The 72,089-nt window shown below is 36.3% G+C and overlaps 4 protein-coding genes across 5 annotated transcripts; 2 read left to right on the top strand and 2 right to left on the bottom strand.

Moving 5' to 3' along the window:
• Positions 1-32,105: 32,105 nt before the first annotated feature.
• LOC113291608 lies at positions 32,106-33,117 on the bottom strand. The gene is made up of 2 exons (XM_026541125.1): positions 32,427-33,117; positions 32,106-32,305 (listed from the first exon to the last, which is right to left on the bottom strand). Exons 1-2 carry the CDS (start codon positions 33,115-33,117, stop codon positions 32,106-32,108), a joined length of 891 nt encoding a protein of 296 aa, XP_026396910.1.
• Positions 33,118-39,121: 6,004 nt separating this feature from the next.
• Positions 39,122-41,754, top strand: LOC113286269 (monosaccharide-sensing protein 2-like). 2 transcript variants are annotated; one of them, XM_026534931.1, is made up of 6 exons: positions 39,122-39,491; positions 39,591-39,656; positions 39,781-40,347; positions 40,451-40,740; positions 40,830-41,017; positions 41,096-41,754. In XM_026534931.1, the coding sequence occupies exons 3-6, from the start codon at positions 39,852-39,854 to the stop codon at positions 41,520-41,522; spliced, it is 1,401 nt and encodes a 466-aa protein (XP_026390716.1). In that variant the 5' UTR covers positions 39,122-39,491; positions 39,591-39,656; positions 39,781-39,851; the 3' UTR covers positions 41,523-41,754. The 2 variants fall into 2 exon arrangements, with proteins under 2 accessions (XP_026390716.1, XP_026390715.1); XM_026534930.1 differs by having other exon boundaries at positions 39,122-39,656.
• A 717-nt stretch (positions 41,755-42,471) lies between these two features.
• On the top strand, positions 42,472-46,123 carry LOC113289645 (monosaccharide-sensing protein 2-like). Its single transcript, XM_026538968.1, has 6 exons — positions 42,472-42,660; positions 42,989-43,114; positions 43,213-43,779; positions 43,888-44,666; positions 44,857-45,044; positions 45,174-46,123. The coding sequence occupies exons 2-6, from the start codon at positions 43,036-43,038 to the stop codon at positions 45,613-45,615; spliced, it is 2,055 nt and encodes a 684-aa protein (XP_026394753.1). The 5' UTR covers positions 42,472-42,660; positions 42,989-43,035; the 3' UTR covers positions 45,616-46,123.
• LOC113289646 (protein MULTIPLE CHLOROPLAST DIVISION SITE 1-like) lies at positions 45,978-47,789 on the bottom strand. Its single transcript, XM_026538969.1, has 5 exons — positions 47,604-47,789; positions 47,273-47,515; positions 47,002-47,168; positions 46,444-46,831; positions 45,978-46,348 (listed from the first exon to the last, which is right to left on the bottom strand). Exons 1-5 carry the CDS (start codon positions 47,658-47,660, stop codon positions 46,172-46,174), a joined length of 1,032 nt encoding a protein of 343 aa, XP_026394754.1. The 5' UTR covers positions 47,661-47,789; the 3' UTR covers positions 45,978-46,171.
• Between the last annotated feature and the right edge of the window lie 24,300 nt (positions 47,790-72,089).

Below are 72,089 nucleotides of genomic sequence, written 5' to 3'. Positions count from 1 at the left end.
GTCATATATTTAGAGACAAAGGGAGTAACATTTAATCGGATGTCCAAAAGTATTTAAGTTATTGGAAAAGACTATGTTATTCTTGATCCTTTTTTCGTTCTTCCTCTTTCTCCCTCCTCCTATCGCTCTCCTCTTATTTATTCTTACGTCCAAATTAATCACCAAGCACAAACAAACAAACAATCAAATCACCATTCAATGAGCTGAATCATATAAAATCACAACCCTAAATTTTTTAGTGAAGAAAAGTTGTATAAAATAATCAAAACACACAATAAATGACCTAAATGTTGCAATTTGAGAAACTGGAAGGGAAATCTAAATCTACATCTGCCAAAATATGAAAATCGTGTTATACATCTAATGAAGAAGAAGAAGATCTCTATTAATAGCTAAGAATAATACATATTGATATGTACTGAAGGAGAAAATATATGATCACACACTATATATTGATAAGTATGATCGATCCTACACCACATACCAATAAGTACTTGGTAAAAACCTAGTTTACGCTTGAATACTAGTTTATGTATGATCCAACATATTGATATGTACTAAAGAGAAAATGTAAGATCTTACATTATATATTTACAAAAAAAAAAAGTGATGATTTCCTATTTTATTTCTCTTTAGATCGAATAGATCAAGGCTTGAAAATTTGTTTGCAATAGACAAGCTATTAAACCTCACAAATCTGGAACACTTACACTCAGGTAGTTGAGAAGCCTGGATTATTAACTATCTCTCAAAAACAATCTTAAACCGGTGAATAAAGATGCGTTTCAGATATTCATCTTGAGGAATCACAAAGTTTGAGACGAGGTAAACTTTGTGATTTCTATCTATCTTGTTCCTGAAAGAGATTACTAAAACCTCGAAAACAGAAAGAACAAGATCTGGATACACAAACTATCAAGGTAAATATAGTCAGACCTAGATTCATGAATCCCTAACTGAAGTCTTTAAGTCGTTAACATAATTATGTTTACTCAGATGAAACCTAGGTTAATAGAGGATGACTCTAGCGTACAACCAGGACACATAAGTGTCAGGGATTGAAATTCCTAATTGTTCGAGTCTTTCTATTTATAGACTTGCAATACTAGGGTTGCTTAGAATTCAATCTAATATAACTTGAGATTCAAGCAAACACTTTCTCTTTTTAGATGAAACTCTTATTAAGAGTTCACATAAGCATGTGAGAAGAATGTCTTCAAATTACATAAAAGAATATACACTATGTTCCAAAATAACAGAACCATGTATAATGATAGTTCATGACAAGTATGCATTAATAACTAACAAGCAATATCATGCTCATTTAAACACTTAAGACTTGAATCATCATGCACATACACAAGGTATTTTAGTGATCCAATATGTCTTAGAGGTGTTAAAGCAATATTAAACATATTTGTGAAAATGGTTCATGAGCATCTGCTTAATTCGTACTAGGTAGGGATGCGAAAGGGTACGCGCACCTATGAACTAGTTCGTGGATTCAGATGGCCAAGGTACGCGTACTGGGTATGCATTTCCTAAGTTTATTCACGAACTCAGACCCTTGAGGTACGCGTATTGGGCATGTATACCTCTTCATTCACGAATTCTGAACACCATGGTACGCGTACTAGGTATGTGTCCCTATCTATGTTCCGGAACCTCAAATATCCATGGTACGTGTACCTACCTTGAGTCCAAATTTCAGTAGTTCTGAAAACTCTCTTTTGATATTTTGAACCATTTCCAATCGCCGTAGACATAAATATCATCCCTTGGGAAATTTCCAAATAATCTATAAACAGAGTTCTTGAACAATAAATCTAAGGACCTATGAACATCCATTGCTTGAATCATATTCCGAGATGTATAACACAACAAGCTTGACTCGAAACTTGTTCTTTAAATATTAAATCTAATTGAAGTCATACGACATAGTATCATATAAATAGAATGGTTCTCTTCATATACCTCATTGTTGATGAAGTTCTTGAATATCTTCGTTTGATCTTCAGTCTTCAATCTTCGGGGGTTATTCAGTGATTTCTAATACTCAACTATCAAACTCTAGTCCTAGTCCGAGACTTAAGTAGACTAGAAATCAAGGTATAGTTTTGTGCATCTAACATTGATAACAAGCTTGAGATAGTAAAACTTGCGAGTACGACCGGGCGGTTCTCTAGCATTCTCATCATTTGTAAATTTTAGTGACAAAATTATCAATACACATGGATTTAAAATAAATGGTTTTTCGGCTCAAAGTCTATCATGCTTGATTTCCTTGGTTGTTCAACATCGTCTTGAATCCTTTATTATTCAAGTTCTTTTAAGGTTCTGCATATGATAGTTTCAGCTCCGTTAATGTTGAAGATCTGTAGCGTTAACAACTAATGAGAATGCTCGATTAAATATTTTCTATAATGATAAAATCATTCAACTCAATGGTTGTTATACCAAAAACACAGTATTGTTACCTTCTTCAAAGTTTAATTTCACCACAACTTTAAAGCAATACTACAATGATATTTTCTCCCCCTTAGTCATTACTTACTTCTTTTGCATAATAGGTAATACCTATAGATTATAATCCATTCACTCTTACATAATGCTCCGAAAAGCCGTATGTTGTAGTAGGCTACTACTAAATAATTCTCCCCAATTTTTTCAACAAAATTGGCAAAGGAGAAACACAAGGATAGTAATGAATTATAAAAAAAGAGTTTTCAAGACTAGAAAACACATACCAGTTTTTATTAAGACGATTTCACCAAGTAAACTCAACGTCTTCATCAAGGAGATATATAGGTACAATAATCTCATACAATTCCACAACCGCACTCCCCACAAACATATGAAAATTAAGCAAAAGTTCAAATTGAACTCCCCCTCATTTGATGTCATTCGCAAATGAACAACATGAGCGATCTTTCTCTAATCACGTGAGAAGGATTTTTTTGGACATTAAAAAATTTACTCGCCAATGACGAACAAGGTAGATTTTGATTCCAATATTTTTCACTCTTACCGCCAGTCAGGAACAAAGAAGTTAAAAAATATCGTTCTTAATATTAGAGGCACCAAGATACACTACTTTGTGAGAAAAATAATCATCGACAAAAACTATTATCTAATCTAGTTATGAACAAAGAGGACAATTATGCGATATGACTCAACATAAGGATTATATCCGAAAATGCGGGGGTACAACAACCTCACCCAATATTTCGATTAGCAGTCTGTATGGACTAACTCCAATATACTTTCTAGAGAATCAACTAGACAGTCAGACTCAATCTGGAGAAAAGTATATCGAGGAGTTCATATCTCAATCTCTTGATTTGATCTTTACTCAAGCAAATAGAAATCTGCGAGTCTTTATCAAATACAAGGATAAAAACTCGGATGGTACCAGAGACCAATATCTAAAGATTAATCAATTTCCAATCAACAACCAAAGGTTGGATTTCACAATTGATCGATACAACGCACAACCTGTGATATTTCAATTATATAACAAAATATAATGCGGAATAGAAATAACACAGACACCAGAAGTTTTGTTAACGAGGAAACCGTAAATGCAGAAAAACCCCGGGACCTAGTTCATATTGAACACCACACTGTATTAAGACGCTACAGACACCATCCTACTACAAACTAACTTCGGTCTGGACTGTAGTTGAACCCTAATTAATCTCACACTGATTCAAGGTATAGTTGCGCTCCTTAAATCTCTGATCCCAGTAGAATACTACGCAATTGATTCCCTTAGCTGATGTCACCCACAACTAAGAGTTGCTACGACCCAAAGTCGAAGACTTGATAAACAAATTCTTCTCACACAGAAAAGTCTATAGAATTGAATAAATCTGTTTCCCACAGAAATACCCAAGAGTTTTTGTTCCGTATTTTGATAAATCAAGGTGAACAGGAACTAATTGATAAACCGGAATATATTCCCGAAGAATAGCCTAGTATTATCAATCACCTCACAATAATCTAAATCGTATGGTAGAGAAACTAGATATTGTGGAATCACAAACGATGAGACGAAGATGTTTGTGATTTCTTTTTATCTTGCCCTATCGGAGATATAATCTCAAGCCAATTATTTAATTGAACTCGTACGATAAAAAATGGCAAGATCAGATCGCTCAACTACAAGAAAAGTAGTTTTGTCTGCCTTCACAATCCTAATGAAGTCTTTCAGTCGTTAACCTACAGGGTCTCGAGAAAAAACTAAGGTTAAAGGAGAATCGACTCTATCAAACCAACTAGTATCACACAAGAGGCGTGGTGATTATTTTTTCCAGATGCTAGATGTATCCTTTATATAATTTTCAAATCAGGGTTTGCAATCCAAGTTACCTTGGTAACAAAGTATTCAATATTCACCGTTAGATGAAAAACCTGATTCAACCAAGCTAATATCTTTCAAACGTTAGATTGAAACTTAGCTTGTCATACACACAAATGAAATGCATTCATTTAGGTTTGAGTAACCGTACCTAAACGTGTACACTTAGTTGGTTCACAAATAGTTAACCAATGGTTAGCCATATGGGCACTTTCATATCAACCGTATTCATCTATCTCATAACTAGTTCAAATGACCCATAAGAACTAGTTGAAGAGTTGTTCAATTACTTAGGTCTTTATTCATAGAAACAATTGAAACAAAATCGAGTTGATACACTTGAATCAATTCATGAACAATATAGCCACAGTTTGCAAAGATTGCATTCCTTATAATTTATTGTTTTAAGTTCATGGACTACCGATTTGAGATATCACTAGCTTGAGTACGCGTACGGGTATGCGTACCTTAACTACCGGATTTGAGTTTACAAACACAGCAGAAATTTTCGGTTCGAAAACTTCCGTGAGTACGCGTACCTAAGGTGAATGGTTTACTGGTTTGCAAACTTACAAACTCCAGCAGAAATTTTCGGTATGAAAACTTCCGTGGGTATGCGTACTCAACCTGTCTCCTTCACCAACACCGCATGCACACATATGCACGCACTTGGCTTCCGGCACATGGATTTATACAATAATGTGCGAACACACTATATATGCTTATATCCATATATGGTAATCTCAACTCTACATTTCAATCATTGAAACATTCTTCTATAATGTTATAACAATCGTTATTCACGACTATCGTCATCAAAGCTATTTTCAAGATTGAAACGTCATCATGACTTTCGTCATGGGTAAAGATGAAAATGGTTAAAGCGAAATCTTACCAACACATATTTCGATAAAAAGATAGGCGAGTAAACTCGGCTCGAAATAGCAAATGTGTATGTATGAAAACTACCATACTTATACGACTTTGTCTTAAGAGTAGGAGATAGAATAGACTTTTGAGCCATAGATAAGTTCAAGTCTCCACGTACCTTTTATTCGGATGAAGATCCACTGGTTCCTCGAGTAGTTCTTCGTCTTCGTAAGATAATCGCCATGGAGTCTGGAGCTTCAACTAAACTTGAATATCCTAGACCGAGACTTAGTCATAAGTAAACAAGAAATCAAGACATATAGTTTTGATCACTAATATTGACAAACATGCTTGAGATGTCAACGCATGCGAGTTCGACCGAGCAATGCTTTAACGATCTCCCTCTTTGTCAATTTTAATGGCAAAACTATCAATACATATGGATTACAAAAAAGATAAAACTTTGTAGCTTCTCGTCCACATGCTTGATCTCCTTGGTGCTTCAACATTACTCGAAATCTTCGTCACTTCAAAGTACTCCAATGATTCCAAAGGTTGTAAGTTTATCATCATCGTTGTTGAATTTACGTAGCCATAATAATGAGAAAACAAAAGCTCTCGATCATTGTTATACATTGTTATAGTATTATTACACAACATCAAAGTTCTCATATCACAACTTCGACAACAATATTATGGTGATATGTATCACTTACCCTTACTCAATACTTCGTCTCAACACGAAAACCACTCCCCCTTACATAATGATCCGAAAACCATATGTATTTGTAGTTTTAACTACATATTAATTCTCTCCCTTTTTGTCAATATAATTAGCAAAGGTACGAAAACATGATCTTAATGAAATTCTCATGGAGACACTTCAAGACCAAAGACAAGTACATATCAACTTTTTTTTGATGCAGTCATAAAGCCGAAGCTAAATGCATTCATCATGGAGTTTATAAAGATACAAGATAACTCCTCAAATATTCCACAGTCGCACTCCCCACAAAGATATGGAAATTAAGCGCAAGTTCAAAAGAACTCTCCCCCATTTGATTTAATTCCCGAAAGAACAACAAGAGCGACCTTACTTTTACAAGAAAAGAAGGATTTCTTTGGACACCAACAACCAAAAAATGATTTTGTTATCCAAAAATCTCAATCAAATTAACCACAAGAGAACCCATGATTAATATAATCGGGATACACAACCAAAATAATCACAAACGAATCTATGATTAGTTTAGTTGGAAATGCTCACACAAGAAGACTTATGGAGCCATACAGTATATACATAAAATATGGATCAGGGAAGATCAATACTGCGGAATATACAAGGATTCATTCTATTTTCCATCACTATTTGCATAACAACATGCAATAGACATAATCCTTGTAAACAAAAGATTTTAACCTATCTTACGTCAAAGAATTGACATAATAGGCTTAACTTTTGTTTGTCAAAAGTTCATTCATTCCTATATCAATACATTCATATCGACATATAAACGAGATAACTTTTGACATCGTATGTGACAATAATAGTTCAGGACGCAAACACACATATCCCATAGAATATTTCAATATATAAAACCATAAAGATTAATACTGCAATCATCATCTTCCAAAACAATTTTTTAGAATTTAAACAAATAAACCTAAAAACATGAAGATGAAAACGTTGGACATAGCTATGTGTACTCACAATAATAGATATTCCAAACTCTAGTTATTCTTCTAAACAAAACAAGAATAAAATTCTCATAAGAAGATTTACTAGACATCATAGAGCTTTCTCAAGGCCTCTACTGAGAATTCCTTCTCATTATTGAAAAACCCATTGATTATGGGATCGTTCAATTCCTCCAAGTCTTTAGAAATATCTTTCAACTCACTAAGTTCTCTTTTTAGTTCGCGCACGGTGTTCGTTGTTAGAGACAACATTCGTTCATATTAAATTAACTCTTCTAAAGACGAAATAATTTGAGATTTTAAATCATTTTTTTGTTGATAAATTCTTTCACCAAGCCCATGAAGTTATCATCAAGCTGATAAAAAGACACGAACCAATTAGAGGAAGAACCATCACCATTATTTGTAGCCTTCACTTTCTTCACTTTTGAGGAAGAAATTCCTTTACATAGATACACGTTAGATGCTTCGACTGCATCCCTGCTTGTGGTGCCTCTAGTTACAGGAGCCGTGAAACTGTATCTTTTAGAGAATGAGGAAGTCTACAAACAATAGACTTAAGAACGTCTAAACCCTAGAAGAACAGGTCTTCTGTAGTTTAATGATCCATTATCTATAATGTTAGGAGAAAATTTTCTTAACAAAAATAAATATAATACTTGAGCCAAAAAGATGCAAAACCCCATTTCTCAAGTTAAAGATGAGGATGCGGATGTCTCTGGTATTAGACAGAGACGTTGTGAGACAAACGCTCCCCTTGTTTATCACATAGTGATTTACCAAGGTTTGTTGTATAAACAGAATTCCTACCTCTTCTGATTCTGGAAGCACCAAGTTGATTATCCAGATTCATCTTTCGCATGTTATTTTGCAGTTTGGCACTTCTTTTGTTGTTCCTCTTGAAACTTCCACAAAACGAACAAATCAAGGATCCTTTGTCTTGTTGAACTGCCTTCTGTTTATCACAACTTTCAATCTTTATTTTTCTATTATCAATAGAAACAAGGAGGTTCACAATGCCTGCAGTTTTGCCTTTAAATCCTAAAAAATTTGTGTTTCCAAAGGGCTTCTGACCAAATAGTATTGCTGAAATTTTGTCAGAACTTTCGGTTAGTCTTTCTGTTAGAGCATTGCTCGGTCGAAATCGCATGTGTTGCTATCTCAAGCATGTTTCTCAATGTTAGTGATCAACACTATAAGTCTTGATTTCTAGTCTACTATATCTAAGTCTCGGACTAGGATAGAAAGTGTAGCTGATCTTAAGGACTTCACGGCGATTCATCATACAAGAAGAAGAACTACTCAAGGAACCGGTTGAACTTCTCGACAAAAAGGTATGTGAAGACTTGAAATTATCTATCACTCAAAAGTCTATCTACTCTATCTCCTACTTCTTGAGAAAAAAAGTCGTATGCTATATATAGACTTAGATTATACACATTTGGTATTTCGAGCCGAGTATACCTCGCTTATGTATATCTCGAAATATGTGTTGGTAAGCGTTTTGCTTCGACCATTTTTATCTTTACCTAGTTACGAAAGTCATGATATGTTTCAATCACTTTGAAAATTGCTTTGACGAGAAATGGTGTAAAAACTATATAACGTCCTCTAAGAATGTTTCAATGATTGGAATGAGAGTTTAGATTACGTAACCAATGATGGACATAAGTATTGTCGTGGAAACACATATGTGCATAAGTCCTATCCCTTGAACCAAAGTTTGCGAACTTTGTTGATCAAGAGAAACCGGAAGAATGGCTTGTTTCCAAGTCCGCGAACTCAGTCCGCGAAATGCCGAACTTCTCATCCCGAGAAATTCTGCTGGTGTTGACAAACTTGTTGCGTGAGTACCAGTCCGCGAACCCCCACCGCGAACCAGTGGAAAGTCTTTATCGAGATTTTCTGCTGGAGTTTGTAAACTATGCCTGGTTGCTTAAGTCCGCGAACCTAATGTGCGAACTTAAGAAGGTTATATATCTGAAGATTATTTCTGAACTCAAACTTATAAAGACTAAGGAATGCAATTTGCAAACCGTTGCTATAAAGTTCATGAACCGATTCGAGTGAATCAAACCATCTTTGCTTCAATTGTGTCTTGTATAGTACATAAGATTTCCTTGCAATTGAAAAACTCTCTAACTAGTTCATTTGAGTCATTTGAACTAGTTATAGTGAAGAAGAATATCGTTGGTATGAAATGCTCACATGGGTAACCTTTTGGTTAACTATTGTTGAACCAACAATGTACACGTTTGGGTACGGTTAACAAACCTAGAAGCGTGCATTTAATTTGTGTATAACAAGCTAAGTTATCGATCTAACAGTTGAGAAATATTAGCTTGAATCTAAATCAGGTTTTCATCTGACGGTGGATATTGTTTGCTTTGTGACCAAGGCGAAACCCTGATTTGAAAGACTATATAAGGGGACATCTAGCAACTCTGCAAAACTAATCCCCACACCTCATGTGTGATACTAGTTTGCGTGCTAGAGTCGTTTCTCCTTTAACATTTGGTTTTCTTCTTCTAAAACCAGGTTAATGATTTAAAAAATTCATTGGGATTGAGAAGCCAGACCGATACTACTTTTATCGTAGTCGTGTGATCTGATCTTGCATCTTCTATTGTATGAGTACAATCATATTGATTGGCTTGAGATTAATATCTCCGATAGGCAAGATATAAAAAGTAGTCACAAACATCTTCATCTCAATGTTTGTGATTCCGAAACATCTTGTTTCGCTACCATACGATTAAGATTGTTGTGAGGTGATTGATTTATTAGGCTGTTCTTAGGGAGTATAAGAACGGATTATCAATTGGTTCCTGTTCACCTTGATTATTATCAAAAGACGGAACAAAAACTTTAGAGTTTTTCTTTGGGAGACAGATTGATCCTTTGATAGACTTGTCTGTGTGAGACATATTTGTTTATTGTCAAAGCCTGCGATTTTGGGTCGTAGCAACTCTTAGTTATGGGTGAGATCAACTAAGGGAATCAAGTGAGCAGTATCATGCTGGGATCATAGGCGTAGGGAGTACAACTGTACCTTGGATCAGTGGGTGACTGATTGTGGTTCAACTACAATCCATTCCGAAGTTAGCTTGGAGTAGGCTAGTGTCTGTAGCGGTTTAATACAGTGTGTGTTCAATCTGGACAAGGTCCCGAGGTTTTTCTTCATTTGTGGTTTCCTCGTTAACAAAATTTCTGGTGTCTGTGTTATTTCAGTTTCCGCATTATATTGTTTTATCTTTATAATTGAAATAATACAGGTTGTGCGTTAGATCATCAATTAGAGTTATCCAACCTTTGGTTGTTGATTGTCATTGATTGTCATTGATTGATCCTTGGATATTGGCTTTTGGTACCATCCAAGTTATTCCTTGTATTTGATTAGTACTCGCAGTTTCTGTTTGAGGAAATCAAATCAAGAGAGAGAGATATAAACTCGTTGATGTACTTTTAATTGATTGAGTCTTGTTGATTCTCTTAAAAGTATATTTGAGTTTGTCCATACAGATTGCTAAGCGAAATATTAGGTGGTGTTGTTAGACCCACGCTTTTTCAATTGGTATCATAGCAGGCAAACACGTTCAAGACCTCAAAAGTCTGTGTTTGTAACGATCTGACTCTATGGACAAGAGTACTATCTCTGGTAAACACTTTACCAGAAATAAAAGTTTTATCTCGTCTAACTCTACTAAAGAGAAGGGTTCTACAATCTCGAATATAGATGAACCTTCTGTACTGACGAGACAGACTAACACTGACATGTGTACTTCCGATTACCCTTCGAATGTGAGCCTCTCCATTAATGAACGGGATTCGGCTGAAGAGAGTGAATTGATTCTAAATCTTGTTAGAATCCAAGCTGATAGATTCAATCGTTTGAAGCACCATGTCAATGTTCTACTTGGTGTAATAAGATATTGCAAATCCAAAGGTAATGCTGAAGTTCATTCTTCGTGTACGTCTCTTGAAGCTAGCCGTAGAAGATATTCCTTGGAAATTGAACAACGCCTGAGTAAGCTCTCTATTCAAGTTTTCTCAAAGAAATATAATATTCCAAGTACTTCAGACACAACTAAAGATGGTTCATGCTCAGAAGTAAAAACGAAAGTCCCTTCTAGTAAAACGGATGTGCCTGAAGTCACCATCACTCAAGGATGTTGCACATCAAATGGAGGGAAGAAATCTTCTAACGATGATATTAAGACTGTACTATCTAATCATTCTGATGATCAGAAAGTATGTCTTATCAGTGAGACAAAGAGTTCTGTTAAACGAAAGGGAACCTCTAGGTTGAAGAAAAATCCTCGGTTCAATTTCAACACACCTTAGATTTAATTTTTAAAGGTGTAACTGACATTCGTATGACTAAATCAATTGGTTTTAGTACCTACCCTGTGTATGTTACCAGGAAAATTAGTTCAATGAGTTCCTCAAACACTCAAGAACAAAACAGACGTCTTAATAAACATCGTCTAAAAGAAGATCGTGTCGTGGTCTCTGGAAACAACGCGGCTCCTGCTGAGAAAGGAAGTTCAGAAAAAAGAAGAAAAATTAATGAAATGAGAGATAATATGAAAAAAGATAATTGAAGGGTATAAAGAATTTGTCAACAGGTTGTCTTCCTCCTCAAACCAAAAATCTTCTGGTAAGAACTCAAACTATGTCTCGTATTTTGATGACAGTAAGTTTTACGATAATTTCTCACATAAAAGGAGTCCCTCTCTAGATTCAGGAGGAAAAAGAGACTTGACCATAAACACAAATCTCTTGATGAGCTTGTGGCTCATACTTGTGCTAATTAATCACAAGGGTTGAAGATCTTACTCATAAAAACCCTGTTGAGTAAGATGTGTTAATTTTCAGGTATACTTTTGGCATTTAAATCTGTTAAGTTGAGCTATCTTCTTATCGTCCATAGCTAAGCTTTTTAATTGCAAAATTACTATGCTTAAAGTATTGTTTATGTCTAAAGTGTCTTCTCATTTTCGTTAGGAAGTCGTCTTTTGATTTGATTTTATTTTTTTGGCTACAACTTTGCTTAAAATTGCTTTCCTAAGTTATGGAATTTTTCGAGTCTTTTGTTGCAAAAATCCCTGTTGGGCTTTATTTTTGGGGGTCAGGTTGTACTCGAACGGATATCCGTGTTCTGATACGAGTCAACTATTTAAGAAAACCCTAGAATCCCTTCCCTAAGAGACCCTTAAATATCAACCTATTGAGTTGCAAAAGTCACGTACACGTACTCTAGGTTGGTTTCTGGGTTGTCAAGAATGTCTTCTTCTTCATCTTGCTATGGTGGTTTTGCAAGAGCATTCCTTGATAAAGGTGTTGTTGATTCCAAGAAGAAAAGAACCCTTGTAGATGAAGATCATCCTAATGCTTCATGTTATTTTGCCTATGTTCATGAGGATGCTGAAAAGGATGATATGATTTCTGCTGAAGTTGTTCATGACTTTCTTAAGTACTTTGGGGAAGCAAAACAACAGCTCATTGCTACTCTGAAAAGTGTTGATGCGCTGAAAACTGAGTTGGAAAAGATTACCCTTGACCTTGGTCTCATAAAATCTCACATCAATGATTTTCGTAAAGAGAATCACCTCTCAGATGATGCAGTGAATGCTGTCAATCACAATCTCAAAGACCAGTTGTCTCATGAGGATTCTGAACCGTCCATATGATCTTAGTTCGTGTTCAGAATAGCACTGGAGTCTGTTTTCCTTTAGCTTGTTTTATTTGTTTCCTAGTATATTTTCTTTTTGGTTTAGTTGGAAGAATAACTAGTGCTTTGAATAACAATGATTGTGACTACACATAGCTATTATTTTTCATCTTCTTGTTATTTTTTAGTTTTATTTGATTTAAATTATAAAAATATTTGGAGGATGATGGTTTGAAGTATTTAATCTTTATGATTTGGTATATTGCAATTTTTTATGGGATATTGGTGTTTACGTCCATGAACTATGTTGTCCCATATTTTGTCAAAAGTAAAGTCGTTCATGATCGATATTCATGTATTGATTTAAGGATGAATAGACTTTTGACATATACAAAAGTTAAGCATGTATTGCCAATTCTTTGATGTAAGATAGGTTAAAATCTTTTTTTTTCAAGGATTATGTCTATTAAAAATTGTTATGCAAATAGTGATGGAAGATAGAATGAATCCTTGTGTATTCCACAGTATTGATCTTCATTGATCCATATTTTATGCAATACTTTGAGGTTCCATAATGTGTCTTATGTTGAGCACGATACAACCAAGTTGATTAATTTTTGATTAGCTTTGTTGGTTGTTCCGTAAGGTACTTTATGTTGAGCATTCTTGAACTAAATTAATCATCTTGTTTGGTTATTTAGTTATTGCTCCATAAGTCTTTTTACGTCGAGCAAAACAAATGACAATTAAATTGATTACTTTTGTAATTAGTTTGGTTGTGTATTCCAATTAGATTAATTATGGGTTCTCTTGTAATTAATCTAGTTGAATATTTTCATACTCCGTAAGATTCCTCTTATGTTGAGTATATGAACGACTATCCTATTCATTTTCTAATGGTTATGTTAGTTGTATGCTCCGTAAGTTCTCTTATGTCGAGCATAATCAATTAAGTTGATCACTTTTGTGTTTAATTTGATTGCGTATTCCGATTAAATTAATCATGGGTTTACTTGTGATTAATTTGATTGAGTTTTTGGATATAGAAAATCATTCTCATGGTTTTTGGTGTCCAATAAAAATCTTTCCTTTCTTTTTAAATTAAGGTCGCTTTTGTTGTTCCCTTTGAAATTAAGGTCGCTCTCATGGCTTAATGGTCATATCTTGAGAGGTGTGCGGCTGTGGAATTTTAAAGGGGTTATCTTGTATCTTTAAACTCCTTGATGAATGCTATTAGCTTTGGCTATATGATTGCATCTAAATTAAATGGTATGTATTTTCTTTTAGTCATGAAATGTCTCTTACGGAAATTTCATTATGATCCCGTTCTTGTACCTTTGCCAATTTTATTGACAAAAAGGGAGAGAATTAATATGTAGTTCACACTACAAATACATATGGTTTTCGGATCATTGTGTAAGGGGGAGTGGTTTCCATGTGAGATGGAGTATTGACTAAGGAGGAGTGATACATATCACCATAATATTATTGTTGAAGTTGTGATACAATTGGAATTTGACACTATGTAATAATACTATGACACTGTATAACAATGATCGAGACCGATGCTTTCTCATTGTTATAGCTACGGATGATGCTAAACTCACAACCTTTGGGATCCTTGGAGTACTTGGAAGTGACGAAGATTTCGAGGAATGTTGAAGATTAGACATGTGGAATAGGAGCTACTAAAGTTTCTTTATCTTTTTTGTATTCCATATGTATTGATAGTTTTGTCACTAAAATTGACAAAGGGGGGATTGTTAGAGCATTGCTCGGTCGAACTCGCATGCGTTGCTATCTCAAGCATGTTTGTCAATGTTAGTGATCAAAACTATAAGTCTTGATTTCTATTCTACTATAGCTAAGTCTCGGAGTAGGATAAAAAGTATAGTTGAGCTCAAGGACTTCATGGCGATTCATCATACAAGAAGAAGAACTACTCAAGGAACCGGTGGAACTTCTCGACAAAAGGTATGTGAAGACTTGAACTTATCTGTCACTCAAAAGTCTATCTACTCTATCTCTTACTTCTTGAGACAAAAAGTCGTATGCTATATATAGACTTAGATTATACACATTTGGTATTTCGAGCCGAGTATACCTCGGCTATCTATATCTCGAAATATGTGTTGGTAAGCGTTTCGCTTCGACCATGTTTATCTTTACCTAGTTACGAAAATCATGATATGTTTCAATCACTTTGAAAATTGCTTTGACGAGAAATGGTGTAACAACTATATAACATCCTCTAAGAATGTTTCAATGGTTGGAATGAGAGTTTAGATAACATAACCAATGATGGACATAAGTATTGTTGTGGAAAAACATATGTGCATAAGTCCTATCCCTTGAACCAAAGTTTGCGAACTTTGTTGATCAAGAGAAACCGGAAGAATGGCTTGTTGCCAAGTCCGCGAACTGCCGAAATTCTCATCCCGAGAAATTCTGATGAAGTTGACAAACTTGTTGCGTGAGTACCATTCAGCGAACCCAGTCCGCGAACCGACGGAAAGCATTTGCCGAGATTTTCTGCTGGAGTTTGTAAACTCTGCCCGGTTGCTTAAGTCCGCGAACCTAGTGTGCGAACTTAAGAAGGTTATATATCTGAAGATGATTTCTGAACTTAAACTTATAAAGACTAAGGAATGCGATTTGCAAACTGTTGCTATAAAGTTCATGAACCGATTCGAGTGAATCAAACCATCTTTGCTTCAATTGTGTCTTGTGTAGTACATAAGATTTCCTTGCAATTGAAAAACTCTCTAACTAGTTCATTTGAGTCATTTGAACTAGTTATAGTGAAGAAGAATATCGTTGGTATGAAATGCTCACATGGCTAACCTTTTGGTTAACTATTGTTGAACCAACAATGTACACGTTTGGGTACGGTTAACAAACCTAGAAGCCTGCATTTCATTTGTGTATAACAAGCTAAGTTCTCGATCTAACGGTTGAGAAATATTAGCTTGAATCTAAATCAGGTTTTCATCTAACAGTGGATATTGTTTGCTTTGTGACCAAGGCGAAACCCTGATTTGAAAGACTATATAAGGGGACATCTAGCAACTCTGCAAAACTAATTCCCACACCTCACGTGTGATACTAGTTTGCGTGCTAGAGTCGTTTCTCCTTTAACCTTTGGTTTTCTTCTTCTAAAACCAGGTTAACGACTTAAATACTTCATTGGGATTGAGAAGCCAGATCGATACTACTTTTATCGTAGTTGTGATCTGATCTTGCATTTTCTATCGTACGAGTACAATCAGATTGATTGGATTGAGATTAATATCTACGATAGGCAAGATATAAAAAGTAGTCACAAACATCTTCGTCTCATTGTTTGTGATTCCGCAACATATTGTTTCGCTACCATACGATTAAGATTGTTGTGAGGTGATTGATTTATCTAGGCTGTTCTTCGGGAATATAAGACCGGATTATCAATTGGTTCCTGTTAACCTTGATTATTATCAAAAGACGGAACAAAAACTTTAGGGTTTTTCTGTGGGAGACAGATTGATCCTTTGATAGACTTGTCTGTGTGAGACAGATTTGTTTATTGTCAAAGCCTGCGATTTTGGGTCGTAGAAACTCTTAGTTGTGGGTGAGATCATCTAAGGGAATCAAGTGCACAGTATCCTGCTGAGATCATAGGCCTAGGGAGTACAACTGTACCTTGGATCAGTGGGAGACTGATTGTGGTTCAACTACAGTCCAGTCCGAAGTTAGCTTGGAGTAGTCTAGTATCTGTAGTGGCTTAATACAGTGTGTGTTCAATATGGACTAGGTCCCGGGGTTTTTCTGCATTTGTGGTTTCCTCGTTAACAAAATTTCAGGTGTCTGTGTTATTTCATTTTCCGCATTATATTGTTTTATCTTTATAATTGAAATAATACAGGTTGTGCGTTAGATCATCAATTAGAATAATCCAACCTTTGGTTGTTGATTGTCATTGATTGATCATTGGATATTGGCCTTTGGTACCATCCAAGTTATTCCTTGTATTTGATTAGTACATGCAGTTTCTGTTTGAGGAAATCAAATCAAGAGAGAGAGATATAAACTCGTTTATGTACTTTTAATTGATTGAGTCTTCTTGATTCTCTTAAAAGTATATTTGAGTTTGTCCATACAGATTGCTAAGCGAAATATTGGGTGGTTTTATTAGACCCCCACTTTTTCACTTTCTAGATCATCCTTAAGAGTGTTAATCTATTTTTCCTTTAGAGCAATGGTTCTGGTGAGTTTATTATTGAGACAATCTATCTCAAGATTTTTCACCTGGATTAATGATTCTGGTTTCTTCAATGAAGCTTTTAATTGAAGATTTTCTTGAAGAACCTTTCTATTCAAGATTCGAAAAACTCTGTGTCGGACTCAAATTATGAATCAGGACTTGAGTATGTGGATGTTGAGGGTTCATCACATCTATCAGACGTATTCAAACGGTTGACACTTAAAGATTTTTCTTCCACAGAATCATCAACAACAAATGCTGACAAAAGACGTTTATCACATCTAATGCTTCTTTTTACAGATTCTTTGAGCTTTTCTGTTATCAATGGTTTATCAAACCAATCATTATTTGAACGACATTCAATAGTCCGAGACCAACTAGAGGCTTCACTTATGTTGAACACAGCATTGAATGCAAATGTTTGAACAAAATTTTGATCAAGAATTTTTATCTTTCCAAAAAGAGTATTTTTTGGAGAGAGTGTTGATGTTATTTCCTTCATCGATGGTATGCTTCTTAGAAATGCATCTATTATCTTCAAATATAGTTTCTAAGATATCCCAGGCATCTTTAGACTTAGTGCATGTAGACACAAAATGCTGAAGATCTGGGGTAATGGCATGTCCGATAGCATTCAAGTCGTCAGAATTTTGTTTTGCAGCAAGAATTTATTCTGGACTATATCTACCAACATCCTTAGGTACATATACATCGACTTCTGTATTAATCGGAGGATCATAGACATTAATAACGCGTACCCATATTTGAAAATCACGAGCTTGAAGAAAAGCACGCATAGCAACCTCCCACCATGGATAGTTTGAACTATCAAAGACTGGTGGTACGTTAATAGAGATAGCACCTCTGTCCATAGAGTCAGATTACTACAAACACAGACTTTTGAGGTCTTGAACGTGTTTTCCTGCTCTGATATCAATTGAAAATGCGGGGATACAACAACCTCACCCAATATTTCAATTAGAAATCTGTATGGACTAACTCCAATATACTTTATAGAGAATCAACTAGACAGTCAGACTCAATCTAGAGAAAAGTATATGAAGGAGTTAATATCTCAATCTCTTGATTTGATCTTTACTCAAGCAATTAGAAAACTGCGAGTCTTTATCAAATACAAGGATAAAAACTTGGATGGTACCAAATACAAATATCCAAAGATTAATCAATTTCGAATCAACAACCAAAGGTTGGATTTCACAATTTATCGATACAACGCACAACCTATGATATTTCAATTATATAACAAATTATAATGCGGAATAGAAATAACACAGACACCAGAAGTTTTGTTAACGAGGAAACCAAAAATGCAGAAAAACCCCGAGACCTAGTCTAGATTGAACACCACACTGTATTAAGCCGCTACAGACACTAACCTACTACAAACTAACTTCGGTCTGGACTGTAGTTGAAACCTAATCAATTTTGAAAAGGCGAGGGTACCCAAATATACCTCAAGATAAAACTTTTCCTACCTATAAGTACTTTCTCCGAAAGTGATTGTCTATGGACTGAGTCGAGACAATATAGATAATCGGTTCACACTTCGTGTGATCGTCTATGAATACTAGATCGAGACAATGCAACAACGAAGTATGTTTACTTGATATAAAGGTTCAGACTTAACCAAACAAAATAGGATTGCTTATCAAGTAAATAAGAATTAACGTTTGTGTAATTTAATTTAATTATAATAAAACAATTATAATGCGGAAAATAAAAGTAAATGACACAGCAAGATTTTGTTGACGAGGAAAACTGCAAATGCAGAATAACCCCGGGACCTAGTCCAGAATTGAATACTCTCAGGATTAAGCCTCCACACAAAATTACACTAACTTCGTATAGTTGAGACCAAGTAACTAACCCTATAGTTCACCTAGTTCCGTCTGTATTCCCACGCCTCCAACTTATAAATAAGTCACGTACTTGGATCAATCCCTTTGGTTCGTATTCCAAACAGTAAAGAAACAAGAAATCTGTTTGGTATCAACTCTATTCAACCAAGTGATATGAGTCGGACAAAGGCTCTTCCGTTTATCTCAACATAAACTCCTTCATCAGGTCTAGATCTATCTTATGTTCAATCACCCAAAGTTAATCGATTAAGATTAAGCCAACAACACATTTAATCCGAAGAACCGTGTTGATGCCGATATACTCAATTAATCAATCCAATCTACCACAAGGATAAACCGATTATTAATTGGATCCTCTTTTACCGAAACAAGTATTGTGCACACCAAAGATTGTAAAACCCAAGTCAGATCTTCAATATCTTCTTTGTCTTCAAATCTTCTTAAATCTTCAATAAAAACCTGCACACAATCACTTAAATCTCTTGTGACACAGAACGGAGTCTGTTAACAATGGATTATCATAAGATCGTCTTTAGAACTAATAACAGTCTAAAGATCCATGTCGAAACTCTGAACGATTTTGAGTGAATATTATATCAGAAGAGAAGATTCTCAATAATAAACAAACTATGTGCAATCATATTTCAACCACCGTTAGTCAATCAAATCAATCGAAAATAAAGATAAACCGCAATTATCTAGTTTTCCACCAACGGGTCGCGCTAGAGCTTCTCAATCCCAAAGAAGACTTTAAACTGAGCGGCTGTAAGAGATTTCACCTAATTAGATTACTCTCCTCTCCGATAGGCGGTTACACCAGTAACAACAACAGAAGAGTAAATATGTTGTTACGAAGGATTAGTTTGCTAGAAAGGCAAACTTTGTGTATTTATAGACAAGGAAGTTTGGACACCAAAGAATTTCCAAAACCTAAAATATTCTCAAGATATTCATTAAAGCACAAATTCGGTTTCCATAATTCCTGGAAATGCTTTGTCCAAAAATAACGATCGAAATCTCTCAAAAAATCTAATTAGTAAATGCACATTACTAATTCTGTAATTTCCCTACAAAATGAAATTAATAACCTTAATTAAAATATTCTTAACTTACTTATGTTTCTATCCTGGGATTCTCTTCCCTTAGCCGTTAAGGAATATATTTGAACAATTACAGAAATAAACATTCACAGCACGTGTTCAAAGTTTGTCGACATCTTTACTTTGTAAGTTCTCTTTCACACTTACAACCTTGAAACCGATTTGCCACACTTCCAAACAAGTTTAAAATTGGTTCATCTGACTTTCAAGAACTATGTGATTGATCAAACCATCATTCAATCACAATCATGGGTTTAACGGTTCTACCAAAACAAGTTTCGGTTCACAAACAATTTTATGAACTTACTTCCTTAGAACACATGTAAACATTGTTCCCTAGGATGAAATCCTCACCTCATACCCATACATAATCACAATAGCATTCAAATGATTATAGCGATGTCTTATCTACAAAGTTTAATGGTTAAGCAATAAACCTCGTATTGTATTCCTTAATACTATGTCTATCTAGAGTTCATATATGCTTCGCAGTTATGTTTTCAATATGCACGACTTGAAAGATACGTTAGGGAATGAAACAGTTCAAGTCAAATATCACTAACCTCAAGTGGAAGGATGATTGTTGACGTTGTATCTCCTTGCTTCTTCACATCTTCAAGACTTTGCAATACTTTTAATGTCTCATATCCTAATACTTTCAAGCTAACCTATCCGAAGTTTAACTCTAGTACATAATCAAGTGACTCTTAACATGAATTTTGATTCACTAAAATATGAGAACCAAACTTGACATACCAACGCTTGGTGGGTTCAACCGAGCAATGCTCTAAAAAATCTCACACTGATTCAAGGTACAGTTGTGCTCCTTACATATCTAATACCAGCAGGATATTACACACTTGATTCCCTTAGCTTATCTCACCTACAACTAAGAGTTGCTACGACCCAAAGTCGAAGACTTGATAAATAAATCTGTCTCACACAGAAAAGTCTATAGAATTGAATAAATGTGTCTCCCACAGAATTACCCAAGAGTTTTTGTTCTATATTTTGACAATTCAAGGTGAACAGGAACTAATTGATAAACCTGACTTATATTCCCGAAGAACATCCTAGTATTATCAATCACCTCACAATAATCTAAATCGTATGGTAGCGAAACTAGATATTGTGGAATCAAAAACGATGAGATGAAGATGTTTGTGATTTCTTTTTATCTTGCCCTATCGGAGATATAATCTCAAGCCAATTATTCAATTGAACTCGTACGATAAAAAATGGTAAGATCAGATCGCTCAACTACAAGAAAAGTAGTTTCGTCTGGCTTCACAATCCCAATGAAGTCTTTCAGTCGTTAACCTACAGGGTCTCGAGAAAAAACTAAGGTTAAAGGAGAATCGATTCTAGCAAACCAACTAGTATCATACAGGAGGTGTGGGGATTAGTTTTTCCAGATGCTAGATGTATCCTTTATATAGTTTTCAAATCAGGGTTTGCAATCTAAGTTACCTTGATAACAAAGTATTCAATATTCACCGTTAGATGAAAAAACTGATTCAACCAAGCTAATATCTTTCAACTGTTAGATCGAAACTTAGCTTGTCACACACACAAATGAAATGCATTCATTTAGGTTTGAGTAATCGTACCTAAACGTGTACACTTAGTTGGTTCAAAAATATTTAACCAATGGTTAGCCATATGAGCACTTTCATATTAACCGTATTCATCTTTCTCATAACTAGTTCAAATGACCCATAAGAACTAGTTGAAGAGTTGTTCAATTGCTTAGGTCTTTATTCATAGACACAATTGAAACAAAATCGTTTTGATCCACTTGAATCAATTCATGAACAATATAGCCACGGTTTGCAAAGATTGCATTCCTTATAATTTATTTTTTTAAGTTCATGGACTACCGATTTGAGATATCACCAGTTTGAGTACGCGTACGGGTATGCGTACCTTAGCTACCGGATTTGAGTTTATAAACTCAGCAGAAAATTTCGGTTTGAAAACTTCCGTGACTACGCGTATGGGTACGCGTACCTAAGGTGACTGGTTTACTGGTTTGCAAACTTACAAACTCCAGCAGAAATTTTCTGTATAAAAACTTCTATGGGTACGCGTACTCAACCTATCTCCTTCACCAATACCGCATGCACACATATGCACACACTTGGCTTCCGGCACATGGATTTATACACTAATGTGCGAACACACTATATATGATTATATCCATAGATGGTAATCTCAACTCTACATTTCAATCATTGAAACATTCTTTTATAATGTTATAACAATCGCTATTCACAACTATCATCATCAAAGCTTCAAGATTGAAACGTCATCATGAATTTCGTTACGGGTAAAGATGAAAATGGTTAAAGCGAAAGGTTACCAACACATATTTCGAGAAAAAGATAGGCGAGTAAACTCGGCTCGAAATAACAAATGTGTATGTATGAAAAATATCATACTTATACGACTTTATCTCAAGAGTAGAAGATATAATAGACTTTTGAGTGATATATAAGTTCAAGTATCCACATACCTTTTAGTCGGATGAAGTTCCACCGGTTCCTCGATTAGTTCTTCGTATTCGTAAGATGATTGCCATGGAGTCTGGAGCTTCAACTACACTTGACTATACAGACCGATACTTAGTCATAAGTAAACTAGAAATCAATACATATAGTTTTGATCACTAATATTGACAAACATGCTTGAGATATCAACGCATGCGAGTTAGGCCGAGCAATGCTCTAACAATATCTTCTCTAGCCATGTACGAACGTAGAGATTAAATTTCTCGAGTTTATTCCCTTGCAGTTACGCATTCAAGGAGGAGAGGCGACAACTAAGACCATCTTACAGAGTCGACCCAATCTATTCACAAAAGTGTAATCGTGGGATGACCAATATTGCTTCTCTTTTAACCAGTGACGAAAAAAAATGAGTTGAGATCTTAACCTATGAAAACATATGATATATCCGTTCTAATCACCATAAACATGATAGCAAAGAACAAATCTCACGAAATAATAAACTTCTATGAATTTGACATATTTAGCAGATTTAATTGAAGATAAGATCATTCAAGCTAAAATATCATCAAAGTCATATAACCATCAACCAAAAATAATCCAGATGAAGTTCAACAGAAGTTTAAAAACATCAAACTAACACAATAGGGAAGAAAAGAAAACACTGATGCATAAGATGAATCAATAGATACAGTAATTATCAGTAATCTATGAAATCCTAGAAGCAAGATCAGGATACGTAGCCACGTCGTAGTTGACTTGCTGCTCGAGATATGCCACTTTTTTTCGAAGTATATATTGTTATCTGGGGATCTATATGAGAAGTATTTCTCTTCATTTTGTTGATATCAGTCTGGTTGAGGAGAGAGGGTTCTCCACCGCAGGATCCAAAAGGAACAATCTCAAAGTGACTGCAAATCCTGGTAATCAGACAAGGAAAACCAAGATTCTTTCTGTGAGAGATCATACGAATCATCTGACGAATGATAAGTCTGCAGAAGCCAATTTTCAATCCACGAACAAGAAAGTACATCATCTTATCCAAAGTCCCGACCCACATGTTTTTGTCTAGAGTGCTTGGAATTAAATTAGCAACAACAAAATTTTCAAAGATTTTCATGGATAAACCTATCGTGTTAATAAGAATGTGTCTTCCTGTCCATGTAACTTTTTTCACAATAAGTAATTCTGACATTTGATCTTGTGATGACCTACGTCCCTCAGGTTAAGGAATAGCAAACATATGGTCAAGAGATAATTTCAAAAAGTAAGCAATTACCTTTCTGTTAACCTCAAAGGTTTTCCGTTTGGTAATAGTCTTGAAACAACACTTTCTAGTTAGTGTCAGCAGCATGAGTTAGCATAAAACAAGCTTGTTACCTCAGGATATGCTTTACCAATGACATTATGAATATAACCCCAAAATATTTTGTATCGATCCATGAATGACTGAAACTCAAGTTCTCCAACAGTCGGATTATAAACCCTTTCCATGACAAAGTTACGTGATACATAAAGATTATAATTGTTCACGAGCAAGTTTGATAACGAAACACAATTAAAGACTAGCATCAATTTATGTTCTATGGTTTCAATATCAGATTCATCATCATCACTATCAACAATTCTTCTACTAGAGCCTTCACCACTATTATTCATCATTCTTCTAGATATGCTTAATCAAGAAAATATCAATAGAAATACTGAGGGTACTTACTCAGGCCCGTAAAATGTTGATGATGGTGGTTCTCGAATGCAATAGACCATTTTTTAATGAAACAATATTGTATTACCCATAAAGTAGCTACCCGATATCATCCATGGATTAGTTGTTAGGTAGAAGTTTCCAATAGTGAGATAAAACGTATAGTAGAGAAAACAGTGAATCTAATCAGAAATACTTCTTACTGATGTCGTGTGGGCTTACAGTACTGCATTTAAGACTCCCACTGGAATGTCACCTTATCGACTTGTATTTGGAAAGGCATGTCACTTACCTGTTGAGTTATAACATAGAGCATATTGGGTTGTTAAACATCTAAACTTTTCACTTGACAAGGCATGAGCTCACAGGAAACTGTAGTTGAATGAGTTGGAAAGATTCGTAGAGATGCATATGATAGTCCTAAGGAGTATAAGAACAAAATGAAACTTGTGCATGATCGAAATTTTTTAAGAAAGTCATTTTCTCCAGGTCAAAAAGTTCTTCTGTATGATACTCGTTTGCATCTATTTCCCGAGAAGTTACGCTCTCGGTGGACCGGTCCTTTTGTGGTCCGCACTGTTTTTCCTCATGGATTTGTTGAAATTGAGACACCATATGGTAGCAGTTCTTCAAAGGTAAACGGTCAGAGATTAAATCCTTTTTTAGAGCCTTTTCCTACAGGTGATGTTGAGGAGGTCTCTCTGGAGGACCCTATTTACCTTGATTGACCATCAAGGAGGTTGTATGTTGTATATTAGTAGTTTTTGTAGGTTTCTTTATATTATTATTTAGGTTTTTAGTTTTGTTTCTTGTTCCCCATAGAAGGATTGCTACATGCAGGCATTATCTTTCTGACTTCTCTCTTTACTGATTTCTCTTGTTACTTATACTTTTGGTACTGCTCTTTCATTAGAAACATTAAGAAAAATGTTAGATTTTAGTTTAGGGGTGAGGGAAAAACTTTTAGTTAGTTTTTAGTTGCAATAAATAAACTCTAGAGCCTAGAAACTTGTGCTAATTCAGGAAAATGCACTAACCAGTCTAACTAATCTAAGTGGGTGGAAATATCTTGGTTGTAGGAGTTGAGGGACTCAACTAAAAGGTATATTCATAAAAGTACAGAGCTCAGGTGTTAGAAATAACACGATAATTGTCACTGTATCTCGAAGTCATCGACATACCACGTTCTGTTTTTATTTTAGCAAACTATATGTGTTTCTCTAAGTGGTTTAGTGGAGCACTAATATCGCCTTGTTGTCGCCGTTAGGATGAAATAGAGTGATCGAGGTCTAGACCATTTATCTATTTTTTGTTATGTCTTATTTATTTAACCCAATTTTTGGAAAAAATGAAAATAAATAAATTATATGTCTGTGTTATCTCTGCCTCCGTCGCCTAAGCAAGCGCGGAATGCAAGATCCACGGGAACTATCATGTAAAAAAAAATATAAAAAGTAATATGTGTGTGTTTTCATTGTCTCCATAAGGCTAAGCAAGCGTAGATCACATGATCCATGGGAACTATCAGGATCCAGGAGTTAGCTTGCGCCCCTTGCGACATAATCAGCCTCCCTATCCGCTTCTGCTCTCTTGGCTGGTTCCTCATGAGGTTCGCTGGTAGGCTAGCACGAGAACCTATTCAACTAATGTAGTAGCTCGTTGTTGGAGCTCAGCTTGTTAGGCTTCCAACTAGTTTCTTGTCATAATATTCTTTATCCCATATTATAAAATAAACATAATAATGTATATAATTCAATGAATTGACCGCTGGGGCTCTTGTATATACCAGCTAAGTTGATAATAGAATTAAGATTCGGACCAATATCTCAATCTATTAGGATTCATCTTGGCATCGACGTTCAGACAGATATTCTAGGAAACACCATTTACCATAGTCAACATTTACAAAACATCTATCTCCATATCCATCTTCTTAATCTATTCACATGTTAGTTGTGGTTTGTTCTCTCCGAATATTGATGTCCATTGTGAGACTATCTGAAAAAATATATGTTTGCTTATATATGAATTTTAGTACGCTTGTGTGCAAACGCATGTACAACAATTGGATTCAAATCAGCGTAATTCCTCCCATATATAGCCAATGAGTTGTATGCCAACTAAGGAGATTGTTTACTATCGTCCCTAGATTCTTCACACACGGATAAGGTTTGGATTAAAGGTTTGTTGGTACACCTCTTGTAAACCCTCCCGCGATAACATTGGGCCACTTAGGGGTTCAAAGTCCAAAGGCTTGTTGCACAAGCTAAGTGCAATCGCGATGCCTGCGACAGTGAGATAGAATTTTTATTCTCTGAATTAGATTTTCCCGAGAACTAGAAAATGATAAGTTTGAGGGTATTTGATAGACACATTTTTGTGTCCGATTTGATTTCGATTTTTTATTTTGTTAGTGCTTACTTTTGTACTTATTATGGTTTTTTATGTCTTTGGAGAAATAAACTTTTGCGAGAAAATTATCTTGATAAGTGATGTTTGCACACCCTGGAAAAAGTACTAAAGGCACCCCATAAAGTGCTAAAGGCACCCAGAAAATTATTACGGAACCCAATTGGTAAAGGGACTCCTGCTTTGGATAGGTGGCATCTTTCTTCTTCACGGTTCAAGGACAAAAAATGGCGGGAAAGTTCAATATAACTGCAAGATTTTTTGTTTTGTTTTGGAAGAGTTTTGGTCGGATTCAATCTCGGATTTGGGTTGGTTTGGGCATGTTACACTTAAACAGGATTGATAAGTCCTTCAGATTGGAAAGAATTGGGTTGGTTACACGGATTTGAAGAAAGCAGGGCAAGTATATTTCAGCGAGTAATCTTCTGGATTTTTGGGATATTTTCGGATGATTTGCGTGTGCCTGAGAGAGTTTAACTTCATATGGGATGAGTAAGAAATGTGTTGGAGTGTGCCAGCTAGACGAATAATGCATGAAAATCAATATATGGAATTTATTTCTCATGACTGGAAGGAAATGAAGGAGGATTAATGGGGAGTTATTACCGAGATTTTATGGTGATGTCAGGTATATAAAGGATGTTTGGGGGTAAATAGAGAGGATACAGAGAGATTACGAGAAACAGAGAGCTAGATTGAAGAAAATCGAAGTTGCAGAGAAAATTTTTATTCTACTGAAGAAAGCTGAAGAACAAGAAGAATAGACGCTAACAAACAGTCACAGAGAACTATCGTTTTTCAACAATATCTGTAACAGTTCAATTGCAATGGTTATTTTCAATTTGAAACATTTGAATTGTAACGGTGAATTTGTAATCCCAAAACACGTTGCGAATTCCCTATTTTTTCTCTCTCTTTGTCATCATTTGTAAACACTTTGATCCATGGATACATATTTTGAGCGTGTTTCCAACATGAGGAGCTAAACTCCATTGTTGAGGCGACAAAGGAAGCTAATTTTGCAATGAAAATGTGGCATTTTGATTTATTTAATTTGTGCAATCCTTTTTTTATGATTATTTGCTTAGATTAAAAATTGATTTAATGATTTTTGTGAAGAAACTGTGAGTTCTATTGATGGAGCATGATTAGCCTAGGGTTTTTGATTTCTCACGCTTTCGATATACAATTGTTATTACGAAAATCTACTTTTGCACTATTTTAGAATCAAATTGAATGTGTAAATTGCATAATTATAATTATTGATTAAAATCACTTTGAGAATTGGGAATAGTCTTAGACTCATTATTCCTTTAAGCTTGATATCACTTTTTTTTTCTGAGTTTTGCTATTTTTAGTTTTAGAATATAAGTCTAAATAAAAATCTTTACAAGTCTGACGATCGAATCTTTTATTTACCACTATCACAAATCACATCACTGCTCTGATACCAATTAAAAAACAGAGAGTACCAAGTACACCACCAACTTTTTCATTCGGCAACCTATATGGACAAAACCTAATACAATTGCAAGTAGACATACTTAAAGATCCTTGAACAATATGTATATTAGTGTGACACAAAGAAAGATACAGAGAAAGTAGAGAGATAAGGAGAATTATTATTAATGTGTGTGTAGAAAAGGGAGAATATAACCTCTATTTATATAGGATAGACACAAGGGCATCCCGATAATAAACGGGATTTACCGTAGATATTATTAACATAAATAAACGTTTATAACACTCCCCCTGATGACCACTGTGTCTAAGTCATAAAAAATATATCAGGAAACTCAAGAGAGAAAAAACCTGAAATGTGTGGGACTCAAAACAGTGTTGGATACGCATACGCTGCCTCATTAAAACCTTGACAAGTAAACTCAGTGGGACAAACCTTGACGAAGGAAATAGTACAGCGCGTTTAAGTCCTAATGATGCTCCCCCTGATGGATACTTCAGTGAAATCTTGGCCTACAAATATTTAAGTCGACGCATTCCAATCTTGTGAACTAATTTATTGAATGTAGAATTTGGTAACGTCTTAGTGAAGAGGTATGCTAGATTGTGATTTGAACGTACCACCATTTTGTAGATCATGTGAGAAAAAGAACTTTGGACTGATGTGCTTTATTCGATCACCTTTGATGAATCCTTCCTTTAGTTGTGCAATACAAGCAGTATTGTCTTCGTATAATATTGTTGGTGAATCTTTAATTGAAGGAAGTCCACATGATTCTTGAATATGATGTATTACTGACCTTAACCAGATGCTCTCACGGCTTGCTTCATGGATTGCTATTAGTTCAGAATGATTTGTAGATGTAGCTGAAATTGTTTGCTTCACTGACCGCCAAGATATAGTTGTATCCCCATAAGTAAACAAATACCCAGTTTGTGATCGTCCTTTGTGTGGATCTGAAAGATAACTGCATCTGCGTACCCAATTAGTTTTGATTTAGATTCATAAGGGTAAAATATACCTAAATCAATAGTACCACTAAGATAACATAATAAGTTCTTGATTCCATTCCAGTGTCTTCGAGTTGGAGCAGAACTGCATCTAGCTAACAGATTAACTGAAAATGCAATATTTGGCCTTGTGCAATTTGCAAGATACGTAAAAGCACCATTTGCACTTAGATATGGCACTTCCGGACCAAGAAGTTCTTCACCATCTTCTTTAGGTCAAAATGGGTCTTTATTCACGTCAAGTGATCTCACAACCATGGGGGAACTCAGTGGATGTGCTTTGTCCATAGAAAATCATTTTAAGATTTTTTCTATGTAAGCAGATTGATGGACAAATATCCCATTTGAGACATATTCAATTTGTAAACCAAGACAATACTTAGTTTTACCAAGATATTTCATCTCAAATTCCTTCTGCAAGTAAGCAACGGTTTCAGTGAGTTCTTTTAGAGTTCCAACAAGATTTAGATCATCAACGTATACTGCAATAATAGCAAACCCATAATTGGATTTCTTAATGAAAACACATGGAAAAATAGCATTATTAGTATATCCCTCTTTCAGTAAATATTCACTAAGGCGATTATACCACATTCTTCCAGATTTCTTTAGTCCATATAGAGCTCTTTGAAGTTTTATTGAGTATACACTACGATCTTTGGACTTGTCTGCTTCAGGAATACGAAATCCCCCGGGAAGTTTCATATAAATGTCACTATCAAGTGACCCATAAAGATAAGTTTTAACCACATCCATAAGACGCATTTCAAGCTTCTATGAATCTTCCAAACTAATAATAAACCGGAATGTGATGGCATCCATCACTGGAGAATAAGTTTCTTGATAATCAATACCTGGTCTTTGTGAAAAACCTTGTGCAACGAGTCGATCTTTATATCTCACAATTTCATTTTTCTCGTTATATTTTCGTACGAATACCCATTTGTATCCGACAACTTTTACATTTTCAGGAGTTACAACAACAGGACCAAGGACTCCCACGTTTTACTAATGAGTTGTACTTTGCTTAGATTGCAACCTCCCACTTAGGCCAATCTTTTCTACGACGACATTCTTCTATAAATTGTGGTTCAGGATCATCAATATTTTCAATGATATCCAAAGCAACTGTAAAATAAAAATTACTATCAGGAATAATTGTATTCATATCCCAGTTGTGTCTTGTACCAACATAGTTTATAGAGATCTTATTGTTTTGAGGTACATGTGCCTCTTCAGGTGCAACTTGTGTATCAGTATTTGATTGATCAATCAATGTTTCAGAGAGAATGGTTTTTTCCGGAATTCCAACCACTGATCTCTTTTTTCGTGGAACTAAATCCTTTGCACCAAGAGGTCTTCCACGCTTTAAGCGTATCGTGGACTGATTATCATGATATCCTTCTGGGATACTTACTCTCGCAGGAGTATTTGCAGAAGGTATATGTGATTTTTTTACCTTACCTGTATCACTAAATGCATCATGCATTTGGTTTGTAATATTTTGCAAATGTATGATTCTTTGAACCTCAAGTTCACATTTTTTTTGTACGAGGATCAAAGTAGGCTAGTAATGGTGTATTCCATGAAATTTCACGGTGTTCCTCAAGTTTTGGCTTATTTACCCCTAACGACGGGAAATTTGATTCGTCAAATTTACAATCAACAAATCTTGCTTTAAAAACATCTCATGTTTGAGGTTCTAAATACCGAATAATAGATGGAGAGTCATATCCAACATATATGTCGAGTCTATGTTGAGGACCCATTTTCGCTCTCTGTGGCGGAGCAATGGGAACATACACAGCACAACTAAAAGTTCGAAGATGAGATATATTTGGTTGATGCCCATATACGAGTTGTACATGTGAGTATTTTCGATAGCTGGTTGGTCTTATACGGACCAATGCTGCAACATGTAATATTTCATGACCCCATGCTGAAAATGGCAAGTTAGACCTTAAGATTTATGGTCGGACAATCAATTGTAAGCGCTTAATATGTGAATCCGCTAGCCATTTTGAGTGTGCACGTGACTGATGGAGTGTTCGACATCAATGCCAATTGATATGCAATAATCATTAAATATTTTAGAGGTAAATTCACCAGGATTATCAAGACGAATAGTTTTAATAGGAAAATCTGGAAACTGAGCTCGTAGCTTAATAATTTGTGCAAAAAGTCTTGCAGATGCAACAGTACGAGTCGAAAGTAAGCAAACATGTGACCGTCGTGTTGAAGCATCAATAAGAACCATAAAATAACGAAATGGTCCACACGAAGGGTGAATTGGTCCACATATATCACCTTGAATTCGTTGCAGAAATTAGGTGATTCGATGCCAACTTTCATCAATGATGGCCTAATAATTAATTTTCCTTGATAACAAGTGATACATGGACAATCACTAAATGATAAGACTTTTAGTCTATTTAGAGGATGTCCACACGAGTTTTCAATAACTCGATGCATCATAGTTGATCCCGGATGGCCCAAACGGTCATGCCAAAGTTTAAAAACACCGGGATCAGAAGTCTTAGGATGGCTCACAAGATGTGATTCAATTAGGATAGTGTGATATAATCCATAAGATAGAGATGGAAGATTTTATAGGACTTGTTTCTTACCTGAGACAATGGCAGTAATACATAGATACTCTTTGTTAGTGTCGTTTGTTGTCTCAATATGTTACCCATTAAGACGAATTTCTTTAAAATTTAACAAGTTGCGTTTAGATCTTGTTGAAAATAAGGCATCCTGGAGATGGATTTTTGTACCATTAGGGAGCATTATCGATGCTTTTCCATGTCCCTCAACAAGATTAGAAATCCATAAAATTGTAGTAACATTGGCCGTAGCTAACGTTAAATGGGAGAAAAACCTTTTGTTACGAAAAATTGTGTGCGTTGTTGCACTGTCAACAACACATATATCTTCGTCACTTGTTTTTAGCATCCATTAGGAATATCCATATCACTTTAGAAAAATAAAGACAATAATATAAGTTATGGAGAATAAATACTAAGAAAATAATTTCATTACTAAAGAGAAATTTCAATAATTAATACATTAAAATCAACTGCCTAAAAGAAAAACAATCTCTAAAAAAAATATGACAAAACATTGTCACTTATTCAAACAAAAATATTACTCAATCTACTAAAAAGAACTGATCATAAAACAAATAAACTCAGATATCCTTGAGGAAGGAATCCATGTCTTCAATCTCATTTCCATCATTCTTGAAGTCAGAAATATCAAGATGGGCAATATCCATTGGTATGTCATATTGGGAAAAATTGGTTTCAGCCTTCTTTTCCTTTTGTTTAATAGACGCCTGATAAAGATCAACAAGGTGCCTTCCAGTACGACAAACATTTGCCCAATGCCCTAGTGAACCACAACGGTGACAGATAGATTCATGGCGCTTTGAATGGCTTTGTGAGCTTTTGCCTTAATTTGTCTTCTGAGAACACATTGTTCTTCCCCTTCTGATGATGGGAATTATTACCAGCCTTCTTCTTGTTGTTGGGATTTTTAGGACCTAACCAACGTCTGTGTCCTTTCCCACGGCTTTCGGGAGCATTGCCACGAATTTCTGTAGCGTTCATCTCTGGAGCAACTGTTGAACCTGCTGGGTGAATTTGATGGTTCTTGAGTAATAACTCATTATTCTGCTCAGCTACTAGAAGGCAAGAGATAAGCTCGGAGTGTTTTTTTAAACTGACTTTCACGATATTGTTGTTGAAGCAAAATTTTGAAGCATGAAAGGTGGAGTAAGTCTTCTCCAAAAGATCAACATCAGTAATTATTTCTCCGCATAGTTTTAAGCGAGAGACAATCTGAAATAAAGTCGAGTTATATTCACTTACGCTTTTAAAATCTTGTAAGAGGAGGTGCATCCACTCATATCTAGATCTTGGAAGGATGACCGTTTTTTGATGTTCAAACCTATCCTTCAGCTCTGTCCACAGAGTGTACGGGTCTTTCACTGTAAGATACTGGGACTTCAAAGCTTCGTCTAAGTGATGACAAATAAAAATTAATGTTTTTGAGCGATCTTCTTGGGACTCGTTATTGTCCTTAGTAATAGTATTATCAAGTGAGCTAGCACCCAGATGTACCTCTGCATATAGAACCCAAGACAAATAATTCTTGCCGGATATGTCAAGGATTTTGAAGTTCACCTTTGAAAGAGACATGATCTGAATACAAATAAAATAAATGATGATCCATAATATATATATATATATATAATTAGTGAAACTAAAAATAAAAAATAAAACTCCTAATACAATATACAAGAGAAAAATAAAGAAATAACTATTGGTTAGACGGCATAGCCAGACATGACCAATAGGAGAAAAATAAAGAAATAACTATTGGTTATACGGCATAGCCAGACATGACCAATAGGAGAAAAATAAATAAATAACTATTGGTTATACGGCATAGCCAGGCATGACCAATAATTAATTAAAGTGCGGTAAGGGAAGATACATAACTTACAGAGATAACCAGGAAAGTAAAAAAAAAATGTGATTTTATAAAAACATTAATTGTAGTATATTATCATGGATACTAGAGTTCCCTTTACAAAGAAAGAAATATATATTTTTGGAAGTTTAACTTCTGAGTTTTGGCTTGGATAGATGTGTAATATAATTACATTATTTGTAAAGTACTTTCACCGAACCAAGAACTTATCATCTTCTTTGTCTTACTAAAGGAGACAAAGAAAAGATAAGAAAGAAAAGTAAAATAATAATATTGTGTAAGTTATGCAAATAAAATGCCGTAAAACATGACAAAAATAACACGAAACTATGAAAAGATTGTACAAGCTATTACGCCTCTTTGTAAGGGAAAAATAATATAATAATAGTGATCTAATTAGGTTATCACTGAATCATAAAGAGATTCATAAAGAGTACATACTACATAGATTCAAAAAAGAATCATAAATAAAAACTGGAGCTGTCACCTTCACATGCCTAGTATATTTTAATGATTAGGCATCCGGTGTATAAACAGAGAAGAAAACAAAGAAAAAAAATAATAAAAGAAAATGATTGATAAGACACCCAATATCCATCAACACAGAGTATATGGGTATTAGATTTTCGCGGATTCCAATCGTTTACTACTCTTAATTTTATTGTTTTGTCTATAGAAGAGACAAACCAATAAGGGTATAGAGATTCATAAAGAAAAAATAATAAACTTCTCAAATCGAACGAAGGAAAAAACAGGTTTAGTAAAAATATTTACCGATCAGTTGGTTGAGCAACACGTTGATAACGTAGTGTGACACAAATAACGAGATAGAGAAAGTAGAGAGATAAGAAGAATTCTTATTAATGTGTGTAGATAAAGCAGAATACTCTATTTATACAGGAACACAAGGAAATCCCGGTAATAAACGGGATTTACCCTAAATATTATTAACATAAATAAACGTTTAAAACATATATATACTTTACATTTTTTTCTCTTTAAAATCAGAAAGTCAAGTATAATTCTGCCAAGTATAAACTTGTTATCTATTTTTCAAGATACAAATTCTACAAGAACGAGTCTCTTAATTGATTGCAATTAATATGGACTTATCTATTACGATTGATTACGTACTACTTGTGCTAATCCTAATATAAAGATAAAATCATATGATGCGGAAAAGTAAAACACAAGACACCAGAAGTTTTGTTAACGAGGAAAATTGCACCTACATAAAAACCCCGGGACCTCGTCCATGTTTGAATACCGAACTGTATTAAGCCGCTACAGACACTAGACTATTATCAGATTTCTTTGCTAGAATGTAGTTGAGATCGAACTCACGCTCCAAGAAATTCAGCTGCATTCGTGCTCCTTACGTCTCTTGAACCTCGGAAGGCTCTACGCAATTGATTCCCTTAGATGACGTCATTTACTTCCTAAGAGTTGCTTCAGCCTAAGTGAAGACTTTTGATGAAAATTTGCCTCTAACAGATAAGCCTATTTGGTTTCTCTTTAGATCGAATAGATTAAGGCTGGGGAATTGTTTGCAATAGACAAGGCTAGCTAACCTCACAAATCTGGAACATTTTCACGCAATTATCTGGGAATCCTAGATTATTAACCACCTCTGAAGAACAATCTTAAACCAATCAATGAAGATGAGTTTGAGATATCTATCTTGAGGAATCACAAAGTCTGAGATGAAGAAATCTTTGTGATTTCTATCTATATCATTCCTGAAAGGGTTACTAAAACCTCAATATAAGAAAGAACAATATTAAGATACACGAACTATCGAGGTAAATATAGTCGAACCTGACTTCACGAACACCTATGTGAAGTCTTTAAGTCGTTAACCTAATTGTGTTTCTCAGAGGAAACCTAGTTAAATAGAGGACGACCATAGCATACAACTAGGATACAAAAGTGCCAGGGATCAAAATTCCCAGTTGTTTGAGTCTTTGTATTTATAGACCTCAAAGACTAAGGTTTCTTAGACTTCAAGCTAAGATAACTTGAGATTCAAACAAACACTTTCTCTGTTTAGATGAAACTCTTGTTAGGAGTTCACATAAAAATGTGAGAAGAATGTATTGAAATTATATATAAGAATACACACCATGGTCCAGAGTACCGGAACCGTGTATAATGATAGTTATGGAAATTATGCCTAAAGAAATAATATCTAATATCATGTTCATTTAAGCGCTTAAGACTTGAATCATGATGCACATACACAAGGTATTTTAGTGATCAAAGGTGTGTTAAAGATGTTCATGAAAGTTGTAGCAAACCTTAACATATTTGTGAAAATAGTTCATGAGAATCTGGTTAATTCGTACTGGGTAGGTATGCAAAAGGGTACGCGTACATATGAACCAATTCGTGAATTCAGATGGCTAACGTACGCGTACTGCGTATACGTACCCTAAGGAATATTCATGAAATGAGGCCCTTGAGGTACTGTACTGGGTATGCATACTCCCTATTCACGAATTCAGAACACCATGGTACGCGTACTGGGATGCATCCCAACCTATGTTCTGGAGACTCAGATATCCATGGTATGCGTACCCACCCTGAGTCCAGATTTCAGTAGTTTTGGAAACTATGTTTTGATATTTTAAAACATTCAGAATCTCCATTGATATAAATATAAATGCTTGGGAAATTTCCAAATGATCGACAAACATAATTTTTGAACAATATATTGTTTCAAACTAAGATTTGTAAGGACCTATGAACATCCATTGCTTGAATCATATTTCGAGATATTTAACAAGACAAGCTTGACTTATTCTTTGAAATATTCAATCTAGCAGAAGTCATACGACATAGTCTCATATAGATAGAATGGTAATACTTGTGAGTAAATAGAATTGTTTAGTCGTTACATACCTCTTTGTTGATAAAGTTCTTCAAATGTCTTCGTTTGATCTTCAGTATGCAATCTTTGAGGGATATTCATATAGATATCTATATATTAGTGCTTTTACAGCCTTGGTAATTTTGGGAGTATTTCGACTTCTATTTCCCAACATAAAACACCTCAGCAAAGATTATGATCCATGGCCGGCTGGTGGGTTATATGATGACAGGAAAAAAAAAGGAAAAGGTAATAACATGATACATGTATTATTCAATATCATGGGTTGGTAACCAAATAAATAACCAAGACATCCATTCAACAACATGGATGACATGGTTGGGTAGTCTATGGAAACATAAGGAGATGTAAAAGATGCTAAAATCCTTTCTGGAAGGACGTAACGTGGTTTTTGATTCATATGGAAATAACACATTGTGCATGGGAGAATAGTGCTTCAAACAAGATCCTGGAAATACTGGACAATACCAATATATCTATCAGAAACTGTACAATACCAATATATCTATCAGAAACTGTGATAGAAATTATTCGTTTATAGAGTATTCTTATACAGAGATTTTACTGTAGGGAGGATTTGGAACTTGAGAAGTTGACACTACATTTGGATATGAGTACCTAACTTCCCCAGTCAAAGACACTGAAACCCACAACCTGCACTTATTAAACAAATAAACAATCAGTTAGAATTACAAACCAAAATAAAGTAAAACTTCTTAACATTATTAACTCATCTCACTCACTGGTGTAGAGATATTAATGTTACATCATCAAGCTCGTCCTTCTTTAATATCATTTTCTTCCTTCTTTTGTTCCACCACCACCACCAGATGCAACAACGACCATTTAAGGGCGCTGAGACAAACATTTCCCTTCCAAATGCAAGTAGTTCATTTATGTCACATTACACTTGACTTGAGTAAGGAGCTACTCAATTCTTGAGCTATCGCAATCAGCTCTAACTACATTGGTTTGGCTGCGCAAACAATTTCGAAATGGTAAATTCTATCCAGCCTATATCAATGGAGGCCCTGGATGATTAAAGAATGGTCCAAATGAGATCAACACAAAATTGATTTAACATTACAGATAATCATTAGCAAAAAATACAGATTGCTTCTTTTTCAGTGTTTACAATCGCATGAAAATTCAGACTACTAAACCGATTCAAAATGTCTATCAGTTTTCATAAAGAGTCAGCTGTTTTTGGAAACTATTTTACACCATTTGGATGAAAATGAAAAAGTCTCACATACCCGCTGCAGCTCCAAATAAAATGCTACATACACGTGAATCGTTTTTGGCTGAAGCCAACTACAAAATTTCTTTAAATTTAAGCTTCACGCATACATATATGCGTATTTTCAAAAGACAAACTATAAAAACTGCAAGTAGTAAGCTAGACAATTAAAAGGAGGTAAAAGAGGTATAAATTAATCTTAATATTAATGACATGTTATTAAAATCTAAGAGCGCATCATCATCATAATGTCTTATTTCAACTAATTTTGATTATTCATCTTCGCTTTAATCCGTAAGTAGAATTTTGGGTTCTAACATTCACAAACCCTCACCTCTCTATTCATTTCTATTCCGTCTTTCTTTTCCCCATTTTTGTTTTGTAGCCTTTAATTTTGAATTTCGGTCGACTAAACCCATAAACAAACCCTAGATCTCAGTTATTCTGATCTCGGAGAGAAGTGAGAAGAATTTTGAGTGAACTGAAAATCGATTTGTTCTGCTGCTAAAATGAGAAATCTAATGGTTGAATTTCAATAATTCTTTAATAACTAAGATTTGAATGTGCAGACATTGACTGAGGCACAATGAACGAAACTGGGTGGTGAATGAAAAAATGGGTGAAGAATTTTAATTTTTGTTCAATTTCCTTGCCACCCTTAGGGAGAAATTTATATATTGTTATTCTTTTCCTCGGTAGAAATTTTGTTAAAAATGAAATGAAAAAGAAAAAAGAAAAAAAAGTAATAAATCAAGATTTAATTTTAATTTGGGTGTACGGCCTTATATATTTTGCAATGCTACTAATGGTATCATTTTACTTGGATATACCAAATTGCATATAAGACAAAACATATATTGCGTTAAGAGATTGGTACACTCCCAAACAAAATGACACCCCCATTAGCAGACATGATATTTTGAGCGTAGAAAGCTGGAAGCTTTAATTTGGAAGACGTAGAGGGCGTGGCGTTTTACCTATATAGGCGCAGGAGTGGCTACCGTTTGTTTTTCTTCTGTCGGACCTCACCGTGAGCGGTCATCTAGTTTTACATAATCCACGGGTGAGCATACAAACGGAGGCTCACTTTACAGTGGTCACAAGCGAAAATCTAATGGAAAGATCTCACTCCAACGCGCATCATGAGGTTTCAATCTAGTCTAATTTAAAAGAGTTTGGGTGAAAAACAGGTATACTAATAATTAATTCCGGCACTAGCTAATATGTTCTGTTGACCCACCAGTACATATGAGAGAATAATGTATACTTCACGCGATGACGATAATGACAATTCATCAAACGCCTCTGTACTTTGGACATTTTCTGAATTTCCACGTTAGTTAGGATCTCATTAGAAGACAAGAGATTCACAGTCTTAAACATTCGTTCCATATTTATCGGAATAACGGTGCACGATCACTAAGATTCCTAATATTTGTTTCATTCACGTATCTAGAAGAATCAAAAAATGAGTGAGTCAGTGACAGTTCATATTTTGTTTCCAACACTAAGTACAAGGCTGTCATGTAACTAGATCGAAAGATACAAAATATAGTTATTGTAGATCTGGCGTAGAGTTAATCATGTGATCTTAGCTCAGAGGTATTGTATAACTAGGTAAGAGTATATAATGGTCGATCTTGTTAGACTGGTTGCCTACCTTGTGCGACAATCCAGTCTCATCAATTATATTGATTACCAACTGAACAAATTACAGCACTTCGAAGGCACCACAGGCAGTGTTGTAGCTGTTGCATGTTCAGCTACCTTGTTGCTCTCGCGCTGTAGAGCCTTCCTTTGTTTTTTTTAATTTTTCAATAAAATCTTTAACCTTTTTCTTCAAAAAAAACACAATTAACCTTTCAAAACAGCTAGGATGACAGATTTGTGTGACTGAACTTTAAGCCGGCTGCAACAAGATAAAAGTCCCAATTAGAGCTTGTGTTATTGTATCCTAACTTCACATTGTTCCCTACTGTCTTTTTTTATACTTTCTTTTTATCTATTTGCCGAATCGCTACTGTCGTTTTCCATGAACAAGGTTGTAGTTCTTGTAGCTCTTGCTGCTTCACTTGGAAACCTGTTGCAAGGATGGGGGAATGCCACAATTGCGGGTACCAAATTAATCTAAACTAATCCCACTCTTAGTTTAGTTCAAACATGATCGATCAGTAGTTAGTGTTCAGCACCAAGTTATTTGAGAAATTTAACCTCGTTGTTTTACTTATGCACATGCAGGATCGCTTCTTTATATTAAGAAGGAATTCAATTTAGAAAACGAACCTAAGGTAGAGGGTTTGATCGTAGTTATGTCTCTTGTCGGAGCAGCAATTATTACAACATGTTCTGGGTCGATAGCAGATAGCCTTGGCCGACGTTCAGTTCTCATGCTCTCATCAGTTCTTTATTTTCTTAGTGGTTTAATCATGTTTTGGACTCCCAATGTTTATGTCCTCCTCTTGGCTAGACTTGTTAATGGATTCGCCATTGGTCTGTCTGTGACTATTGTTCCTGTTTATATATCTGAAACGTCTCCTCCTGAAATAAGGGGATTACTAAACACTCTTCCACAGTTTACTGGCTCTGGTGGATTGTTCTTGTCCTACTGTATGGTCTTTGGTATGTCATTGAGGACTGCTCCAAGCTGGAGGTTGATGCTTGGGGTTCTATCTGTCCCTTCTCTCTTTTATTTTGCATTTACCGTGTTTTTCTTGCCTGAATCTCCAAGTTGGCTTGTGAGTCAAGGGAAAACGCTCGAGGCTAAACATGTTTTGCAGAAGTTACGCGGCAAGAAAGATGTCTCAGGTTCATTCTCCATCCCCGCTTGTTCTTTTCAGATAGTGTTGCATAATCAGTCTCCTCAGTAATAGAAAAAATCTAAATTAGTTGCTGGGCTACTATGATATAGGTGAGATGGCTTTGCTGGTTGAAGGAATTGGATTCCGGGAAGATGTTAAGTACAATGTAGTTGTGTCTACTGATTTCGGTGACAATCACAAAGATGCAACCGCAGCAGTGGCTAAGTCCGATGACAATTTGGAGAGCCCTTTGCTCTTGCCTCATCAAATAGTGCCTATTACATGTACAATGGCTCGTCCATATGAATCAGTTCTGAAAGGGCCAAGGCTGAGTGAGCTCTTAGAACCAGGAGTTAGGCATGCTTTAATAGTTGGGATAGGGCTTCAATTGTTCCAGCAGGTAAATTTTGTTTATATGTACACTACGTACCCGTATATGTGTTTTGCTTCTTCTAATACCCATGTCCCAAATCTCATCGGTGGGTACAGTTTTCCGGTATAAATGGTGTGCTCTACTATACACCTCAGATACTAGAGCAGTCAGGTGTTGCAGTTCTACTTTCCAACATGGGCATTGGCTCTGATTCCACATCTCTTCTTGTTAGTGGCATCACAACCTTGTTGATGCTTCCTTGCATAGCCGTCACCATGAGGCTCATGGATATTTCAGGCAGAAGGTTCAAAATCTTATAGTAGTAGTAGATTTCTTATGAATTTCCGTCTTTTATACTAACTTTGATGCTTTGACACTGCAGGGTTTTATTGCTAAATACAATCCTTGTTATGACCATGGCTCTTGTAATTCTTATCATCGCCAACATCAACATGAAGATAAATTCTGTTATTTGTGCTTTGCTATCAACTGTGGGTGTTGTAGTTTACATATGTAGCTTTGTAATGGGATTTGGTCCAATCCCAAACATACTCTGCTCCGAGATATTTTCTACCAGAGTTCGTGGTCTTAGTAGCGCAATATGTTCCCTCGCATATTGGACCGGAGACATCACCGTCACTTACACTTTCCCCGTGTTGCTGAATTCCATTGGTCTTGCTGGTGTATTTAGTGTGTATGCTGTTGTTTGTATCATATCTTGGGTTTTTGTGTTTCTTAAAGTACCTGAAACTAAAGGTATGCCCCTTGAGTTAATAAGCCAACTGTTCATAGTTATGCAACAAAAATAGTTGACAAGAACAACTGTACTGTAAAATAGTTATGATAAGACAATTCTTAGCACCATATAAGTTTGTGATTAGTCCAATGTGCGCAGTTCTTTTATCTTCACATTGTAAATTCCTAGGGTGTAGTTTGTGTTGCATGCCACATGCAACACCGTCCAAGTCATCCAGACAAGACAACGCTTATCCGGCATCTCCCAAATTCTACTAAAAGTTTGACATCTGCATTCATGCTTAAATGGAAAATCAAATAGTAGACAGCATGGCATCGCATGGGATGAAATAAGTCAACTGTTGCTGTGTTTTGATAAGTTGAGATATCAATGGTGAGTAGATAATGCGGTGCACTAATTAGTATGATCATGGAAGGATAACAGGCTATCAACAATAAGAAGTAATTATGACGTGACTTAATGATGATTGATGATGGAGAAGAGCATGCCACGATCTGAGCTCACCCCTGGTTTTAACAGTTTATTAATGAAGTGGACACGTAAAACTGATGTGGGCGCTGCAATTTCAGAGAGTAGCTCCCATGAATGCGACTTTGATTAGTATATCCACTTATCTAGATTTTGAGGATCAATATATTAAAAAAGTTCAACTTCACAATATCTAATATTGTTGCATACTGGGGAATTATCTTAAGAACATTTTAACTTTTCATTGTTAAAAGTTTACTGCAGCCAGAGATAGTGATTCATGGCCTCCCACGAACATCATCCACCACCTACTGAGGGGCCATGCATAATGCATCCTTGCAATGGCTCGTCCTTTTTTTTTTATATATTTTCTGCTATGTTCAACTTGATGAGTTATATTAAAAAATTATTAAGTGAAGGCCTTGTTAACCAATGCAAGGCGTTAACTGTGGTCCAATTGGGAGGAAGCAGAGACACCTTCAAACAGCCAGCTAGCAGAAACAAGATCATAAAACAGAAACAGATTTGATTGATTAATCGATGTCTGCGTGTAAGTTGCAATAAGGATAATTGCATCCATCATCCGTAGTACCTTTGATCTGGTCCAATTACTAGTAGCTAGCCCTTTAAATTCTTGATAATTTGGAGGCATCTTCATCCAACCTTTGAGATTATTCATCCTTCATTCATTATCTCTGGAGCTGGACTTATCCGGTTCTCAGGTGTATATTTAACCATCTTTAATATTTTTTTTTGTTTTGTTTTTCGAAAGAACATTTCTTGCTTTGTTAAGTTCTAGTCGATCCCAAGCCTAAATGTGGCTAGGCTGGCTTAGAACTTTTACCTTTAATGTAGTTGATATATGCATTTCCCATATTGACTTTGAGTTTGCAATGCCATGATAATGTTTGACATATTAGTGGAGAGATGAAACTGGATTCATGATTTTGATAGCACAAGTAGCTAAGATATCTTATTTCATTGAGTTAGAAGGCTGAGAAAAATACTTGATTTTAAATTTTCGGAAGTACTTTAAATTTTGTGTTGCAGGTTAGTTAGTTCTTTCGAGATTTTTGCATTCTGTCAAGTCCGGCAAAATGAGGGGTGCAGTGCTTGTAGCTATTGCTGCATCCATTGGTAATATGTTGCAAGGATGGGACAATGCGACCATTGCAGGTACGCCAGCCTTGTGTTTTCCTCTGAATTTCAAATTCCATTATGATCATGAAAACAAATGAGAAAAAGAAATTGTGTGGTTTCATTTTATCATGCAGGGTCCAATCTTTACATAAAGAAGGAATTCAGTTTGGAAAGTCAACCGACTATAGAAGGTTTAATTGTAGCAATGTCACTAATCGGAGCTACGATTATTACTACATGCTCTGGACCAATGTCAGATCGAGTTGGCCGTCGTCCGATGCTGATACTCTCATCATTTCTCTATTTTCTCAGTGGTCTGCTCATGTTATGGGCTCCCAATGTTTACTTTCTCCTTTCGGCAAGACTTATAAATGGATTTGGAATTGGTTTGGTTGTTACTCTTGTTCCTGTTTATATATCTGAGACTGCTCCTCCAGAAATAAGAGGATCATTAAACACTCTTCCACAATTCAGCGGGTCTGGTGGAATGTTCTTGTCGTACTGTATGGTCTTTGGGATGTCATTGATGGCTTCACCTAGCTGGAGGTTGATGCTCGGTGTCCTTTCTATTCCTTCTCTCATTTATGTTGTATTAACAGTATTTTTCCTTCCCGAATCTCCGAGATGGCTTGTAAGTAAAGGGAAAATGCTCGACGCTAAACATGTTTTGCAGAGACTGAGGGGCACAGACGATGTAGAAGGTTCGTTCTCGAGATGTTTCGTTAATTTTCTATTCATATAAGATAGACATATATCTGTGTACAAAATAAATGTCCTTCTCAAATGGTGATGGGTGATGTTGATCACAGGTGAAATGGCGTTGCTGGTCGAGGGACTTAATTTTGGAGGTGAAATATCATTTCAAGAATTCATTATAGTCCCAGGTAAGGACGTCAGTGATGATGAAGAAGATACCACCGCTTCTAAAGACCAACTAAAGCTAATTTCACCAGAGGATGGCCTTCATTGGGTTGCAAAGCCTGTCACTGCTCTTCAATCCCGCCAGGGGAGTATGGAGAGCCAAGGTATCCCACTTAGGGACACTATGGTCACCCTCTTCGATAGTATCCACGAGAAGTGTCCTGAGCAAGGACACGTTCTGTTTTCCTGTGGTAGCATGATGAATGTGCCAGAACATCGTGAACAGTATGATGAAGAAAGCCAGAAGGGTGATGAGGAACATGCAGGTGGTACACCAGTTTCTGATTTTGATGACAATATGCGGAGCCCATTGTTGCTTTCACGTCAGGCAACAACCAATGGTGAACAAATCGGTATAGGTGGTGGTTGGCAATTGGCCTATAAAAGGACTGAAAAGGAAGGTGAAGACGGAAAAATAGAAGAAGAGTTTAAGAGAGTTTATTTGCATCAAGAGGATGTCTCTGAATCTCACCGTAATTCACTTATTTCGCTTCCTATCTGTGACATTCCGGAAGATACCGAGTACGTCCATGCCGCTGCTTTGGTGGGCAAGTCTATGATTCATCCATCTGAAGCAGCTTCAAAACAACCAGGGTGGAGCGACCTTTTTGAGCCAGGAGTCAAGCATGCATTACTGGTCGGAATTGGGCTTCAAATACTTCAGCAGGTAACTTCCCTTCCAAAGTTCTTGAAATCAATTAGATAGTCAAGACTAAACTAGCATTGCCTATAAATACTACATTTGAAAGCTGCAAAAGTACTTTTAATTACTTGGTTTGTTTGTATGAATGGCTAGTGTCATATTTCCGTTATGCTGTCTCATGCGCTTCATATGGGTTTCTTTCTTGGTTGTGCAGTTCTCTGGCATAAGTGCGGTTCTCTATTACAGCCCTCAGATTCTTAAGCAGGCAGGTGTTGGAGTTCTGATTTCCAACATGGGCATTGGTCCTGATTCTGCGTCTATCCTTATTAGTGCTCTCACAACCTTCTTGATGCTTCCTTGCATAGTCGTTGCTATGAGGCTTATGGATAATTCAGGAAGAAGGTAATTCTTATTTTAATAAATCTCATAACATTTATTTACCTGGCTTGAAAAGATTGCCCCATAAGTATTTGAACTTCATGTTATTACTTTTGATCTTGCACCTTCTTAACAAAATCTTCTTTAATGTAGGAGCTTGTTGCTTACCACAATTCCTGTACTGATTGTGTCGCTGGTAATTCTGGTCATTTCCAACCTCGTAGAGATGAACTCTGTCATTCACGCTGCAATATCAACCACAGGTGTTGTTGTCTATATATGTTCCTTTGTCATGGGTTTCGGACCGATCCCGAACATACTCTGCTCAGAAATATTTCCTACTAGGGTCCGAGGTCTCTGCATTGCAATATGTTCCCTGGTATTTTGGGCATCAAACATCATCGTCACTTACACACTCCCTTTGATGCTCAACTCGATTGGCCTGGCTGGTGTCTTTTCTATCTATGCAGTTGTGTGCATTATATCCTTGGTATTTGTTTTTCTAAAGGTTCCTGAAACCAAGGGTATGCCCCTTGAAGTGATAAGTGAATTCTTTGCAGTTGGTGCAAAGCAACAAGCAGAGAAAAATAACTGATGCTGCTGCCAGAGACACTAGCACACTTCCAATATGGACTTCCACATGGTCGTTGCATGAGAATTCGCTAATACTAGAAATGAGCAAAAAGTTTTGAACTTATATCACTTTCTCAACTTTTTCATGTGACAGTTGCTTTTCCCCCTCATGTATAATTATGGTTTTCTTTTTCATTTTTGGTTTCAAAAAAAGTTCAAAATGCAATTTCTAACAGTGCAAATCTTTATTACTGAAATATTAGAGACAATCTATTGTAAATCCAAATTAATACAAACAGAAGAACCTCAAGTCCATGTATGGGCATGTGAATTGATTCAAAAAACATCGAATATACAAGTATCTGCATTTCAAGTACACAAAACTTCAACTGATACAACATTGAGATTTCTATTAACAAAATAACTTCTTCTCTTCTACATTAACCAATGTTTGCGCCGATCAACAATTATATTCGGAATAGAAGTATCGAGTGAATAATAAAGGAAACTAAGTGATCCAACTATACAGATTACAAAGAAAATTACCACTGACACGTGTAGTTTACACAAACGTGGCATTAGAGTTTCTTCATTTCCTCAGATGATGTATCATTTCCATGCGAGTTTGGAGATACAGAAGAACTATTTCCTGCTTGGCTGCCATTGGATTTCCGATCTACAGGTGCTGACTTGAAAGGTCTTTCAAAATCTCGTGCATCGCTAGGGTCAATCACCATTTTATTGAGTTTTTGCTCCTGAAACGAGAACAAAACCCACAATTAGATCATGACAAGTTTTTACACATCAAACTAAACGAGGTGGACTGATTATAGCCTCCAGCATCACTTACATTCTGTAGGGACTCCAGTTTCTTCTGTAATGCTTCATGCTCAGCTTTAATGCGATATGGAACTCCAGTCTTTTGATACATATTATTTTGTGCCAAGTCCTCATCAATCTCATTGACAGTAGTAGCAAAAGGATGGTTAGCTGGAATCCATCTGACTGTATCAGGGTCGACATCTGGAGGTATTGAATCCCCTTCCTTAATAAACATGGTTGGCCTCTTCCACTGGTACGCCCTTGATCTCCTCCTTTGATGGCTTGATTGTTCATCTTGGGTTAGAGTTATAGGGGCGAGACGATAAACCTTTCCACACATTTCAACGGTTGAGTTGGTCTCATTCACTTTCACTAATGGATTATCAAATGGATCATCATATTTGAGTGGCCCTGAGCTGTTGTTTAATGCAAAGAAGTTTATAAAAATACAATGTAAAGCAAATTGATATCACTTTCTGTAATTCCATCCATGACGAGCAAAATTGCTATTTTAAACTCCCGCAGATATAAGAGTCATTAGAGTACGAGTACAAACAGTAAGGGATGTTAGGGATAGGAAACATACATGCCTCTTCTATCAGATCTCAACTGCCCTCTTTTAACAAGATCAGCAACAGAACCATGGTGACTGTTCCTGGATTTCCTATTGATATAATCTCTTACAGCAATCAGCGAAAACGAAATCACCACACACCATATTGCAACATGATTTGTGCGAATCTGTCGTTTTATCTGAATAAATGCAGGGTTAGGTACAACATTTCTAGATAACATTGCTTGCCCTAAACTGCTAGATTACTCAAATCTGAGAAATAATTCTATTAGAAGAGAGATACCTCAAATACCACAGGAGTGACGTTGCTGCTAATCATTTCTCTGAATTTGCTAATCTGATTACCAGAATCCCTAACTTCCTTGTCATTTCTAATTCGTTTCTCATCAGAATCTTCCAAACTACAAATAACTTTCACAGGGAATTTCTGCTCTACTTTTCGAGGATTCCAGCTTATATAGTTCGAACCAAATCGAAATTTATCTCCAATTGCAGAAATCCTATGGTTCGTTTTGGATTTTGCAGGCTATTGAAAATACATAAAATTGATTAGTAATTTTTTGATGAAAAAGGAATTAGATTGAAAGAAAAACAAAAAGACATTAATTATTTACCTCAAATGAAATAGATTGAAACTGGAGAAGAGTAGCAACGTTCGATATTACTGCCATTGTTTATGATGTTAGGTTTTCAAGTCTTGTGTGGAAGTTGAGATCATCTTCAATTTTCACTTGGGAACTTAGAGTTAGGGTTTTACAGGATTAGAGCAGGAACTGTTTGGTCCGCACTCACCAGGGTCCAAGGATAGATTTTGACTTCATTTTCAGAAATTTAGGATGGCTGAAGACACCCACTGTTTTAACGAGAGCGCCCTTAGTGGTGTTTCGCAGTTTAATATTTTGCCGTCTAACCGGCCAAATAGTCGATGCGTGTTTCACGATTCATTTCCTTTTAGTCTAAATTTTCCTTAAATTTAGGGAGAACTAAGTTTTATATTCAATAATTTTGAGATTTGATTAGATTTTTACAGTGATCGGGAAACTGAATTTCCCTCCTTTTTTTGTTCTGGCGAAAAAATTAATTTGATGTTCAAAACTCCCCATTGGTCAAGTTGTAAACATATCGCATTCATTATAAGCCAGGGTTTACATTCATTATAAGACAAGGTTTGCATTCATGCAAAGGGTAACTTTTACTATGTTCTTATCATTTGATAAACTTTTTATTTTCTTGTATTTCCTGCATCGATTCTCTTCACTGTGTTTTGTTTCTTATGTGATTCCTTCGTGACCCTTTCTTTGCTTATTTCATTCCTTCGTTGGCCTCATTATTGAAGCTTATTGCTAACAAATTAAAATCCGTTTTTTTGGCAGAAAGATATCTTCTTTTGGTTCGCCATTTCTTAAAATAAATTCATAACAACAGCATAACTAGGGGTGCACATACCCTACCCATACCCGCCAACCCTACCCTACCCGCCAGTTTTTTAACCGTATCCTATCCTATCCACTATTTGGCGGGTAGGGTGGCGGGTAAAGATTTTCTTAACCGCCAGTAAACGGGTAGGGTGGCGGGTATAGGACATATCCTACCCACCCTACCTAGAAGTGCACATACCCTACTCCTACCCGCCAACCCTACCCTACCCGCCAGTTTTTTAACCGTATCCTACCCTATCCATTATTTGGCGGGTAGGGTGACGGGTAAAGATTTTCTTAACCGCCGGTAAACGGGTAGGGTGGCGGGTATAGGCCATATCCTACCCACCCTACCCGTTGTGCAGCCCTAAGCATAACACCATTTCTTAAATAGATTGATAACAACACCATAACACTGAATTAAAACAACAACTCTTAAACTAGATATGATATTCTGAAATAAAGACTTCTAGGAAACAACAGTAAACTTCATATCTTCCCTGACTTTATTTAAATTTCTAATTGGATCCCAGTCTCTGCCTTCCTCTCAATCAGGCTTCAATATTTGTCTTAGTTATTCAATCTTCTTCTTCGGAATCCTCTACCTCTATGATTCCGCCGGCTCGTTCTTGTTGATAGATAACCGATTTTTCATGAACATAAGCATAGTCAAAACCAGGAGAATATTCAGAACGAAAGTAATTAGAGGTTACCGGAACGCCGGTAGGCAATCGAGTATGCAAATCTTTGATAGCCTGGACCCCCAATCTTGCCTTCTCTTCTGTGATGAGGTTGTATAAAGCTAGTCTCTGTGCTTGTGCAGGGTACATAAAGGTCTCACGATGGCAAACGGCACATCGAAAATACTGAATACGATGTAGTTGCGCTTCCTTGCAACGTATAACCCTAGTAGAGGAAATCTGAACACTAATTGGAATTCGGAAATGGTTGCAAGCCATTTTCTAAATAAATCTATGATCTTAGTTCTTTCTCTAAATTCCTTTCTGTTGTATGAGTGGTGGTATTAGACTTAGCCTTTTTATAGCCTGATCAATCCCATGGGTTTCTACAAACATAAACGCTTTCTTATTCTCTTTACGTTTGGATCTTTTGAAATTTAGACGTCTAATCTTCTCGTGCTCGTCGTTTGGGCACAAATATTTTGATTAGTGGATTTCTAGCATTGATCGATGCATGCACCTTTAATTTTTGCATAAATTTCAGTAGACTTGGTATCCTATTTGGTATAGCTTCTGGTCGTGTTACATCGATCATTTAATTCCTCTAGTTTGCCTAGCTTAATAGCTATTCCTTTTCTTCTGCTTGAATACTCTTATCCTTCTTGCTTTTGCAGTGTGCATTTAATCTCTGGGGTTGATTATACTCTTGCTGTATTTGTTTCTGATTCTGCTGGCAAGCATATCCTTTCCCTGTCTATGGCATTAAATGATTTCAAATCGTTCTTCTTGACCATCCTTTTATCCAATTTGGTTGTCGGATCCTTATTGGACGAGGTTTAAAGTAAAGTAAACAATTTCGATTTTTTTAAGGTTAGTTTTTCGAGGAAAAATATTTGATTAAATAATAAGTAGTTCATTTAACAGTTTCTGCATTATTCATTTTATCATCTATGCATTCTTTTAGAGTTTGCCATTCTTCAACCTCTTTGCTCATCTTATCTAGGGCTGCACGTGGGACGGTACAGTTCGGATTTCTTGTGAACCCGGTACCTGTATCTGGAGTTGACCGGTACCTCATTTTGTGGACCGATACCTGTACATGTACCTGGAGTTGTACCTGTACCTGTAAGACCGGTCCAGTACAAGTCCGGTACCGGGTTTTTACCTATTATAGTTATGTAATCGTCTTCATCCAAATTTATTGATAATCAAAAGATGTCCCAAATTCCAAATCGATTACAAACGGTGTATTAATCATTAATCAATTTAAGAGATGAGTTTGATCAGTTATTGAATCGCAACAAAATCCACACTTTTATGTGTATTCAACAAAATCAAAAGATAACAAAATCAAGATATCCAATTAGATCTCCCCTTTGGAGGTCATTATCTACTGCCCTAGATGAACAACACAGCAACACCTTCTTTTCTTGTTTCAATCGAACAACATGCTGCATGAACCCATCTCTCCTTATCCCCAGACCACAGGTCCATCTCTACCTGAATCAAACCGCAGAAAACACTTAACATATATTTCAATTGTGAATAATCAGGAGATACTAACAAAGTTATCATCTTGAATAAAAAAAAACATGTTCTGCAGAATCATGAAGAACTCAAATGAATCAACCTGAACATAAAAGTTAGAAACCAACTTAATCATCTGAGATTCAATTTAATTTCTCAATCTACTAATATAATGTCTAAATATTAAAAAATCAAACAAACCCCAATTCATTATGAAAATCAAGAATCTGGGTTTCATACCTAAGAGACAATGATGTCTTGGATCTTTTAATTAATCGAAAATCAAAAAGATCAACCACCAACTCTAACTATGAAGCAAACTTGAAAATCTCAATAGATGAGCATCTAATAACAGATTAGAATGTAATGAAATGGATCGAAGCCAGAGATGGAAAGACCAATTACCACTAGTATGAAAATGAAGAATGAATTAAGATCTATGTTCACTACTTCTTCTTCCTGCGGGACTTGGCTGCGCTACGGAAAAAAAAGAAGAAATGAAGACAATTGATATAAATATGTCTCTCAAAACCTAAGATGGACGACTAAGATTAAACTTTAATTAAAAGATCAACGGCTGATATTCACCGGGTTATTTGGTCTGGTACATGCCGAGAATCATTAGGAACCGAGTAGCTGTACCGGTCATACACCGGTTCCCTATTTCATTCCCGTTACCTGTACTCGTTGTTCCGGTTCCGGTACGGTTCCGGTTCTTTTTTCCCGGTACCGGTTCGGTTCACCGGTCTGGTTCGGTTCTTGTGCAGCCTTAATCTTATCCATTTAGTTTATTATTCATTAATCCTTTGCATTCATTATGAGCAGCTACGATTTATACAAACACCTTAGTGAATTGTCTGTTGCACAGCGTAATGCTAATTACACGAATGTTGGTATATTGCCTGTCATCCCAGCATTAATGAGAGACTATGGGATTAAGGAAAATTGCATTCTGGCTAGAATTTTCTCAACTGAGTTTTATTTAGTTGAAGATATTATATGAGTTCTTCGTCATTTCTGGGGTCTTAACATTTGCTTTCAAATCAGGGAAACTGATCTTAACTTATTTATCATTACGTTTCGTACGGCGGAAGATCTGAAATGGATTGCATTGAATGGGCCTTGGTATCCTTATGGAAACGTTCTTTCAACTATTTCTGCTTCTCATGGAATGAAAATATCTACAGAGTTAGTTAATTAAATTCCTCATTGGGATAGTATTTCAAATTGTGGACGTGAACATAGAATGGGAGATAGACTAGGTTTAATAGCAAGCAGAGTAAGAGTGGTTAGTCAAGTTTGTAATGGAATTGGGAATTTTGATTGTGAACCGAGAGTCTTAGTGTGGGTTAATATAGAAAATCTATTAGTGTTGAAGTTGCTGGTTAAAGTCGAACATTATCCTGCGAGAAACCTGATCTTCACTTACCACAATCTTCCATCAAAATTTTGCTCCCACTGTGCTCGCTTTGGCCATAAGATTAACCAATGCGCCATCCTGCAACATAGACCATTGGAGGATATATACGACATATCCATGCACTCACCAGTTTCGGGAGATGATATTTTCTGGCTTAACGATACCCCTATCCAAATATGAAATCCTAAAGATAATACTGATGCACATGGAAATATGAAATCTGTGGAGAAGTACTTGAATACACTGGGAAACAGAGAAACCTTATATGAGCTCTTTAGAGAAGAACATCCAGTGCAAGGGAATCAATCTTCTGTGCAACATGCTGATAATCGTACGTATGAAGTCCTAGGACCGGTGACTTATGATGAGGAAATGCCTCTAGCATCTTCTTCCATTCTAGGCAAACATACTTTCTTTTTAACTTGCCTGAAAATTTAATTCCGCTGCATGGGTCGATCTCCGACTCGGCTGGATCGGGTAACTCGGAATCATACCGGGTTGTTGCTGCTATGGGACCGATTGAGGATATCTCGGTGCCATCTCAGGAGCCACCTTTGATTCCAACTAACTTGGATAACCCTGCCCTAGTTCCTAATTTGGTTAACGGAAGACTTTCATTCAACTCTTCTTCTTTTGAAGACGCTCAGGAAAATTTATCCTCTCCTATCTCGGTTAGTTCTAGTTCAGTATCAGTTTCAGCATCGAAAATTATCCCCTTTCATCATAATGAGCATTCATTGCATTCATCATTTGCATCTCCAAGTACTCAACCAAATTTAAGGAGCATAAACAGGAAGAAGATGATGTTCTACCAGTACCTTTCAATTTGGACTCCCCATATGTGCAAATGGTTGAATTCCAGGTAACCCTAAATTGACATTGCTAGTCTTCTTACTGAAAATTGAAGTCTTCTTTTATTCTAAATATCTTTTCTCTTACTTTTCCTATAATTTGCGTTAAAATTGCATCTGATTTAGTTCTTAGTAATTGCTATTAGATTTTTTTTTTTTTTTTAGCTTTTACTCTCTAGTTTCTTGAGGCTTGTTGCAATAATGAAAATTATTGCTTGGAATGTGCAAGGATGTGGTAATCCTTTCACCCAAAATCACCTAAACCAGTTAATTTCTAAGGAAAAACCAGAAATTTTGTTTCTTTCTGAAACTAAGTCTAAGAATTACCTAGTTAAGAGGCTGATTAAGGATTACCCTAATACCCATATAGTGAATCCTGTAGGGCAAGCTGGAGGACTAGCCTTAGCTTGGGTGGATGGATTCTCATTTGAAATAGTCCAATGGAGCCTAAATATGATAAACATTCTGGTGCAAACCAATTCTGAGTCTAAAAAATGGTTTCTTACTTGCTTCTACGGCAGTCCCTATCCTAACTCTAGAAATGAAGCTTGGGATTTCCTTTCTGAGATTTCTGAACAAGTTGATAAAAACTCAATGCCTTGGGTTCTTTTAGGAGACCTTAATATGATTTTTAGCCAAGATGATAAGAGTGGTGGATTACCTTTTAAAAAATCAGATTGTAGCTATTACCATAATATTCTCAATAATGCAGGACTCTTAGACTTAAGTTTTAAATGGTATGATTATACCTGGAATAATCATATAGAAGGCACTAGTAATATCCAGGAAAGGCTAGATAGAGCAGTAGCAAATTTAACATGGAGTACGCAATTCCTTAATTATGAGCTCTCACATCTGGTGGCAGTTGGCTCTGATCATTGCCCAATAGCTTTAAATTTGGATACCATGTTTTCAAAATTGGAGTATACTTTTAAATTTTATGACACATGGCAAAAGGAAAGATCATGTGTCTTAACTATAAAGGAGTCCTAGAACCAGATTATTAGATACACACAACTGAATTCTTAGTTCTAAATCTCAAAACCCTCCAATCCAATCTGGACTTCTGGAAGAAAAACATCTTTGGTTTGCCTTCTAAACAGATAAAAAAAGTTTTACACCAAATAGATAATTTAAACTCCTCCATGCATGTTTTTCAAAAAGAAGTTAAGATTAAAGAAAAAATTTCCCAACTAGAAAATCTTTATGCTACTCAAGAAGCAATAACAAAACAACAATCTAGGGATAATATGATCCAGTTAGGAGAAAAAAACACTAAGTATTTCCATATTAAGACTATGAAAAGAAGAAAGTGGAACAATATAAAATGTATTAGAAGAAGCAACAATGAAACAACTTTCAAAAGAAATGAAATTCAAGATACCATAAATGAATTCTTTTCTAATCTCTTTTCGGCTCCTTTTCCCCCTCCTTTGCCTTACCCTATTCTACTTCAAAACATTTCCCCTTGTATTTCCATAGATGACAATACCCTCCTTAATTATGTTCCTTCTAGCGAAGAAATTTGGTTAGTTATTAAAAACCTTAAACCAAATAAATCTCCTGGCCCTGATGGCTTCCCAACAAGCTTCTTCAAGCTGAATTGGGAAACTATAGGTGAAAAAGTTACCTCAGCTATTTAGGATTTTTTTTATTTCTGGAACCATTCACCCGGAATTCAATAAAACTTTTCTTTTTCTCATTCCTAAGAGTAGACATCCTAAGGATCCTAGTGGTTTTAGACCTATAGGGCTTTGCAATGCGATGTATAAAATAATAGCTAAGATCCTTGCCAATAGAATCAAACCCGTGTTAAATAATTTCATTTCCCCTTTTCAAGTAGCTTTCCTCTCTAAGAGGCAAATTTCAGATAATAATTATTGCTCAAGAAATCATTCACTCCTTTAAGAAGAAGAAAGTGAAACATGCTGGAATGGGAATTAAAATAGATATGTCCAAGGCTTTTGATAGAGTTGACTGGGATTTTCTAATTAATGCAATGAAATCTTTTGGTTTCGGTTCTAACTTCTGCAATTTGATACATCAATGTATCTCTTCCTCAACTATTGCTGTCTTACTTAATGGTTGTCCAGGTTAGTTCTTCAAACCCTCTAGAGGGCTTAGGCAAGGAGATCCTTTATCTCCTTATTTGTTCATAATTTGTATGGAAATTTTTTCTAGGCTGCTTCTAGCTGGAGAAGAGGAGAAAATTGTTCATGGAGTGAAAATAACCCCAAAAAGTAGTCCTATCTCACACCTTTTTTTTTGCTGATGATTGCCTTCTTTTTGTTAGAGCTGATCTTAAGGAGTGTCACAATATCCTTGCTTTGATTGATTCCTTTAGTGAAGCTTCTGGCCAACTTATTAACTTTGAGAAGTCTGGTGTCTTTTTTAGTAAAAAATTTCAGCCTAAGCATCAAAGGATGATTAGTAAACTTCTAAGAAAAATAAAATAAATAACAAACCCTAAGGACACTTATTTAGGAACACCTCTCTTCATCAATAAAGCTAAGATATAATTATTTGAAAGCACAGTGGAAAAAATGGAGCATAGAATACAAGGTTGGATAGGTAAAACTCAAGCCCAAGCAAGTAAAATGGTTCTCAATAAAGCAAATCTAGCCAGCATGGCTAGTTACCAAATGAGTTGTTTCCTTTTACCAAAGAAAATCACTAAGAAAATTGATGATCTACAAAGAGATTTCTGGTGGGGAAAAGAAACTAACTATAAAAGATATTACCTGAAATCTTACTCTTGTCTTTGTAAGCCTTTAAAAAGAGGAGGATTAGGCTTTAGAAATGCTCATAAATTTAACCTTGCTATGATTAGCATGGAGATTATTAACAGAACCAAAGGCTCTGTGGGTGTCACATTTAAAACCTAGATATTTCAGAAACGCTTCTGTTTTTAAAGCAAAAATACCATCTTCCAGCTCATGGATCTAGAAATGCATTAGTAAAGGAATCCAACTAGTAGAACATAATATCATATGGGAAATAGGAGATGTAAATAGTGTAAACAGTTGGGATGATAATTGTGCACCACAGTTAGGAAATAATCTTAGTAGCTATAGAACAGTTACTAACTCTAATTTAACTCTTGTGAAGGATCTTTTAGACCCACTCCACTATGAAGTGGAATACCACAATTATCAATGCTTTGTTCCCTGCTCATATAGCTAAGAAAATTTGCAATATCAGAATAGTGAAGGGTAAATATGATACTCTTAGGTAGCTTCTAACAAACTCTGGAAACTTTACAGTTAAATCCATGTATAATAAGCTCAACGGAAGAACTGAAAATCATTACAACTTAGGACAATTTGAATCCTTTTGGACTCAGTTATGGAAGCTTAAAGTATCTCAAAGAATAAATATTTTTGCTTGGAAATGCTAACATAATTTTATCTCTACAAATTTGAAACTCTCTAAATTTATGCATGATGTTCATCCTAACTTCTCCTTTGGATGTAATGAAAAGGAATATACAGAGCATGTGCTTCTTTTCTGTCTTTTTGCTCAATCTGTGTGGGTGATGCACTTTAATATATCTATCACCTTTTTAGACATATGTAAGGAATGGATAGGAAAAAAAGAAACATTTATATCTCTTGAAACAATTCTGACCAATGCTTGGTTTATATGGAAAGAAAGATGCAACAGAGTCTTTGACAATAAGCAGCAAACACATATTCAATTAGGAATAAAAATAAGTAGATTTTTAGATTTTTGGAACAAAGATAACTGATAGACGCATTTATGTGTCTAATATATCTTAATTGTATATATTGTTAGTGCTCGAATTTGTACTTATTTGGTTATTTTATTTATTTGTAGGTGTTTTTTGGAAAAATAAGGCTTTGCGGCAAAATTGGCTAAAAATACGGCATTTGGACCTCAGTAGATAACATCCCGGAAGCGCCCTAGAAGTGTACCGGAAGCACCCCAGAAATACCCTGGAGGAACCCCGAAAAAGTGTTGAAAACATCCCTGAGAAAGCGATTTTAGCACCCGTGTTTTGGATAAGGGCCACCCCAGGGCACCCAAGTCAGATGCTAAAGTCACCCATACTCTGGATAGGGGCGCCCCCTTTCTTCTTCACATTTCAAACTTAGAATTTTGGAGGGAAAAAATGAAGTTTCACTGGCAGATTTAGAGTTCGATTCTTTGGGAATTTTAGCGAGATTAAAACGCTGGAAACCATTGGGCTGGATTTCTCATGACTAAACAGGCCTAGTACAATCTATTGGAAGCAAACAATTGGGCTGGAATGCCGGAAAAAGTGAATCGAAGTTCAACAGGACACGTGCGCTGCTGATTGAGTTCAAAGATTTTGTGAGGAATTTCTGGGAGATTTTCACGCTAACTATACTTGCACTTGGTCTTCTTCAAGTCATTGGAGAGTTTTGTGGCAAGGGAATAGCTTAGTAGACGCGTAAAAAGAAGAAAGAGAGGAAATATATGTAACTTGCTGTGGAGACAAAAAGAGAATTTTGGGGAAGATTTAGTGGACCTGTTTAAGTATATATAGATTGTTTCGAGTCATATAGGGGTTATCAAGAGTTTGGGGAAGGTTTGGGACGCAGAGGAGCGAAGAAGAAGGATTAACAACAATTCCCACCTGCTGCTGCTGCCATTAGAGGACCTTGAAGAACACGAAGAACAGACTGCGCACATCAGTCTTATTTTCCGCAGCGTCAACAGCAGCAGCGGAGTGTCGTTACTTCACTGCAGTTTCCTTTTGTCAGCTCTTTTTGGTTTTAAAGACCCGCAGTTATTTCGTCTGTTACTTTATGGTTCGAGTTGACTAATCTTTTCCTAAGTCTGGCTGAAGACTTTAAACTTAGCACTTCTTGGGAGGTAACCCAACATTCATGCGACACGGTAATATCTTTCCTTATCTCTTTTGCTTCAAATGGTAACAGTTTTTCCTTGTTCATGCTTTTAATTTCATCTTTAAAACATTGAGGACAATGTTAGATTTAAGTTTGGGGGTATGGGAGAAACTTTTTAGTTGCAGTATGAATAAATAAACTCCAGAGCCTAGAAATTTATGCCTATTAAGGATGGCACTAACCAATCTAAGTGGATGGAAGCATTTTGATTGTAGGAGTTGAGGAACCAATCTGATTAGATGGCAACATCTAGAAGAGTCTATTCATAAAAGCACAGAGCTCAGGTGTTAGAAATAACATGATAGTTTCACCATATCTCGTTGAGTCCTTTTCAATTCTATTTTTATTTTATTTTGTTTTAAAACTATGTTTCTCTAAGTGATTAGGTGGGGCTCACGATTCAAGTTGTTACCAATACTAGGGTGAATTAGAGTGATTGAGATACAAAAAAAAATAGAAAAAAAAAATTATTATGAAAAAAAAATGGTAGTTACCAAAAAGTTAAAAAAAAAAATTATTATGAAAAAAAAATTGAGACCAGACCATTTGACCAAAAGGAATAAATTCAATAAAGTCGACCACTGGTACCCTTGTATATGCCAGTTGTGTGGACCTAGAGTTAGGTTATCGACCACTGGTACCCTTGTATATGCCAGTGTGTTGATATTAGTCAGACTAGTATCTCAATCCATTAGGATAGGTTCATTTTGGCGGAGGCCTTCAGACAGATATGGGAAACACCGTTCACTTAGTAAACATCAAAACCATCTATGTTTTTCTATATCCATCTTCTCGATCTATCCATGTGATTAGTTTTGACTCCGAATATTGATGTCCATAGTGCGACTATCTTAGTAGAGCTCTGTCACTTTATATGAATTTTAGTATGCTTGAGTGCAAACTCGTGTACAACAATTGGAATTTCGCATCAGGGTACTTCTTCCTATAGTCAATAAGTATGCCAACCAAGGAGATTCTTTAGTGCCTTCCAAGGTTCTGCGTAGATAGCTAAGGTCTGGAGTACGGGTTTTGTGGGTATATCTCTAGTAATCCCTCCCGAGACTATAACTCGGCCACTAGGGACACCTAGGGGTTTAAAGGCTTATTGCATACGCTAAATGCAATCGACGATGCCTGGGACAGTGAGTTAGGATTTTATTTTGTAGTTTTGATTTGCTCGGGACTAGCAAATAATAAGTTTGGGGGTATTTGATAGACGCATTTATGTGTCTAATATATCTTAATTGTATATATTTCTAGTGCTCGAATTTGTACTTATTTGGTTATTTTATTTATTTGTAGGTGTTTATGGAAAAATAAGGCTTTGCGGCAAAATTGGCTAAAAATACGGCATTTGGACCTCCGTACATAACATCCCGGAAGCGCCCTAGAAGTGTACCGGAAGCACCCCAGAAATACCCCGGAGGAACCCCGAAAAAGTGTTGAAAACATCCCTGAGAAAGCGATTTTAGCACCCGCGTTTTGGATAAGGGCCACCCCAGGGCACCCAAGTCAGATGCTAAAGGCACCCCTACTCTGTATAGGGGCGCCCCCTTTCTTCTTCACATTTCAAACTTAGAATTTTGGCGGGGAAAAATGAAGTTTCACTGGCAGATTTAGAGTTCAATTCTTTGGGAATTTTAGGGAGATTAAAACGCTGGAAACCATTGGGCTAGATTTCTCATGACTAAACAGGCCTAGTACAATCTATTGGACGCAAACAATTGGGCTGGAATGCCGGAAAAAGTGAATTGAAGTTCAAGAGGACACGTGCGCTGCTGATTGAGTTCAAAGATTTTGTGAGGAACTTCTGGGAGATTTTCACGCTAACTATACTTGCACTTGGTCTTCTTCAAGTCATTGGAGAGTTTTGTGGCAAGGGAATAGCTTAGTAAACGCGTAAAAAGAAGAAAGAGAGGAAATATACGTAACTTGCTGTGGAGAGAAAAGGAGAATTTTGGGGAAGATTTAGTGGACCTGTTTAAGTATATATAGATTGTTTCGAGTCATATAGGGGTTATCAAGAGTTTGGGGAAGGTTTGGGACGCAGAGGAGCGAAGAATAAGGATTAACAGCAATTCCCACCTGCTGTTGCTGTCATTAGAGGACCTTGAAGAACACGAAGAACAGACTGCGCACATCAGTCTTATTTTCCGCAGCGTCAACAGCAGCAGCGGGGTGTCGTTACTTCACTGCAGTTTCCTTTTGTCAGCTCTTTTTGGTTTTAAAGACCCGCAGTTATTTCGTCTGTTACTTTATGGTTCTTAGCACTTCTTGGGAGGTAACCCAACATTCATGCGACACGGTAATATCTTTCCTTATCTCTTTTGCTTCAAATGGTAACAGTTTTTCCTTGTTCATGCTTTTAATTTCATCTTTAAAACATTGAGGACAATGTTAGATTTAAGTTTGGGGGTATGGGAGAAAAATTTTAGCTGCAGTATGAATAAATAAACTCCAGAGCCTAGAAATTTATGCCTATTAAGGATGGCACTAACCAATCTAAGTGGATGGAAGCATTTTGATTGTAGGAGTTGAGGAACCAATCTGATTAGATGGCAACATCTAGAAGAGTCTATTCATAAAAGCACGGAGCTCAGGTGTTAGAAATAACATGATAGTTTCACCATATCTCGTTGAGTCCTTTTCACTTCTATTTTTATTTTATTTTGTTTTTAAACTATGTTTCTCTAAGTGATTAGGTGGGGCTCACGATTCAAGTTGTTACCAATACTAGGGTGAATTAGAGTGATTGAGATACCAAAAAAAAAATAGAAAAAAAAATTATTTTGAAAAAAAAAATGGTAGTTACCAAAAAGTTAAAAAAAAATTATTATGAAAAAAAAAAAAAAATTTGACCAAACCATTTGACCAAAAGGAATAAATTCAATAAAATCGACCACTGGTACCCTTGTATATGCCAGTTGTGTTGACCTAGAGTTAGGTTATCGACCACTGGTACCCTTGTATATGCCAGTGTGTTGATATTAGTCAGACTAGTATCTCAATCCATTAGGATAGGTTCATTTTGGCGGAGGCCTTCAGACAGATATGGGAAACACCGTTCACTTAGTAAACATCAAAACCATTTATGTTTTTCTATATCCATCTTCTCGATCTATCCATGTGATTAGTTTTGACTCCGAATATTGATGTCCATAGTGCGACTATCTTAGTAGAGCTCTGTCACTTTATATGAATTTTAGTATGCTTGAGTGCAAACTCGTGTACAACAATTGGAATTTCGCATCAGGGTACTTCTTCCTGTAGTCAATAAGTATGCCAACCAAGGAGATTCTTTAGTGCCTTCCAAGGTTCTGCGTAGATAGGTAAGGTCTGGAGTACAGGTTTTGTGGGTATATCTCTAGTAAGCCCTCCCGAGACTATAACTCGGCCACTAGGAACACCTAGGGGTTTAAAGGCTTATTGCATACGTTAAATGCAATCGACGATGCCTGCGTGACAGTGAGTTAGGATTTTATTTTTTATTTGATTTGCTCGAGGACTAGCAAATAATAAGTTTGGGGGTATTTGATAGACGCATTTATGTGTCTTATATAATCTCAATTGTATATATTTCTAGTGCTCGAATTTGTACTTATTTGGTTATTTTATTTATTTGTAGGTGTTTTTGGAAAAATAATGCTTTGCGGAAAAATTGGCTAAAAATACGGCATTTGGACCTCCGTAGATAACATCCCGGAAGCGCCCCAGAAGTGTACCGGAAGCACCCCAGAAATACCCCGGAGGAACCCCGAAAAAGTGTTGAAAACATCCCTGAGAAAGCGATTTTAGCACCCGCGTTTTGGATAAGGGCCACCCCAGGGCACCCAAGTCAGATGCTAAAGGCACCCCTACTCTGGATAGGGGTTCCCCCTTTCTTCTTCACATTTCAAACTTAGAATTTTGGCGGGAAAAAATGAAGTTTCACTGGCAGATTTAGAGTTCGATTCTTTGGGAATTTTAGGGAGATTAAAACGCTGGAAACCATTGGGCTGGATTTCTCATGACTAAACACGCCTAGTATAATCTATTGGACGCAAACAATTGGGCTGGAATGCCGGAAAAAGTGAATCGAAGTTCAACAGGACACGTGCGTTGCTGATTGAGTTCAAAGATTTTGTGAGGAATTTCTGGGAGATTTTCACGCTAACTATACTTGCACTTGGTCTTCTTCAAGTCATTGGAGAGTTTTGTGGCAAGGGAATAGCTTAGTAGACGCGTAAAAAGAAGAAAGAGAGGAAATATACGTAACTTGCTGTGGAGAGAAAAGGAGAATTTTGGGGAAGATTTAGTGGACCTGTTTAAGTATATATAGATTGTTTCGAGTCATATAGGGGTTATCAAGAGTTTGGGGAAGGTTTGGGACGCAGAGGAGCGAAGAAGAAAGATTAACAGCAATTCCCACCTGCTGTTGCTGCTGCCATTAGAGGACCTTGAAGAACACGAAGAACAGACTGCGCACAACAGTCTTATTTTCCGCAGCGTCAACAGCAGCAGCGGGGTGTCGTTACTTCACTGCAGTTTCCTTTTGTCAGCTCTTTTTGGTTTTAAAGACCCACAGTTATTTCGTCTGTTACTTTATGGTTCTTAGCACTTCTTGGGAGGTAACCCAACATTCATGCGACACGGTAATATCTTTCCTTATCTCTTTTGCTTCAAATGGTAACAGTTTTTCCTTGTTCATGCTTTTAATTTCATCTTTAAAACATTGAGGACAATGTTAGATTTAAGTTTGGGGGTATGGGAGAAAAATTTTAGCTGCAGTATGAATAAATAAACTCCAAAGCCTAGAAATTTATGCCTATTAAGGATGGCACTAACCAATCTAAGTGGATGGAAGCATTTTGATTGTAGGAGTTGAGGAACCAATCTGATTAGATGGCAACATCTAGAAGAGTCTATTCATAAAAGCACGGAGCTCAGGTGTTAGAAATAACATGATAGTTTCACCATATCTCGTTGAGTCCTTTTCACTTCTATTTTTATTTTATTTGTTTTAAACTATGTTTCTCTAAGTGATTAGGTGGGGCTCACGATTCAAGTTGTTACCAATACTAGGGTGAATTAGAGTGATTGAGATACCAAAAAAAAAATAGAAAAAAAAATTATTTTGAAAAAAAAAATGGTAGTTACCAAAAAGTTAAAAAAAAATTATTATGAAAAAAAAAAAAATTTGACCAAACCATTTGACCAAAAGGAATAAATTCAATAAAATCGACCACTGGTACCCTTGTATATGCCAGTTGTGTTGACCTAGAGTTAGGTTATCGACCACTGGTACCCTTGTATATGCCAGTGTGTTGATATTAGTCAGACTAGTATCTCAATCCATTAGGATAGGTTCATTTTGGCGGAGGCCTTCAGACAGATATGGGAAACACCGTTCACTTAGTAAACATCAAAACCATCTATGTTTTTCTATATCCATCTTCTCGATCTATCCATGTGATTAGTTTTGACTCCGAATATTGATGTCCATAGTGCGACTATCTTAGTAGAGCTCTGTCACTTTATATGAATTTTAGTATGCTTGAGTGCAAACTCGTGTACAACAATTGGAATTTCGCATCAGGGTACTTCTTCCTGTAGTCAATAAGTATGCCAACCAAGGAGATTCTTTAGTGCCTTCCAAGGTTCTGCGTAGATAGGTAAGGTCTGGAGTACAGGTTTTGTGGGTATATCTCTAGTAAGCCCTCCCGAGACTATAACTCGGCCACTAGGAACACCTAGGGGTTTAAAGGCTTATTGCATACGTTAAATGCAATCGACGATGCCTGCGACACTGAGTTAGGATTTTATTTTTTATTTGATTTGCTCGAGGACTAGCAAATAATAAGTTTGGGGGTATTTGATAGACGCATTTATGTGTCTTATATAATCTCAATTGTATATATTTCTAGTGCTCGAATTTGTACTTATTTGGTTATTTTATTTATTTGTAGGTGTTTTTGGAAAAATAAGGCTTTGCGGAAAAATTGGCTAAAAATACGGCATTTGGACCTCCGTAGATAACATCCCGGAAGCGCCCCAGAAGTGTACCGGAAGCACCCCAGAAATACCCCGGAGGAACCCCGAAAAAGTGTTGAAAACATCCCTGAGAAAGCGATTTTAGCACCCGCGTTTTGGATAAGGGCCACCCCAGGGCACCCAAGTCAGATGCTAAAGGCACCCCTACTCTGGATAGGGGTTCCCCCTTTCTTCTTCACATTTCAAACTTAGAATTTTGGCGGGAAAAAATGAAGTTTCACTGGCAGATTTAGAGTTCGATTCTTTGGGAATTTTAGGGAGATTAAAACGCTGGAAACCATTGGGCTGGATTTCTCATGACTAAACACGCCTAGTATAATCTATTGGACGCAAACAATTGGGCTGGAATGCCGGAAAAAGTGAATCGAAGTTCAACAGGACACGTGCGTTGCTGATTGAGTTCAAAGATTTGTGAGGAATTTCTGGGAGATTTTCACGCTAACTATACTTGCACTTGGTCTTCTTCAAGTCATTGGAGAGTTTTGTGGCAAGGGAATAGCTTAGTAGACGCGTAAAAGAAGAAAGAGAGGAAATACGTAACTTGCTGTGGAGAGAAAAGGAGAATTTTGGGGAAGATTTAGTGGACCTGTTTAAGTATATAGAGATTGTTTCGAGTCATATAGGGGTTATCAAGAGTTTGGGGAAGGTTTGGGACGCAGAGGAGCGAAGAAGAAAGATTAACAGCAATTCCCACCTGCTGTTGCTGCTGCCATTAGAGGACCTTGAAGAACACGAAGAACAGACTGCGCACAACAGTCTTATTTTCCGCAGCGTCAACAGCAGCAGCGGGGTGTCGTTACTTCACTGCAGTTTCCTTTTGTCAGCTCTTTTTGGTTTTAAAGACCCACAGTTATTTCGTCTGTTACTTTATGGTTCTTAGCACTTCTTGGGAGGTAACCCAACATTCATGCGACACGGTAATCTTTCCTTATCTCTTTTGCTTCAAATGGTAACAGTTTTTCCTTGTTCATGCTTTTAATTTCATCTTTAAAACATTGAGGACAATGTTAGATTTAAGTTTGGGGGTATGGGAGAAAAATTTTAGCTGCAGTATGAATAAATAAACTCCAAAGCCTAGAAATTTATGCCTATTAAGGATGGCACTAACCAATCTAAGTGGATGGAAGCATTTTGATTGTAGGAGTTGAGGAACCAATCTGATTAGATGGCAACATCTAGAAGAGTCTATTCATAAAAGCACGGAGCTCAGGTGTTAGAAATAACATGATAGTTTCACCATATCTCGTTGAGTCCTTTTCACTTCTATTTTTATTTTATTTTGTTTTTAAACTATGTTTCTCTAAGTGATTAGGTGGGGCTCACGATTCAAGTTGTTACCAATACTAGGGTGAATTAGAGTGATTGAGATACCAAAAAAAAAATAGAAAAAAAAATTATTTTGAAAAAAAAAATGGTAGTTACCAAAAAGTTAAAAAAAAAATTATTATGAAAAAAAAAAAAAAAATTTGACCAAACCATTTGACCAAAAGGAATAAATTCAATAAAATCGACCACTGGTACCCTTGTATATGCCAGTTGTGTTGACCTAGAGTTAGGTTATCGACCACTGGTACCCTTGTATATGCCAGTGTGTTGATATTAGTCAGACTAGTATCTCAATCCATTAGGATAGGTTCATTTTGGCGGAGGCCTTCAGACAGATATGGGAAACACCGTTCACTTAGTAAACATCAAAACCATCTATGTTTTTCTATATCCATCTTCTCGATCTATCCATGTGATTAGTTTTGACTCCGAATATTGATGTCCATAGTGCGACTATCTTAGTAGAGCTCTGTCACTTTATATGAATTTTAGTATGCTTGAGTGCAAACTCGTGTACAACAATTGGAATTTCGCATCAGGGTACTTCTTCCTGTAGTCAATAAGTATGCCAACCAAGGAGATTCTTTAGTGCCTTCCAAGGTTCTGCGTAGATAGGTAAGGTCTGGAGTACAGGTTTTGTGGGTATATCTCTAGTAAGCCCTCCCGAGACTATAACTCGGCCACTAGGAACACCTAGGGGTTTAAAGGCTTATTGCATACGTTAAATGCAATCGACGATGCCTGCGACACTGAGTTAGGATTTTATTTTTTATTTGATTTGCTCGAGGACTAGCAAATAATAAGTTTGGGGGATTTGATAGACGCATTTATGTGTCTTATATAATCTCAATTGTATATATTTCTAGTGCTCGAATTTGTACTTATTTGTTATTTTATTTATTTGTAGGTGTTTTTGGAAAAATAAGGCTTTGCGGAAAAATTGGCTAAAAATACGGCATTTGGACCTCCGTAGATAACATCCCGGAAGCGCCCCAGAAGTGTACCGGAAGCACCCCAGAAATACCCCGGAGGAACCCCGAAAAAGTGTTGAAAACATCCCTGAGAAAGCGATTTTAGCACCCGCGTTTTGGATAAGGGCCACCCCAGGGCACCCAAGTCAGATGCTAAAGGCACCCCTACTCTGGATAGGGGTTCCCCCTTTCTTCTTCACATTTCAAACTTAGAATTTTGGCGGGAAAAAATGAAGTTTCACTGGCAGATTTAGAGTTCGATTCTTTGGGAATTTTAGGGAGATTAAAACGCTGGAAACCATTGGGCTGGATTTCTCATGACTAAACACGCCTAGTATAATCTATTGGACGCAAACAATTGGGCTGGAATGCCGGAAAAAGTGAATCGAAGTTCAACAGGACACGTGCGTTGCTGATTGAGTTCAAAGATTTTGTGAGGAATTTCTGGGAGATTTTCACGCTAACATACTTGCACTTGGTCTTCTTCAAGTCATTGGAGAGTTTTGTGGCAAGGGAATAGCTTAGTAGACGCGTAAAAAGAAGAAAGAGAGGAAATATACGTAACTTGCTGTGGAGAGAAAAGGAGAATTTGGGGAAGATTTAGTGGACCTGTTTAAGTATATATAGATTGTTTCGAGTCATATAGGGGTTATCAAGAGTTTGGGGAAGGTTTGGGACGCAGAGGAGCGAAGAGAAAGATTAACAGCAATTCCCACCTGCTGTTGCTGCTTCCATTAGAGGACCTTGAAGAACACGAAGAACAGACTGCGCACAACAGTCTTATTTTCCAGCGTCAACAGCAGCAGCGGGGTGTCGTTACTTCACTGCAGTTTCCTTTTGTCATCTCTTTTTGGTTTTAAAGACCCACAGTATTTCGTCTGTTACTTTATGGTTCTTAGCACTTCTTGGGAGGTAACCCAACATTCATGCGACACGGTAATCTTTCCTTATCTCTTTGCTTCAAATGGTAACAGTTTTTCCTTGTTCATGCTTTTAATTTTCATCTTTAAACGAGGACATGTTAGATTTAAGTTGGGGGTATGGGAGAAAAACTTTAGCTGCAGTATGAATAAATAAACTCCAGAGCCTAGAAATTTATGCCTATTAAGGATGGCACTAACCAATCTAAGTGGATGGAAGCATTTTGATTGTAGGAGTTGAGGAACCAATCTGATTAGATGGCAACATCTAGAAGAGTCTATTCATAAAAGCACGGAGCTCAGGTGTTAGAAATAACATGATAGTTTCACCATATCTCGTTGAGTCCTTTCACTTCTATTTTTATTTTATTTTGTTTTTAAACTATGTTTCTCTAAGTGATTAGGTGGGGCTCACGATTCAAGTTGTTACCAATACTAGGGTGAATTAGAGTGATTGAGATACAAAAAAAAAATAGAAAAAAAATTATTTTGAAAAAAAAAATGGTAGTTACCAAAAAGTTAAAAAAAAATTATTATGAAAAAAAAAAAAAAATTTGACCAAACCATTTGACCAAAAGGAATAAATTCAATAAAATCGACCACTGGTACCCTTGTATATGCCAGTTGTGTTGACCTAGAGTTAGGTTATCGACCACTGGTACCCTTGTATATGCCAGTGTGTTGATATTAGTCAGACTAGTATCTCAATCCATTAGGATAGGTTCATTTTGGCGGAGGCCTTCAGACAGATATGGGAAACACCGTTCACTTAGTAAACATCAAAACCATCTATGTTTTTCTATATCCATCTTCTCGATCTATCCATGTGATTAGTTTTGACTCCGAATATTGATGTCCATAGTGCGACTATCTTAGTAGAGCTCTGTCACTTTATATGAATTTTAGTATGCTTGAGTGCAAACTCGTGTACAACAATTGGAATTTCGCATCAGGGTACTTCTTCCTGTAGTCAATAAGTATGCCAACCAAGGAGATTCTTTAGTGCCTTCCAAGGTTCTGCGTAGATAGGTAAGGTCTGGAGTACAGGTTTTGTGGGTATATCTCTAGTAAGCCCTCCCGAGACTATAACTCGGCCACTAGGAACACCTAGGGGTTTAAAGGCTTATTGCATACGTTAAATGCAATCGACGATGCCTGCGACAGTGAGTTAGGATTTTATTTTTTATTTGATTTGCTCGAGGACTAGCAAATAATAAGTTTGGGGCTATTTGATAGACGCATTTATGTGTCTTATATAATCTCAATTGTATATATTTCTAGTGCTCGAATTTGTACTTATTTGGTTATTTTATTTATTTGTAGGTGTTTTTGGAAAAATAAGGCTTTGCGGAAAAATTGGCTAAAAATACGGCATTTGGACCTCCGTAGATAACATCCCGGAAGCGCCCCAGAAGTGTACCGGAAGCACCCCAGAAATACCCCGGAGGAACCCCGAAAAAGTGTTGAAAACATCCCTGAGAAAGCGATTTTAGCACCCGCGTTTTGGATAAGGGCCACCCCAGGGCACCCAAGTCAGATGCTAAAGGCACCCCTACTCTGGATAGGGGTTCCCCCTTTCTTCTTCACATTTCAAACTTAGAATTTTGGCGGGAAAAAATGAAGTTTCACTGGCAGATTTAGAGTTCGATTCTTTGGGAATTTTAGGGAGATTAAAACGCTGGAAACCATTGGGCTGGATTTCTCATGACTAAACACGCCTAGTATAATCTATTGGACGCAAACAATTGGGCTGGAATGCCGGAAAAAGTGAATCGAAGTTCAACAGGACACGTGCGTTGCTGATTGAGTTCAAAGATTTTGTGAGGAATTTCTGGGAGATTTTCACGCTAACTATACTTGCACTTGGTCTTCTTCAAGTCATTGGAGAGTTTTGTGGCAAGGGAATAGCTTAGTAGACGCGTAAAAAGAAGAAAGAGAGGAAATATACGTAACTTGCTGTGGAGAGAAAAGGAGAATTTTGGGGAAGATTTAGTGGACCTGTTTAAGTATATATAGATTGTTTCGAGTCCTATAGGGGTTATCAAGAGTTTGGGGAAGGTTTGGGACGCAGAGGAGCGAAGAAGAAAGATTAACAGCAATTCCCACCTGCTGTTGCTGCTGCCATTAGAGGACCTTGAAGAACACGAAGAACAGACTGCGCACAACAGTCTTATTTTCCGCAGCGTCAACAGCAGCAGCGGAGTGTCGTTACTTTACTGCAGTTCCCTGGTATTGTTTATTTCTGGACGTATTTTGTGGGTCACAGAACCACTGTTTTATAACTTTTGACTCTTTTGATCACACTTTGATCTTTGAATTAATATTTTGAGTGTATGATTAATATGAATAGCTAAACCCCAATACTGGATGATGGAAGAAACCATTCTTTATGGATGAGTAATTTTTATTTAATTCTTTTATGACTATTTGCACTATTATGAATGGAATTATGATTTTTATTGATTATTTGTGATTTTGTCTGATGATGTATGCTTAATCCATAACCACTCTCTTAATTCTTTTAAAAATCTTTTCAAGTCCGAGCAACGAATCCTTATTTACCGCAATCGAAATACTACAACAATAACCACTCTCTTAAACAGAATCAAACAAACATAGATGAAATCCCTAAATGGTGCCCTCCTAGAAAAAAATCAATTAAAACTCAATATAGATGCTGCTTGGATTTCAAGTATTTTTCCTGCAGGTATCTTTTTAATTCTAAGAAATGATGCAGGAGATTTTGAGCAAGGAACAACAGGTCCTCTCACAGAAACTACCCCTGAAGAAGCGGAAGCCCTAGGGCTGTTACAAGGATCTAAATGTGCAGTGGACAAAGGATGGTCCAACTTTAGTGTGGAGGGAGATTGCAAAAATCTGTTTGATTATTTGAATAGGAAACCATCTCAAATTGAATGGCAAAACCAACAACTGATGGATGAAGCTAGATTTGAATTCAACAAATGTAACAACTTTTTGGGTTTTTTTATATTCCTAGACTTGCTAATCAAGTGGTTGATATACTTGATAAGGAAGCAAAATCTTTTGTCAATTTGGTTAATTGGGACAACAGTCCTCCTTCTTGTATTTTGCTAAACTTAGAAGTAGATAAATCTAATGCATGGGATAAGGATCATATCTCAACATTAGAAGAATCTACTATTAATGATGTAAGGGTTTCTAACTCCCTAAGTTAGTGGTTTGAATGCATTTTAACTTACAAAAAAAAAAATGTTCGAAACTCCCATCAAAATTAAGTTATAGGTTATCGTTATTTTCTATAAAGACAGATACTACGTCGGACCTTCACACAAACATTGATTTGTTATTCAAAACCCTAAAATGGTAAAAGAATTTTGGTGAGGTTAATTTTTTAGTAAAATAATTTTCTTAATATTGTCGAGATTTATTTACTCGTCTGGTTTAGTTCGGAAATATTCATAGTATAATTACTCTCTTTTTTTTGACACCAAAGGAGAATTCATTCAATAAGTAGAGTTACATAATATCTGAGTAACTTCAGCATACCTTAAGATATCGGCATAATTGTCCGGAATGTAACTGATAAGTGCATAGTTCACATAATTTTAGTGATTATTCCATGCTTGTTTTTGTTAGATTTCTTGCATATTTTCCTTGTATTACTATTGTTTTTCATTTTATTTGTTTCTTTAGGTGAATCATTCAACATCAATGGAAAAAGGGATTCAAAATATCTTTAAAGTGGATTTCTCCAAAGATCCAAGTGTCTAAAGCCGAAAGAAGTGGAAGAAGTGCGACGAAAAGGAGTAAAGAAGGTCGAAAACATAAGGAGGACTAGAAGACCAAGTTCAAATCATCCAAATTAAGGATTTATTATCACCATCTTGAAGATAATTCAATTATTAAGAGAACGGCGAAAGAATGAGGTCATTCCGAGTTCGTACGAAGAAGTTACGGCCAAAATAGTCGAGACGAAAACGGCGATCTACATCATCACTTTCGGCATTGCTTTAGCAATACCGAAAGTAGTCGTATTTCAGGCAGAGAAGGTGTATTTTTGATCACAACTTTCGGTATTGCTTTGAGGTATTCGACAATGCCGAATGAGACAAACCTATGGGGACCCTTTTGACGTATTTTGACTTCCAAATCAAGGAAACATGGTCCTTGATGGATTCTAACACCTAGATCTCATGAAAACTCTATAAGAGGACTTCCACAACAATTAGACATCATCACATCTCATATTATACTTTTGTCTTCATAAAATATCTTAGGGTTTACTCCTTCAGGAGGAAACCGAGTAATTGTGTAATCATGAGTTGCTAAACCTTTGTTGATTAAGGATGAATTCAATGTTCTAGACGTGAAGCTTTATTATTATACAAGTTTGTTCGGAGTTTTTATCATCATCGTTTGTCTTTTATATATTTAGGGTTTATGAATGATTCTTAGATTGATTTGGGACGCCTACTAGATTAGTCTATTGATTGTTCTAAAGATAGTAGAAGTTATGAGATAAGTAATCATCGATTGACTCTCTACACAAGTAGACATCGCGAGACCTGATAGGATTGGGAATGTGTGTAAAATAAGAGAATAAGAGAAGCCTACATGGTTATACCGCAAGTGCACGGTGTCGGTTGTGGCTTGTGCAAATACGGGTCGAATCCACAGGGACTAGGGTGTGAGTTGAAGTTTCCTAAGCTAATTCTCTGAGCAGTGAACTAATGAAGCAAAGAGTGACAGTGGCAAATGACAGTTACAATGGCAATGAGCCAAAGGCAGTGAAGTATAGAATTGAGAAGCAAACAGTGAAGCAAGAATTTGGAAACAAATGTAAACAAAATACCAAGGTCTTTGAATCCACCTCTAACTCACACTGATTATTCATCACTGACAGTAACTTTGTTTTTCTATAACCACTAGCAAGAGGGATGTCAATCCTCTATATAGCAAGGGTCATTTTGATATGAAATCTCCTATCACAACTAAGGTACTCCTCCTAAGCATTAACTGTCTAGCTAAAGCACAATTAATCAAAAGAACAATATATAAAATTAAGCATGAGTTGCAGTTC

This window comes from Papaver somniferum, chromosome 6, assembly GCF_003573695.1.
Source record: "Papaver somniferum cultivar HN1 chromosome 6, ASM357369v1, whole genome shotgun sequence".
NCBI lineage: Eukaryota > Viridiplantae > Streptophyta > Magnoliopsida > Ranunculales > Papaveraceae > Papaver > Papaver somniferum.
Note: the sequence above shows the minus strand (reverse complement) of the source record. Positions and strands in the feature narration are given on the sequence as shown.

Excerpts from the sequence above, each read along its gene's own strand:
- LOC113291608 (XM_026541125.1), bottom strand. The coding sequence starts at position 33,117 with ATGTCTCTTTCAAAGGTGAACTTCAAAATCCTTGACATATCCGGCAAG. Across the intron at positions 32,306-32,426 it reads CAACAACAAGAAGAAGGCTG|GGCATTGGGCAAATGTTTGT; the intron begins GTAATAATTCCC and ends GTGGTTCACTAG.
- LOC113286269 (XM_026534930.1), top strand. The coding sequence starts at position 39,575 with ATGAACAAGGTTGTAGTTCTTGTAGCTCTTGCTGCTTCACTTGGAAAC. Across the intron at positions 40,348-40,450 it reads CGGCAAGAAAGATGTCTCAG|GTGAGATGGCTTTGCTGGTT; the intron begins GTTCATTCTCCA and ends ACTATGATATAG. Across the intron at positions 40,741-40,829 it reads GGCTTCAATTGTTCCAGCAG|TTTTCCGGTATAAATGGTGT; the intron begins GTAAATTTTGTT and ends CGGTGGGTACAG.
- LOC113289645 (XM_026538968.1), top strand. The coding sequence starts at position 43,036 with ATGAGGGGTGCAGTGCTTGTAGCTATTGCTGCATCCATTGGTAATATG. Across the intron at positions 43,115-43,212 it reads GGACAATGCGACCATTGCAG|GGTCCAATCTTTACATAAAG; the intron begins GTACGCCAGCCT and ends TTTATCATGCAG. Across the intron at positions 43,780-43,887 it reads GGGCACAGACGATGTAGAAG|GTGAAATGGCGTTGCTGGTC; the intron begins GTTCGTTCTCGA and ends TGTTGATCACAG.
- LOC113289646 (XM_026538969.1), bottom strand. The coding sequence starts at position 47,660 with ATGGCAGTAATATCGAACGTTGCTACTCTTCTCCAGTTTCAATCTATT. Across the intron at positions 47,169-47,272 it reads TCACTCCTGTGGTATTTGAG|ATAAAACGACAGATTCGCAC; the intron begins GTATCTCTCTTC and ends GCATTTATTCAG. Across the intron at positions 46,349-46,443 it reads AACTGGAGTCCCTACAGAAT|GAGCAAAAACTCAATAAAAT; the intron begins GTAAGTGATGCT and ends TTCTCGTTTCAG.